The 72,089-nt window shown below is 32.0% G+C and overlaps 1 protein-coding gene across 1 annotated transcript; it reads left to right on the forward strand.

Moving 5' to 3' along the window:
* Positions 1-45,262: 45,262 nt before the first annotated feature.
* LOC139494834 (perlucin-like protein) lies at positions 45,263-51,815 on the forward strand. The gene is made up of 5 exons (XM_071283001.1): positions 45,263-45,420; positions 45,769-45,939; positions 47,575-47,660; positions 50,114-50,195; positions 51,090-51,815. Exons 2-5 carry the CDS (start codon positions 45,846-45,848, stop codon positions 51,311-51,313), a joined length of 486 nt encoding a protein of 161 aa, XP_071139102.1. The 5' UTR covers positions 45,263-45,420; positions 45,769-45,845; the 3' UTR covers positions 51,314-51,815.
* The last annotated feature ends 20,274 nt before the right edge of the window (positions 51,816-72,089 follow it).

Below are 72,089 nucleotides of genomic sequence, written 5' to 3' on the forward strand. Positions count from 1 at the left end.
GGAACAGAAAATCCAAAAAGAAAGCAGATTTGCGAAAACTGCCAAGAAAGAGAAGGCATCAAAGAAGCCAAACAAGCACAACACAGAACGAGAAAGTGTGACGATGTAAGTAAAAGTGTTGGCTCAAAAGAAATTTCTCTGAATACACCGCTCGAAACCGCAACTGCTATTTCGGGACACCAAAGATTTGAGCACGTTCCATCTAATCATAAAGAATCAACCAAACTTATGATGGGTAGACCGGTTTTTTTAAACCCTAATAGTAACGAGGCCGTTGCATTGATACTACGAAGCATAGGCATAAGCTCTGGAATCAAACGATATGAGGGTAACAATAGACATTGGACTTTTGTTTGTTGTGACGGTAGACCTCATAGTTTGTATCAAAAACTTTTAACAGAAAGTGTTATTTGCTCTTACTGTAACCAAGCATTTTTAAACAGAAAGGCATACAAGGATCATCATAAATTGAAACACCAAGGCAAAAGCTCAACATTTTCCTTAGAATTTGATTGGCTTTATATGCGAATTGGATTGGGACACTTCGAGATGAATGTCATCAAGTCCTTTTTTGAACTTAATTGGACGCCATTCTTAGAGAAGATGTGCGAGATCATGCAGTTTACCTCCGATAATGCAAAAAACTTTGCAAAAACATGTAAAGACCATCATGTCGCCTGGCAGCTTCTGTTAGTATTTCACACTACCTCTTTAAAGGAAATGGTAGTGCCCTTTGTAAGATACATGATGAAACAAGGAGAAATGCCGACACCAGATAAATATCTGTTATTTTATAAGGAATTCATGTCGTCAAATCCGAGATGGGCATATCTACATTTGCAGGTTTTCAGATTTTCACAGGCAATAATAAATTTAAGAATGGGTGTCAGACGAAATAACAGCTGTCTGGTTCAAAGCGCAAAATTTCATCTTAAGGAACTTTTCTATGGTCGCTCTCATCCCCATTATCGCAACATTGAACTGTTTGACACTTTGCAATATCACTTTATGCCTGATGAAGTAAAGAATATTTGGGACAACAACACAGCATTTACAGTAAGCGGACACAATTCCAAAGGACAAGATCTAGATTTCTTACTGGAAGAAAAAAATAGAGCTGTAAAGCAGTTTATCCCTAGTGGCTCTATACCATCCAATGAAACATGGGATGCTATTTGCTGTAATTTGCAATACATAGAAGATCTTCAAAATTTGGTGTCCTCGTGGGTAGGGACACACAGATCAAACAACTATCAGACAAAGCATGTCGATATAGAATTTGCTGTAAACTCCTTCCGGCAAACTTTGAGAACATATCTTAAACCTGAAAATGAAACCTTTTGTGGTTTAAGTGGATCCAAACTTCACCCTGGGTTACTCAAATTTCTGGAAACATCGACTTTAAAACGAATGGATCACATCAACACTGAGGTTTTGAACGAAGAGCCCAATTTAATAGTTAATCAAAACGAACCAGTTTACGTGTCTGATGAAGAAATTGCAAGTCACATGAACAAATTATCAAAGATTGACATAATAAGAAAAACAGAACATTTGATTCATGATGAATTGAAGGACAATATTTTACGATCTCATTATGAGAATGTTCTTCACAGTATTGACGGAGGGCAGTTAAAAAAAGATGTATACCTCACATTATACTATGAAATTAAAGATGTAATCCAAAGTGAATGTAGTATTGGGGAAGAAGAGTCAGTCGATTTCGGCACTTTACTATGACATTCAAGGTGAGATTAGTACCGAAGCATTAATTGATCCTTGTCAGATTGTATCGCTCAATATTGTCTTCATTTTCGTTTCTACAATGATGAATGTATTTTTGGAATTGACTTTATCGTCCATTACAAACCTGCTCGTGCATTTTTCATTGTTATTCAACGCAAATTTATTTTCTAAAATACCTGGGACGATTTTAATTCACAAAGGATTTCTATTGTCTACTTATTGTACCTCGAACTTATTTACCCGAAGTAGGTCTTTAAGTTGAGGTTCAATTCAATTACAGTTAATCGGGCATGACTAATTAGATACGCCCTCTTAAAATCAGGAGGTCCGAAATAGGACTGGGAAAAAACACCCAGCAAAATACCTTGATTTACAATTTCAAGAATTTATTTGATTCAAAGTGCTTTTGGTTGCTAAAATATCTTCGATCGATAATCAGGCGGTATTTTGTGGAAATAAATAACCTGTCCCGAATCGGGAGATGTTGGCTGCAATAGGAATCATTTACTTATAGTGGCCGTTATTGATTGTAAATTCATGACGTTTTGTTTATGGCATTCGTCTATCGTGGAGAAAAAGAGGAAAGGAGGGCTTAACCTACGAATTCGATCATTATGGTTCAGTCTATTCTATTACGGCATACGTTTTACCTCTAGCAAACGCTCCGCCTTATTGTAAAAAGTGCCACTCTAAATTTGTAAACATTTGCTTCAAATTGATCCACTTTGAATCTAGTCGTGAATATGCATGACATATTTGCCACTGGACACAAAGGAGCAGTAAATTAATCAGCTTCATTTAGTGATTTATAATCATTTGTCCTCAGTTGATTATAGTCTCAAACAGTTTTCCAATTTTCATATATTTCATTTTCATATACATTTGAATTTTTATGAGTAAATGTTAGCATTTTTTCCATCATTTTTCTCTTTGCATTTTTTCTCTTTTTTTTTTTAATATTCAAAAAACGTTGTCGTAGTACACATCAGGGGTTATGTTGTATAATTTCCAGCAAAACTAATATATAACTTATATTTTTGACGGTTTTGACGGTTTGTAAGTCAGTAAAAGTTCAATGATTAAGTTTATATTGACATTAAATAGTACAAGTTCAATGATAAGTTAATATTGACATTAAAAGACCTTCTCACAAAAAGGACAGTTCAAATCCACTCGCCCTTCGGGCTCGGGAATCTGAACACCCCTTTTTGTTTGGAGGTCTTTTAATATCAATATTAACTTATCATTGAACTTGCACTATTACATACTTTTAGAATTAGATCATTTGAAAGTTTAATGATTTGATAAAACTATAGAAAATTCACAGAGGTCGTATATCTTTTACATCAGTGTAAGATGGTACATGTACATGAAAATTGATTGACAATACGGAGTTTTTTTAAGAATAAATTATAAACTAATGTAACTAATCGGCTACATTTCAGTTATAGATATTTTCAATTTAGAACTAACTTGTAAGTATGAAATTCATTGTTTGTATACGATAAATTAATTTACAAATATAATTTGTATATAGACAAAAGGATTTTAATGTGTATGATGCTATTGTCATTTCAAACCTTTTTCTAAAAATGTTACCATATTCCTTCCCATATTGTATCGTTTAATTAATGAGATGGATATTGAAGAGGGGGTCAGTTAGTCAGTGATTGAAATGTATTCTATATGTAGGGCATACTAATCAAAATAGAATATTTTATTGATAACCTTACATATTCCATCGTTTATTTTTCAGAATGAATTGTGACCAATCCCGTAAATATAAAATCGGTGAAAAAAAGATATATAAATCAGAAGAAAAAGAGTACTTGGCAAATTTGTCGAATGATCGTCGCATAAAATGTGAAGTTATTAAACAAATTAAATGCCAACTTACAAGGTTAAAAAGGCTGAAGGCTGATCCGGTTACAGCAGTATTTGTGATCAAAGATGTCAAGAAAAACAGAAAGACTAGACCGAAATATCTCGGGTTAGGAGAGCTCTTCGACAAAGTTAAACAAGGAGAACCAGCTCTCAGCAGCGATGAGTTGAAGAAAGTAAACGGTGTAGACATGTTGTTCCCAACACATGAAGATATTATTGAAAATGTTACTTTGGTAACTCCCAGCAAACTAAACATTGGACCCGGACATTCCAAGCAACTAGCTGAAAGTCAAAAGAAAATGCTAGAACAGACGGCAACTGTCCCCTCCAATGACACTTTATCAATTGGTTAGTATACTTTTAAAAGAAGGTCTACAGCATATATGCATCAACAAACAGAAAAAAAATAATCTAGAGACTACGTCAAAATAAAATTATATTTGATATAATACTGCATGATAAACTCTAGTTGTGATTTCGATATGAATACCTCATTTACTGTTGATTTAAAAAAAAGACCTGTCTGTATATATAGCTAGCATGGGTTCGAATCCCGGCGAGGGAAGAACCAAAAATTTGCGAAAGCAAATTTACAGATCTAACATTGTTGGGTTATATATATATATATATATATATACAACTCGTCTAAACATCAACCCAACAATGTTAGATCTGTAAATTTGCTAAATGTTTAGACGAGTTGTATATACATTATGTACACAGTCATGTATCACCATCATTATCAATGATGCTGATAAAATGATGTGTACATAATGTATATACAACTCGTCTTAACATCAATCCAACAATGTTAGATCTGTAAATTTGCTTTCGCAAATTTTTGGTTCTTCCCTCGCCGGGATTCGAACCCATGCTACTGTGATATCGTGACACCAAATCGCCTGCACTGCAGCCGTTCCGCTAGACCACACGACCACCTGGGCTCTACAAAATAATAGAGCTTTCGCTGGTCGTGTGTTACCTTTCCTCGTCAGTTTTAATCTAGCGGCGTACTACAGTACATGATATATAAGGCATGAAGATGTATATATATATATATTAACAATTATTACTGATCTTTTTCAGACATTGACTCTCCAATTCCAAAAAAGAAACAGACAAAAGCAAGCAAAGGAAAAGGTAAATAATTTTTCAAAATATTTTTAAAGATGCATGTTTCAAATGCATTTTCTAAATGTATCTGTCGACGCTAGTGACGTATGAATGTTTTGTTAAATTGATATCAATGGTTTGTTCTGTAAAATGAAAAAAAAAAAACAATCTCTTTCTCAATCCTAATGTCACAACAGAAGTCTTATCATGTTTGTCCATTTATCATTATGCACATCAACGCTTGAATTGTAAAAAAAATCTGTTAAATTTGATCCCTTCGGTTTTTCATAATTGATGTGATTTTATGGCACTTTAGTGACCAACATGTTGTTATATATTAATACTATGTCTACAGTATGTGGCATGATATCGCGGCCTGTAAAGTTGGTTTGCTGAGAACAAAAAGGAAAGTTGGTCAGTGAATAAATATTCGATATTTTTTTTTGTATTTTTAAGGTACTAAATCACCATCCGTAAAGAAAAAACAGAAGAAAACAAATGAAAAAACAGGTATGTAATTCTTATTAAATTAATTTTGTCTTTAAATTGAATGACATAATATTTAAATCATAATACACCTTATCGCAATTTCTCCGCCATTACAAGACATCGTAAACAAAGGTTCCCATAAAATATTGACGTCATAACAAAAAACATCTGCTGTCACAATGGAAAAGTGATTTTTAATGATTTCAATAGTTGTTGTGTCATAAAACATTACTTGGTGCTCGGATTACAAAATGTGTGCTCAAAACACCAAATCTAGTACTTTGGTTGGTTGATATATGAGTATGAGTGCGATGATTCTGCTCGAAAATGTTATGACCGTAAGAACTAAAGCGTCAGCAGAAAAGAACGTCGTTTTCTATGCAAAAATATACCGCCATGTTTATCCACATTCATTCTTATAAAAGTCGACGTTATTTGCCAAAAAGGTTTATCACTCAATCCTTTGCTTTTTTTTATTTGTGCAAATTATCAAGAAAGTAATAGGTTTAACATAAACCCTGACAGAAAAGTGAAACATGATTGTTTAAACTTTTGGAGTAGGAGATTTTTAAATATTATTGCTTACCTTGTTTTTTTCATAACTATTCTGCAATTTAAATTCATAGGAGTAAAAGGTAGTTCTAAAGGAAAGAGCAGAAAAGATAAGTTGCCTCAGATGTCGGGTAAGCCTTACAATATGACTACACTATGAAATCTTCATTTGTTACTTAAGTTTGATATTTTGTTTTGAGTTTGATATTTTGACTTATTTACATTACAAATATCGTAGAGTCACAGTTAAGAAAATATTAAATTCAATATATATTCTATACATGTATGCATGCAATGTTATAATTTATATATGAATGTGCATTAATTGCATACCTAGTTGTCAAAGGACCCGCTTACGATTTGACAAAGATGGGTGACCTGTTTTTCACTGCTCTGGTTTATACGAGTGAAAGCCTTGTTGGACCTACAGGGTGTATACATTACAGCCTCATTCATCAACAGAAGGGACGTTAATGCTTACGACATCAAGGGTGCGAGTTTCAGAAGCAACACGACGCCTATCAATAATAAGACAGAATCCGCGTATCATTCAATATGTTCTGATTGCACCTTATTATTTTTTTTTTTTTTAACTTTCTTCAGTAACAAATTTGATAATCATTATAGTTATAAAAAAGAGCATGTAATATGATTGCCAATTGGACAACTCTCAACAAGAAACCAAATGGCTCAGACGTTTACAATTATAATTCACCGTACGGCCTTCAAGAATGCGAAAAGCCTATATCGCATAGTCAGTCATAAATGGTCAAAAATGATAGATGTAAAACGAGTAAATTAACGGCCTAATTTATCATGTATAGATTAAAGAACGAAAAAAATATATATAGTATGATACAAGAAAACGACAACCACTGAATTACAGGCTCCTGACTCGGAAAGGAATATACAGTATGATGCGGGGTTAAACTATTTTTTTGGCGCCAAACCCTCCCCTAACCTTAGACAGTTATGAACAGTTCAGTATAAAAACAAGCTTAATTCTTTAGTGTTTGTGTATGTTCTACAAGTAAGTTCACACAACCTGATATTTTCATTTTTAATAGACAATCAAATACCTTTAGGTAAAGTAATATATTGTTTCTTGTGATTTTAGAAATTGAATTAATGGATGGTATTGAACCTTTACCAGAGCAGATAGAGGTAGAAGAAGTTGGAAATAAAGATGACTTTAGCGATGCCAGCCCAACTCGACCTCGAGTAAGCAATTACATTCTTTTTATACATAAAACTGCAATTACATGTTCGTACATTATAAAAGTACAAATCACTACAAACATCAACATAGCATTTATTTTTTGTGTTATTAAAATTTGCTGTTACAAAATGTTAGAAATTATGAAAAAAAATTAATGGATGTATCTCCCTCATGCAGAGCTCTGACTCCTTTCACGATTTGGCTATACTTTTTGGACCTTTTGGATTATAGCTCTTCAACTTTTATATAGGCTTTGGGTTTAAAATATTTTGGCCACGAGCATCACTGAAGAGACATGTATTGTCGAAATTTGCATCCGGTGCAGGACAATTGGTACAGTTAATGTTATTATTACTGTAATAATTTTAATTTGTATTAACGAAGCGGCAGCTTACACAAAAGCGCTAACAGATCATAAACCATAGTGTTTTGACATAAATCAGACACACTTGCATGTGTTAGATCCCTTAAATAGTTATTGAATGTACTAAAGCCAGACACCGCTACGGTTATGAATGTCACAAATATAATGACCAACACTGACCAGTTAAAACAGTTTTCATGTCAACTGTACATGTTTCGGTAATAACTTATTTTTAATCTTATATGCAGATACTAATTGGTTATCTATACATATATAATAGGAATGTTATATTGTTTTAGATGTCAAGCTATGAACAAATGAGGATGGACAGTATAGAGAAAAACAGAAAATTTCTGAGTGGCTTGGCATTTCACCATATACCTCAGGTTTGTAAACATCAATAATTTGTCGTTTGAAAACTACCGAAAATCAGTGCTAGGAATTGTATTAAACTTGTAGTGCGGTGAAAATGTTAGGCTAGCCGCGTGGTAAAGGCCTTACTGTATCTTTGAATTTGGAAACAAGAGCGTATATTTCCTTGGTTTCCAAGATTTTACTCTAAACAGCATGGCAAACGTATAAAAAAAACCGTTCATAATTAAAATTGCAACCCTTTGGTTAAAAAGTATGCACATAGTTATTAGATTTTGTCATTTTGTCATGAACAGTTTTATTTTATAAAACTAATTTGTTATCATTAATTTAAACCATCCTTTATGTATATATAAAGCACCAGTTCGAATTCCGGAGAGATAAGAACAAAACATTTGCTTGCATCTAACATTGTTGGACTGATGTTTAGACGAAGTATATAATCATCTCATATATCTATCCATATTTTCAGGAGTCACGCACGTCTGAATATATTGTTCAAGGTATATGGGTAATCGTAGCGTTTGAGCAGACCTGGTATCAGGGATTGGTCAAACACATTGACAAGGAGAAGGACAGTATAACAATAACGTTCATGCATCCGAGTGGCAAAAGCAAGTTTAAATGGCCGGTTAAAGAAGACAGAATAGACGTTGAGAGGAAGTTTGTAATTTTTGTCTGTTTACCTCCTTATGCCTGTCCGGAAGGAGAAAACATGTATGTTCTACCTGGAACTGACTATATAAAAAATATATATATTGCATTTCAGAACAAATATTTTACTCAATAGATGGGGAGCTGCTCTGTTAAATATTAAGTACTAAATGTTGGCCCCATTGCTGTCAATTCTATCTCATTAAATGGCGTTTTTAATACACCATTATGGAAAAAAACTGGCGTTGTCTAATTTGAGATCGATATCTACACGTGATTATTACGAAATAAAAACGACATGCATAAACTTTTTTTCCTTTATAAGACAGTCATTAGAACTGAGGACGGGAGACTTAAAACAATAATTTGAACGGTTACTTTTTGTTTTTTAAAATTTTATTGTTTATTTTGATATATAATATGTAATGTTTGTCAAAGCTCATGTTGATGATTTTTATGGCAATGAAAACATTTGATTTGATTTGATTAATTCATGTATCCACCAATGATCAAATCAGAATCAGGTTAATAAAACATGTGGTTTCTGTCAACTAGCATATTTTTATTGAAATGACAGTTTTATTTGTATTCATGGTATTATCTTAGTGATGCAAATGATAATTCCAACATCATTTTGATGTGTTTCTCTGTCTTTGATGCAAGAGTGCATTCCGTAAGCAACTAACATTTTGCATTTACAGCTCATGAATTAGAAAAACCAAAATATGCCTTATTATTATAAAGTTTTAACAAATGCAACCGTTAATGATGTCATGTTTTGATAAATAAAATGTGAAGAAACTGTCAGAAATTCTCCAATTTTATAGTTTCAATGTGTTGGCCTTCAAAGAGCTATTACATGTACATGTGTACGGCCAATACGAACTATTACAATATAGAGGAAAAAATACGGTATATGATATTAAAAAGAAGATGTGGTTTGATTGCCAATGAGACAACTCTCAAAAAGAGAACAAAATGACACAGAAATTAACAACTAAAGGTCACCGTACGGCCTTCAACAATTAGCAAAGCCAATACCACATAGTCAGCTATAAAAGGCTCCGAAATGACAGTGTAAAACAATTCAAACGAGAAAACTAACAGCCTTATTTATATGAAAAAATGAACTAACACAACTAGTATGTAACATATAAACAAACGTCAACCTCTGAATTACAGGCTCTTGACTTGGGACAGTCACATAAATAGATAATCTGACGGGGTTAAACATGTTAGCGTAATCCAACCCCCTCCTTACCTGGGACATAAAAATCAGTTGATAAACGCTTAACTCACAAGATGGACAAATTATTAATACAAATGAGCATTATAAAAAGCGTTTTCATTAACCAAATGAGACCTGTTTCTTTTCTGACAGATCGATTAATCGATAACTTTACTAATTGACCCTATTTTCTTGGTTGCTGCCTCCTTAAAGCCAAAAAACAAAATAATAACATTCACCATCTATATAACTGTAATCTAAATCTTATATTCGTTCCCGTAAAGACGTTGCATTGATTTGAACTATTACATTAATTACCTAAAAATCTATACACTACATAGATACTATTTGTTTATATTTATTTTTCACATGTCTTAACTGATAATTAAAGTTTGCATGCAGTTGTATTCCGAAAATTTGAGATAACCTTTAAATATTGCAGCGGCAGCGATGTAAGAGGTTTCGAATATGAATCAAAATTGAGTACACTATATAATAAAAGGTTCTTATCCAAATTATGTGCTTTGATTGCCAATTAGACAAATCTACAAGCGATTAAATGATACAGAAGCTAACAACTATAACATAAAAACGTTACAACACGCTGCACTTATTTACACCTGTCCTGAGCAAGGACAATATTGTTCGGTGGTTGTCGTTTGTTCATTAATGAGGGGCGGAAGATACCAAAGTCACAGTCAAACTAACAGATTGAAAATAAACTGACAACACCATGGCAAAAAATAAAACGACAAATAGACAAATAATAGTACAGAACACACAACATATATAGAAAACTTAAGACTAAGCAACACGAACCCCACTAAAAATTGGGGTGATCTCAGGTACTCCGGAAAGGTAAGAAGATCCTGCTCCACATGTGACACGCGTTGTTGCTTATGTTATTACAAATCTGGTAAATAGTATAATTTGATAGGTCACATTCATAAAAGTGTTTTCGTTCTTTATATAAATAAGACCGTTGGTTTTCCGATTGGACTTATTTCAGGCTAGTCGTTTTTCTGGCTCTTTAAAGCTTGCTGTTCGGTGTGAGCCTAGGCTCCATGTTGAAGGCTATACTTTGACCTAGTGCTTGTAATGGAGAGTTGTCTCAATGTCACTCATTCTGTACGTCATCTTCTTATATCTACATACGGCCTTCAACTATGAGTAAAACTCGTACAGCATAGTCTGTTATTAAAGGACCCAAAATGACAAATGATGAACAATACAAACAAGATGGGCCAAGTAAGCTTTTCGCATCACCTGGCGTCCATCGTCCACTTACTTTACAAAAAATCTTCTCCTCTGAAACTGCTGGGCCAAATAAAACCAAACTTGGCCCTAATCAGCCTAAAACATGAATTCGATGACCCCGCCCATCTAACAAGATGACTGTCATGGCAAAAAATAGAACATGGGGGTAAAATGCAGGTTTTGGCTTATATCTCTGAAACTAAAGCAAAACTTTATATAGCAAATTTAATGTGCATTATGCTACCGCAAATGTTTCGAATAAATAGGTCCTCCTTTTCAATGCAAATAAATCATTTGACAAGAAAAGTGTCACTAAAACATACATATAAGTAAAAAAAAAAACAACACAAAGGAACAATTAAAAGCGGGAAAACAATGATATAATGGAAAAATCTTAACCGCAGACATTGTAAACACGAATGGAAAACATATTAAGAATTCATGACTTGGTACAGGCATTATGTAGAAAATAGTAAAAGAATAGACTCCTCCGGAAACAAACCAGGTACACAATCAAAGACAAAAACTGAAAAAAATTGAATCCAATCTCAAGTTTGGTATATATAATAATGTGTTGGGGTACTTTTTCGTGTGCACATATTTTTACTTTTCAATATCTTAACAATATGTCGTTAAAGTGAGAAAAAAACCCACAGTAAAAAATACAAAGATGACCACTAACTAAAATAATAAATAAATGATATAGTACTACATGAAGCTAACTTATATTCGGTTACTACAGCTGTTCCTTTTAAAATGCCGATATTGAGAAAACTTTACATATATCACTCTTATCACGTGCATGTGATGGAGTTTCATTTGACAAAATAGTGAAAATGATTTGTGTTGCTTGACAAGAAACGATTAAGAAATGATAGACTATCATAATTAAGAAGCCATTTTGTTTGATGAAGTACTGCACTTAATCAAAATCGGAAATCGGAAATATATATGTGTGAGAGTGCAGTATTTAAGACTACAGATCATCGCATTAGCAGGGGAAAGAATACGGCATATCTATTTATGACACACAATCAGTACATGCACAGCTTAAAACACAAAAAACACATAAACGTAATAAAAAAGACGTCTTTAACTGATTTGTTACTACAGGAACATTACTTTACTTTACTTTAAAAAGATGAACTTGTCTACCGAAATATTAGAATAATATGAATATGCAAAAACTCCCAAAAAAGTTAAATCAATGTATAGAAAATATAAACGATACTGTGAAACGGTTAAAAAAGATTAAAATGAATGTATTGCTACAATTGAATGTATCATATTTTTTTCAAACCGACCCGTCAGATATTCATTTTTGCATATGTGTCTTAAATAAGGCTTATTATTTTTCCTGGTAAAATAATAAATAGGTGTCAGAGGAAAGACTTGTACTCGAGGGGTCATATTAAAATGTTCGGATTGTTTTGTGGACTATTGAAATGTACCCGTACATTATCACGTAACCAAAATACAGCTCAGCTTCTCAGTTTAGTTGACTTTCAAATAAAATTTAGATAACCTGAGAAAAATAAATTTGTTTTAATATTTCACAAGTTTATAGCATGTATTCGTCAATTTTTTAACTTTGAAGTCCGGAAAATTAGTACATACAAAAACAAAAATTTAATGAAAAATGAAACGTTTTAACAAAAAAAAAAAATAAAGAAATTAGAAATTACAGGTATCCTTTTATATTTTGAAAATAGTTTGTTCAAATCTTAGTTCTCACTACAAAACTCCAAGCATTGAACTACCATCTAGTTAGATATGAAAAACATAATACCAATTGGAATTAAATGTGTCGCTGCTCGAAAATGAATCAAAATAAACTCATACAGTCCTACATTTATTGTGTTTTTGTATTATATAGACTTTTTCAACTGATTAACTTAGTTTTATCTTGCGCTGTAAGATCACTATCCCGTGTTTCACCCGTCGAATACTTTGTTTTTCGTTAGAAGCATATATATTTACAATAAAATATTTAAAAGCAAAATGTAATACTGTTATTTACGCTTGTGTTTTGTGTTGCCTTGTCAGTTTTACAGTTGGCGATTTATCTCTAAACTTTTATCTCAAACTATTATATATATATATTAAAGAGGCAAGTGCAATTTGAGGGATCAAAGTACCAATTTAACCTCTGTTTTTAACTTAAGTACTTAACATATCTCTGCAGATTATAATGTATTTATAGTACACGCACGCATACGTCAATGTGTTATTTATATGTTAATACGGTAGGTATATTTGTAAATCTCTTTGATTTCGAACCAATTTGTCAATGATTGTTATGGTTCATGATAATGTCCTGCAGTTAATATATCGAAATGCCTTTTTTGATAGAAATGGTTATTGGTTGGTACATTTATTCAGACTTATGTTATTGAACTAGATACTTTTGTCAATGAAAATGGAATAGGAATGAAGGGTTTAATTCATTTTTCTTTTGTTTTAGTATAAGATACACCTTGATTGCGTTATATTTAAAATAATATATCGAGGGCATATTACCAAGTCTGTCATATATTTTTTTAACGATGCGAATAAAGACAATCGAATCAATACACTATCATCTCGTCTTTCATTGAAAAATTACTGACATATAACATACCCGAAGACAGGGGGGCGGGGGTTCGGGGGGGTTCGGCTTAAAATCAAATAAGCACTGTCAAAGTCAACGTTTTGTTCAAATTGTGACTGTTCAAGTCGAGTTCTTGAGTCCAACGAACCCCCCCTTGGAAATTCCTGGCTACGGGCCTGTATAGACTTTTAAGGGTATGCCTAATATCGTTGCTATATACAAAAAGAGAACATTGAATGTAAGTATCTATAACTATTTCATATAACAGGTATTCTTCATTCTGAGTCTTCATCAGTTTGATTATGATGTCAAATGACGTACTGATGTATAATTACCATAGGCGGACCCAGGGGGTCTGGGGGCCCTAAGGGTCCCGCCCCCCCCCTTTCGTGGGAAAAATTTGGTTGATTATATAGGGAATCATTGAAGCATGACTGGAGCGCCCCCCCCCACCCGCTTTTTAGGAAAAGTTCTGGATCCGCCACTGATTACCCTGCCATGTGCTTGTCCTCTCTGTGATTTTGTTTAGTGAATTTCTAATTCGTATTCATCTGATAAGTTAATACAAAAATAAATAAGGATAATTGATGTTGTATGATTGAAAATGAGACCAACTATCAAACAGTGTTTAAATTTATTGGATGTAAGCAACTATAGGCAACCGTAAAGTCTTGAATCATTAGAAAATCCAAAACCATATGGTCGCCTTTAAAAAAAAAATCAAACTGATTTATACAGTTCGTTCATATTTTGTAATGTTACACCACTATCTCAGGTTAGGGGAGGGTTGGCAGCCTTCAAATTTGTTTAACCCCGTCACACTTTGTATGTACATGGTTCAAGTTTATCTGTGTGTTATTTGGTATCTTATTACGACTATTTAAATCCATGTTAAATTTTGAAAACAATTCTACTTTTGGTTTTCTGTTTGTGGAAATGTCATATTATATACTGTATTTTCCATTGTATTTAAGAAAATAAAACAATAAATAAAGTTCATTTGTCTCCCTTATTCTGAGAATCAGTTTAAAAATATAGTTATCTCCCATATGAAATTTACCGTGTTAGTCTAAGGGAGACAACTTTAATTTTCCTAAAAAATTACGGAATACCATAATATTATGGAGTTCGCTAAGTGCCCCGACTGTTATTAGTAAGCCTATAATCGGGATCCAGGGAATCATTATTTGTTAAATTCTTCTTACGAGTGGGTTTTGAATGAAATGTACTTCTTTAGGTTCATGTGTTCCTTTAAATATTTTTTAAAAGCATATACATTTTGCAATATTTCTTGTAATTTTGTAAGGTAAATATAGTATTTTGAAAGCAAAAGCATCTTATTTCTAACAAAATTAAAATTGATATTTTCAAAGTTACTAAGTAGATTAATCTTAATTTTCACAAAGGCAGTTTAATATTTGTCAGTTTAAAAATGCAGTTGTTTAGATCATGCCAGAAACTGGAGACAATATGATGTGCTATGATCTCTTGTTCTTCTTTGCACAATTTACATATATTGCTACTATTTATTTTCATCTTGTAAAGTAGTGTTTTAGTTTCACAGATGATATCGGATATGTTCCTTATGTCGTAACTACAATACCCTCCCTTTTCATGAATGTTACTTACCGAATAAGACTATTTACCGGATTTGTAATTACATGAGCAACACGACGGGTACCACATGTGAAGCAGGATCTGATTACCCTTCCGGAGCACCTGAGATCACCCCCAGTTATTGATGGGGTTCGTGTTGCTTAGTCTTTAGTTTTCTATGTTGTGTCATCTGTACTATTGTTTGTCTTTATATTTTTTGCCCATGGCGTTGTCAGTTTGTTTTCGATTTATGAGTTTAACTTTACCTCTGGTATCTTTCGTGCCTCTTTTGCATTTAATACTTTTAACATGTCATTTGGACCTTTCTTAGATGCAAAGAAAATACGTATATTGAAAGGTAACATTGCTTGATTTTTCCCCTTTACATTTATATTGATTTTTGTTTAACCCCTCTTTGAACGAGGGTGATATTCCATAATATGGTAAAACAATTGGTCTAAATTGGTATAATTAAAATTTTGAAATGATATGATTTTGCCATAGTTATCTTACAATTCATACACTGTTCACATTGCAGCCCTGTTTTTATAATAAGCACTTGAACCATCAATTCTAATGTGTTCTCCCTCCCATATAGGAAAAGTTAAAACTTCATCGATACATCTTGGTTTTTCTAATTTGAATACGAGTTTTTTTCAAGGAATCAAAAACCTCTTGATAACATGTAGGTGATGATCTTTATATGGGCCAAATTTAACTTAGTTTAATACCATTTATTTGCTCGACAATACAGACTACTCTCACTGACTTTGGGTTTGAGTTTTACAGCCTTCTTATCCAAGTTTCAGTCGTTGTATAAATGCTTTTAAATTAGCATTTTCAAGGCACGAATATCATAATATTGATATACAAGTTCAAGCTTGACATATCTGGTTTTTTATCCCTATACATGCATATTCATTTATTTTTACATGGTATACGATGATAAAATGAACACATTATCTATATTTATGGCAAGCCGTTCTCCATACAAATTTGTTTACGAAATTTGTATAACATGTATAAACAATTAAACACTTAGATTTCAAAAGTGCACACTGATGATATTTAAACTGAAAAAATACACACTGAGAATTGAAAAATACGCACTGAGAATTGAAAAATAAACACAGAGAATTGAAAAATTTAAAAAATACACACTCACAATTGAAAAATACACACTCAAAATTAAAAAATACACAATAATAATGGAAAATAACAGACAATGAATTGACAATTACACAGAGATTAACTTAACAGAAAAACAAACACTGAAAATTGGAAACTAAACATCGAAAATTGAAAATTACACAGTTACGATGTATTCAAAATTACACTCTCAGAATTTTTGGTATATTTTATGCGCACATATGTAATTAGCATTATTCTATTAAAGCTTATTGGCGCTTCTGGATATCAATAGTCCGAGCGTGCAATAGATTTGAGTTGAGTACGTTAATTAGATAAATGCCCATACAATGTGCACACTAATCTCAGTGTGTGATTTTCGATTCGTAATGTGTGTTTTAAAGTTAGCTTTATTTCAATGTGTAATTTTCGATTTTAGGTGTGCAATTTTCAATTCCCAAATATTCATTTTTCAGTTTATTTTATCAGTGTGTATTTTGGAAATGTCAGTGTGTAAGATAAAGTTATAAGCTTGTCGTTTTGAATTTACAGTTTGTAAATTCCTCAATTTACTTTAACATATTTTTGATGAGAACAGCCTGCCATCAACTTGTAGAGCATTAAGAGCAGTTAATTCCAATTTCGCTCTTCTTCGTAAATAGAAAAAAAAGAACAAAAGTATTTTTTTTATTCAAATCAATTAAACAGTAACGTGACTTAAATTTCCAGTAAACAGTGAAATAGATGAAACATAGTAGAGATCATATACCTTAGAAACCATGCATTTGTGTACAACGTCTTTCTTTAAACTGTTTTTAAACTTACATGCTAATTCACATGTAGTTTTATCTTCTATCATAACACATTTGTATCCTTCTGCACAATTGTGTCTTGCACATTTGCCTATTAGGGCCTGAAATGAATAAATAATTGAAAGTGTCAAAACAAGTTTTTCTTCTTATTTCGTGTCCTTCCGAATTTGTTCTTTCTAAAAGGTGCTTGCAATGCAGAAAATCCTGTAATAGTTTTAATGACAGGTACATTAGTTTACTGACGCCGACTTATTATATTTTGTTTTTCCTCAATCTACGAAAATTGATACACACGAAAATAAACGAATCCACAGTAGATTTACTAGATTGCAAATTAAAAAAAAGATTTTACAATTGACGCCCTTTTAATCTATCTTGTTTAATAATTTAAAATTAGGAAAAATAAAGCTAGTAATTTTGCCCGTTTTTGAGATACAATCAAGTTAAAATTGGGAATGATCGTAAGTGAAAAATAATGAAGATGCCGCTTGATTTCTGATACAAAATGAATGGAAGAAATGTTGTTTGTCTGTGAGACAAATATGATAGTAATGCATGTAGCAAATTATACATTTTTGTTTCAAAGAATGAATTAAAATATGGATAGACAACAGTATTTTGCTGAATAAGTTAATACAGTCAAATTCAGATTCATTAAGGAGCAAGAAATATATCTGTTCAGCTTAAGCAAGGGAAAAACAAAATTAACACATTGGATCGTTTTGAAACTACTGACCATATATTATACTTCACTTCGGTGTACTCAAATATCGTTATAAATGTGATTTGTAGTTTCATTGTTATAATTGTTATTCCAATTGATTAACCATAAACTTCTACTTAAACACATTTTTTCTAGAGGTGATTGATGTGTAAACCGGGGCGATTTTCTCGGTTTACACATCAATAACCTCTATAAAAAAATTGTTTGATCCTTATAATTCTTAAGCCAAATATTTCCGATTTTTTATCATTTTTTGTTGCTGTTGGAATGGCTACTATAATAACCATCAAGTTGACAGATCGGGACTAAGGAGTTGGCCGCCATATTGATTGGCTTTCTAAAATCCAAAAATGTTCGATAAATGCAACAGAATTTAAAATGAAAAAGCACCTACCTCAAAAACTAAATTTTAATAAGATATTATCCGCATTTGATGCGAACAAGTAACGACATAATATTTCCCTTGAACGTTTTCATTCGTGACGTGGTGTTTTGCCATGACGTAAATTCGGCAAGTCGTTACTGAAATTTCGCGAAACTTTATTTAATTTTAATTTTATACATTTTCGAAGCTTTACCGCGTTAATTATTTTTGTAATATATGCATTAGAATAGAAACAACTGTCATGTATTTGTTTTTTAATCTCAATTAGCTGGAATTCTTGAGGTCCCTACATGCATGTGAATCGCGTATGAATAGATCACAGGGAAGGTTACGAAAGTAGTTTCGGAAACATGGTTTATCGAAGTGTTAACCAAGAGAAAAATTATAATTGACCTATCCAATTCAAGTATTCATAGATATGCAAATCATATAAGAATTATATTTCCATGTTGTCTTTATTGGGCCATGACACAGTAGCACCCAAAGGGAACAGTAAAACTCTCTTAAACTACACTTGCCGGACTCAAATCAATCTTCAGCCATTATTGTATATTAGTTTCTCGGTATCTTTAAGAGAAAATGAAACGAAAAGCTAGGGAGGTTACTAAGTATTAACAACAGGTCAAGTTCCCATAATATACCATGTTATCACGATACTCCATAGGAAGAAACCGACCTATGATTCAAAGTAAATTGATTCGATACTCTTACCTTTTGTTTGTAAGTTTCCAGTCATTTTAATTGATTTATATTAATCTCTAGTTTTTTATACATGCATTTTCAGACAACAGGAACTCTTTAAACATTATATTTGATGATCGGATGAATGGCTGTTAAATGTGAAGTGGCAAACTAAATGCATATCCAAGACAATAATTATTTTGAAGCCAGATGCTGCAGGTGCAATGTTGATCTTTGTTATCCTTAAAAACACTTAAGCTTTCAAAGGTGTACTGTATTGCTTTGAGTAAACTGGTTGCCTGTAATCAGAAAGATAAAAAAAGATATTCATCTTTTTCTGTTGTATGGACTTCTAAGTAATTAGTGACACTTTGTATATCCTAAATGCTTTGTACATATTTACCCTAGACCATGAACTTATATTCGATGAAAAACATCCGTGTTCCTGTACCAGTTTTACATCCGAGTTTAGATTTCCATTTATATCACACATTTTCCAGCCACGTCTATAACTAACATGAAAGCAAGTTGATGTTTTCATACATTCTTTAAGACATGTTAGAAAACTGACTTTCAATAATCTACGAAGTGCAGCGTTGCGGTAACATTGTCCGTAAATTATCTCCCCTGGTTTAGATATTTGTGAATTTTGACAGTCAATGTCATCAGTGTTACAAATATCATTCAATGACCAAGACGACATTGACATCACATTGAGTAAAACAAGCAATAACGTTTCTTTTCTCATTGCAGTCAACCAACACAAGGAAATAAACATGACAGAGAAAATGTTGATGAACATTTAATAGTAGATGACGTTAAATGCCATTATCCTTCAAAGCTCTTTGCTATGGTTTAATAATTTGTCGATATGTCCTCTTGTTTTTGTCACGATTAAACATTCTAAATACGAAACAAAATGATTTATTCATACTAATGATAACAAGTGAAATTCATCATTTAAATCGCCATTCAATGGGAAAAACCTTATTTCTAATTTACAGTACGAGCTGCCAAATCATTCGTGCAGAAATCTTTCAGAGTTGAAGGATAAAATTTTCACGTCTTTGAGATCTAAATACACTTTGACGCGTTAAAATACTAAAACAACCTTTCACTTGTTTAATTATAAATAATTATAAAAGGTGTAATGTAACCTTTTATTTGGAAAGGCAAATCAATACTATTGTAAATACAATATGGACAAACAAACACACACATTTGTTCAATGTGGTGATTGTACAAGACATACAACTGTTAAACTTTAAGAGCCAAATTGCTTCCTACTTTTCTGGAACCAAAAACTTACTTCACTATCTACACAACCTTATAAAATAAATAAAGTATTAAAGGTTTCAAGAATTAAAATTATTGTTCATGTGGATAAAAAGTACAAATTCTAATAAGGATACTTTAAGTAAAAAAAGGCAATGAACGTAACCAAAGTAAAATGTTAGACTGTTATTTTTTTTATTTTTAAAATATAAAATTACGTCTTACGAATTACTCATTCAGGTAATTGATGATGACCTCAATAAAATACATTCATCGAAAAAATTTCCTTCGTTTACTACTCTTTACTAATCAGGTAATTCGTGTTTTAAACATGTAATTCTGTGTAGTTTTGTAGTTATATGCTTACAGAAACAACATTTTTGTTTATATAAATTGTACAAGTTAAATAAAAAATATATAATGCCAAACATTCACAAGGTGGTATGTTTTACCAGAGAAGTGAAAGATACCAAAAGGACGTTCAAACTCATAATTCGAAAATAAACTGACAACGTCAAGGCTAGAAAGAAAAAGACCAACAGATAAACATGGGTGAACAAAACGGTAACAAGTTAATTCGTCCCTTGACCATTTCGTACCTCTGTCATTTCGTACCCAAAATTGCCATTTCGTACCCAGCATTTACCATTACGTATCCATGATAAAAACCATTTCGTACCCAATGGGCCAAATACATCTACCATTCGTTCCTCATGAACATAATGCATGTTTACTATTTCGTATCATTTATTTATAAAAGTTCACATTTCTCAAGATAAATAAAATTGAGAATGGAAATGGGGAATGTGTCAAAGAGACAACAACCCGACCAAATAAAAAACAACAGCAGAGGGTCACCAACAGGTCTTCAATGTAGCGAGAAATTCCAGCACCCGGAGGCGTCCTTCAGCTGGCCCCTAAACAAATATATACTAGTCCAGTGATAATGAACGCCATACTAATTTCCAAATTGTACACAAGAAACTAAAATTAAAATAATACAAGACTAACAAAGGCCAGAGGCTCCTGACTTGGAACAGGCGCAAAAATGCGGCGGGGTTAAACATGTTTGTGAGATCTCAACCCTCCCCTTTTACCTCTAACCAATGTAGTAAAGTAAACGCATAACAATACGCACATTAAAATTCAGTTCAAGAGAAATCCGAGTCTGATGTCAGAAGATGTAACCAAAGAAAATAAACAAAATGACAATAATACATAAATAACAACAGACTACTAGCAGTTAACTGACATGCCAGCTCCAGACTTCAATTAAACTGACTGAAAGATTATGATTTCATCATATGAACATCAGGCACAATCCTTCCCGTTAGGGGTTTAGTATCATACCATCATAACATATATGAGAAGAACATAACCCGTGTCATGCCAACAACTGTTTTTAGAATAAATAAAACCATTTTGAGATGATCTTAATTTTTTTAAATATAGTTTAAATAAAATGCAGCCTGCCGTAGAAAATTTTAATTACACGTTGTTTGTTTGCAGGATTTATTAATTTAAAAACACATCATATAAATCTAAAGACTGAGGAATATGAACTCCACTAAAAACTGGGGGTTATCTCTTCTGCTACAGAAGGGTTAACAGATCCTGTTCCACGTGAGGCACCTGTCGTGTTGTTCATGTTAGTACAAACCCGGTAATAAGTATAATTCTGTGGGTCTCGCGTAGTTTTCAGTATGCACCACATTTTTTTTATGTTTATTCATTATAGACAGAAACAATATTACAGTCATTCCTTAAAGAGTTTTCCGTTTTGAATTTTACTTGGAGTTCGATATTTTATTGTTTTTTTTTATACTATTGGAAGCCGATATTAAGCCATTTGAAAGCTATTTCCTTCTTTTGTTTTTTTACAAATATGTGAATAATATATATCTTCTTGGAAAAATAATTATTACAATGTTCTTTTACAGATAAATTGCAATAAAACGGTTTTGCATTTGAATTCATATGTATATTATGAACGCTTAGGGAGGACAAACGTTGACAATTCATTACTGCATGACAGTTTTTACTAAATTATTTAAAACATTCATGTTATGTTGTCATAACTTGACTTTCATTTACAATATATTTTTCTTTTTTTTCAAATAAACCAACCTTCCTGAGAAACAACGTTATAACATATTTCAAAAACATATTGGAAGTTTTTAATCTGGTTGTAAGATCGGATATCATGGAAACATGCAAAAAGCATGATACATGAATCAACTTCGGTCCTAAAAAGTGATCAATATTTTCCACTAGAAAATTCACGTATAAAATCGAAATGAAAAGCATATTTGACAAATCGATTAAATCTAAAGTGTCAATTACCATACTGTACATGGTTGTAAATGATTTTATTTCCTTGTAAGTATATATCCAATAAATGTTATACTAGCAACGATATATAGATACAAATGTATATTAAGATGTGGTATGAGTGCTCCATCAAAGTCACAATTTGTAGAAGTAAACCATTATAGGTCAAAGTACCGTCTTCAACACGGATATGCATATATTCCATTTAACATCATAATAATACGCATACAATCATATGTTTAATAAAAGTCGGGTTTACTGGTGTAGTCATTTCTTAGATTGTAGAACACTACTTTATAATATGATATAATTCTAAATATATATATATATATATAGAGGTTTAACAACGTTACTGCTTACAAACAAAGATGAAAGACGCTAGCTGCGACATGTTCAATAGTTAATTAAGTATCTTATGTTCACTAAACATAGTTGTTTTTTTTTACTTTATTTGCATTTTATTTTGTTCAGGCAACGTCGAGGAAATATACATTACATTTCACAAACAGTTTTGTAATACATGACCTTAATCTACAAAAATTGGTATCTTTAAAAATGAATAAATCCCTAGTATTGCACGATTGTTTTAACGATATTGCAATTTGATTGTTTTATTGAGATTATTTATGTACATCAAACATAATTGTTGATTTGATTATAATTCTGCAGCATTATATTTTTTGATAGAAACACAGTTCATAGATCAATAAACAATGTCAATAACAACCATACACTTCAACATCAACTACACGCCTGGTAAATCATCTAATCTCAACCAAATGTTGAGACGGAAAAAAGTATTCTGGCACTTCCTGTTGAGCTTTTCTGGTTCAAAATATTCAAAATAAACACAGGGTAGGTCGACTTTTCGTCAATTAACTGAAAATCAATGCGTTTTTTGTAAAATCGGAGAATGGCATGCCATAGATATTGGAATAACAGTTTATCTCGTGTCTAACACAAATGAATATGATTTAAAATGACATCGTAATGATTTTTCTCCAGCAGGTAAATGTGATCAGCGCAGTCAGCTATTGACAAATTGACAGTGATATCATTGATAAACTAGCATATATATAAGTAAACTAGTATTTTTCTAAAACATTATGAACATAAAATTACAGTTTGTTCTTTTTCTTTACTTATAAAATTTCATTAAGCTAAATATGTTATAAAGTATGTCATGTTGAGATTTTCTGGTATCGGTTGAGATATTCTGGAACAATGTTGAAATCTTCTGGTGAATGAAATTTTCAACTATAAAAAAGAAGATGTGGTATGACTGCCAATGGGACAACTGTCCACAAGAGACCAACATGACACAGACATTAACAACTATAGGTCACCGTACGGCCTTCAACAATGAACAAAGCCCATACCACATAGTCAGCTATAAAAGGCCCCGATATGACAATGTAAAACAATTTAAACGAGAAAACTAAAGGCCTTAGGTAGCAATACACAGTTAGAAGTTTAGTTTCGCATTATGGCCCCTGTGAATTTTTTAAATATGAAAGTTTTTGTACAATAAAATTGATTTTTAGATAATTGAAGAATAATATAGCCTTCTTAGTGGGTTTATATGACCATTTAGATTGATTTTAACATGTTTTATAGGCCATTTCTATGATTGACAGTCCGTATTTTCCTATCCGTACCGTTCATAGGTCCATAAATTATTGTAGTGTTTATCAACAAAGATTTTGCGCTCGATCTTTTCAATTCAATTTTATGGAAAAACGAGCAGGAAAGCATATGATTTTTTTTGGACCACTTGATAGATATAAACCTATGGATTCAGGAAAGGTATCACTGTAGTTCATTGAAATTTTCCTTTAGACCAAATTTTGGAGACTTTTGTGACATGTTCACCCCCCTTTTTTGCTATATTTTGTATCTAAGAAATGCAGATTGTTGCCATGGTTACAGCCAAAAGGGATTATATTTTACCCTTATGACCATTAAAAATCAAATCTATGGAAGATTTTCTTTCTACAAGTATATACATGCATAACACACATATAAAGCCTTCTTTGTTAGACAGGAGGGGAAAGAGGGTGTTTAAAAATTATGAGTGTCAATTTTAAGTTTTTTTCCTAACTGTGTATTGCTACCTTATGGCATTTGACAAAGCAAATAATTGCTTTTTTTTAGACAAACATACCACAAAACTATTGATATTTATGTTATAGGTACAATTCTAAGGGAGAAACAACCTTTAGTATGACAGTATATGTTAGTTTTGTTGTTTATTGTCCTTAGCAACCAATATAGACATTTTGACACAAAGACTTGGTTCCGTTATAAATTGATACTTTATTGGCTACCCCTTGGAAAAGAAGATTGCGCGTTATGTAGAAACCTTAAAAGGGAACGCTTTATATTTTTTCATTCGACTAAATCAAATTTATTATTTTAGCAAGTATAAAGTCACAATTTAGCATGAATTAAGCCTAAATTTTTTCCCGCTGTTATAAATAAATTCAGTATTTACTAAATTCTAACCAAGGCTTTGGTATGGTAATACACAATAAAATTGACATTCTAGAGCTTTAAAATAGCTTTAACTTGTAAAAGTTGTCTACTGTGAAGGTTAATTTAAGTTTTTAAACAAGAAAAGACAGGGTTAGAAGGTATGGTTTTAGAAAATTGACTAAAAAAAGGAGAAAATGCACTTTGACATGGCATGTTTCATAAAATCACTTTTTTGTTGCATTTCAGTGTCAACTGCTAACCTTCATAAAATATTTATTTCTGAACCGATTTTCAAAACAAGCAGGCGAAAATGCTCGTTTTAACTAGTAAAAAACAGAAATCCATTTAAAGTGGAATTGGGGAAAAAAATGTTAATCCTTAAGGTAGCAATACACAGTTAGAAGTTTAGTTTCGCATTATGGCCCCTGTGAATTTTTTAAATATGAAAGTTTTTGTACAATAAAATTGATTTTTAGATAATTGAAGAATAATATAGCCTTCTTAGTGGGTTTATATGACCATTTAGATTGATTTTAACATGTTTTATAGGCCATTTCTATGATTGACAGTCCGTATTTTCCTATCCGTAACGTTCATAGGTCCATAAATTATTGTAGTGTTTATCAACAAAGATTTTGCGCTCGATCTTTTCAATTCAATTTTATGGAAAAACGAGCAGGAAAGCATATGATTTTTTTTGGACCACTTGATAGATATAAACCTATGGATTCAGGAAAGGTATCACTGTAGTTCATTGAAATTTTCCTTTAGACCAAATTTTGGAGACTTTTGTGACATGTTCACCCCCCTTTTTTGCTATATTTTGTATCTAAGAAATGCAGATTGTTGCCATGGTTACAGCCAAAAGGGATTATATTTTACCCTTATGACCATTAAAAATCAAATCTATGGAAGATTTTCTTTCTACAAGTATATACATGCATAACACACATATAAAGCCTTCTTTGTTAGACAGGAGGGGAAAGAGGGTGTTTAAAAATTATGAGTGTCAATTTTAAGTTTTTTTCCTAACTGTGTATTGCTACCTTATTTATATATATAAAAAAAAAATAACGACAAACAAATATGATTCAATATGTAACACATAAACAAAGGACGATTCCAACCCTCCCCTTACCTGGGACAGTGGAAAATATAACAAGGTTTAACTCATCAGATGGACAAAAATACAATTGGACGTGGCCGAGTTCTTGAACATCCCGACAACAAAAAGACACTAGGAACAGATCTGAGAGTACTCGCAGTTATCAGACAGCTAGTTCAAAGCCACTAACAACTAATAGAAAAATCATACATCTAAAACTAAACTATCAATCCGTACACATCCAGCATCCAATGAATTTAGTGTAAAGACGTCATAAATAGTCAGAGAAAAACATGACCTTTTGTAGCTTAGTATCAATTACATATACAACTGTCAAAATTCATAAACTTGCCGTATATTGTTTGACATTTCAACAGTAATTTTAAACATGTCTGTAGTTATCACAGCAGCTTCTAAAGAGGCCTTGGGTTGTAATAGAGTCTAAATAGTAAATAGCTGTGTTTAACTAGATACCCCAATGATGATTGTGGCCACGTTTGGTTAATTTTAGCCCAGTAGTTTCAGAGGAGAGGATTTTTGTAAAAGTTAACGGACGACGGACGCTAAATGATGAGAAAAGCAGGGTAGGATGAATTTTCCATACAAGGTATGGTTTTCAACACAGAAAGAAAATCTCGCATTATACAAATAATATACTTACCATTGCTGAATTGTACTTGAAACATTTACCAGTCATCTTCCCTTGCCCTTTTCTTCACCATTTGTTGAATTTTCGAACATCCATGTACCTTCCTGACTTACGGGAGGTCAAATTTGCTTACTTACCTATAGTATAACAAGAAATCCATTTCATAATTACAGTAACTATTTTCATATACAATTACAGACACAGTATGTGTTCATGAGAAATTCAAAATAAAGACCATATATATTAGAAGATGTGGTATGAGTGCCAATGAGACAACTCTCCATCAAAGTCACAATTTATAAAAGTAAACCATTATAGGTCAAAGTACGGTCTTCAACACAGAGCCTTGGCTCACATCACACAGCAAGCTATAAAGATCCCCAAAAATTACAAGTGTAAAACCATTCGAACTGGAAAACCAACGGTCTAATCTATATAAAAACGAGAAACGAGAAACACTTATGAAACACATCAACAAACGACAGCTACTGAACATGAGATTCCTGACTTAGGACAGGTGCAAACAATTGCAGTGGGTTTAAACGTTTAAATGGTACCAAACCTTCACCCTTATCTGTAAAGTTAAAACAAAACAACAAATTGGGAAGATCATGGTACATGCAATGACTTTTAGCGATCTTAACCAAGTTTTTCAATCTCGATCAATGATAAAGCAAAGAGTACCAAGAGAATGTACAAGAAGCTCCGTAAGAAGCTATTTTTTGTTATTGATATAACATATAAGTCATCACTTAAAAATGTTTTTGTTAGAGGAGCATCAGATCAATTTATTATGGAGAATCTGAACACCGTTTTGTATGTGTCAGTCAGGTTAACCTTTTTTTTTGTGTAATAATTTCAAAGTCGATCAGTTGTTTGAAGATATTTATTCTAAGTAAAAACAAAACATCCACTCCTCGCAGAAAGACTGCTAGCCTATGCATCACAGCAATCCCGTACGTTTTTAAAAGCTTGCAAGGATGACAAATATCTTCACTGCAAAACTCAGTACAAGTATTTCGAAAAAAAAATTCTGACATACAACGTATCATTTACTCCTTTTAAATAAAAACTTTACATGACTTTAAATTAAATATAACAAAAATACCGAACTCCAGTAAAAAATCCCTAAGCATATGGCAAAACTCAAAAGCTCCACTTAAATATTTTTTTTATAAATTTCTATACACACTATCATATTTAAAATGTGTAACTCCTACATAAATTTTACCGCTTGAAATACACTGTCATTGTTGGCATGGATGTTCGTCTTCCAATTAATAACACCAAACCACTATCATATTTAACATCGTCAAGAAACGTAATGAATTCCTTGGATTTAAATATTTTATAAGTCCATAAAATAAAGAAAAAACAATACCAATTCAATGGAGTACAGTTGCAAGCCTTAGTTGTTCGTTTCTAAAATTTTGTTTTCAGTGTCCTTTGTCAAGCAAATAATTCTTAAACGTAAACTTTGAGAAATGTAGCAAATCCAAATATTCATCTATTGTTCCAAACAATGCCGAACAAAATCAGCTGGAAGATTTATAAGCTGATTGGCAAAATTGAAAATGATTGTTTGATTGATTGAATTGTCAATGATGTAACCAATTTACATCTGTAAATTACTTAGTCAGATCTATAAGTCGGCATAATCCGAATATTTATAAAACACCGTCATATGTATATCTAAAAAAAGATTCTGCTCTTTTTTTCTTTGTTATGCTTTTTTTTTTTTTTTTTTTCGTTTGCCTGGAACTTTAATTGTTTGCCAGCTCAAACACCCTTACACAAACCAAATGCACATGGTTTCAAGAGAGTGTTTGAATCTCGATTTCGATTCGAGTAGGTAATATTTATTAACCGTCATAACAAACGAAAACAAGACGGATTATGGATATTATAAGAACTTTGTTCCCCCCTGAAACTATAGGGCTATGTGATTTCATGTTCGTCATGTTTCTGCATTGAACTGCAATTGTCAATCAAATTGTCGTGTAGTGCATTTGTAATATATAACAAGATACACATTTAAACATAATCACTCATAATAAGGTAAATGTTTTGTTACTCAGGTATTGTTATGTTATCTTCTAATAATTTAATTTTGGATGTAACGCGTCTTCTGATTGGCTGACGTTATTTTGTTATGAGCCCATATTACAACTCTAGTACAGGGTCTGGTTTATGTTTTATGATTTGAAAAGTGTGGCAAATACATTTTAAGATGAAATATTTACATTAGATGTATGTTTTATTCTGATTGGCTAACTGCACATCACGTGTTATTCCGTACGCAATTGCATTGCTCAATAAAACTTTTCATTCATGATAACACGTGGTCCCACAATAAAGTGCCCAGGTGTATTAAATAAAACAATAATAAAATTCGTGTTTTCATGATCATTGCTAAAAACATGTAATTATAAATATTGAATGCTTCTTTTTGTAACTTCATAGGGTTGTAAAAGCGTTGACCTGCAAAATGTACTCGGTCAACGCTTTTACACCTCAATGAAGTTACAAAAAGAAGCATTCAATTCTTAATTGGTAAAAGTTGTACATCCATCGTTCACAAATCATATGTTAAAGAATGACGACTACATGCGCTATTACAAAGTTAACTTTTTAAACCGATATTTTAGCCTGGTCACTAACCAGGCAGGACTCAACCGGAAACCTTATCACTCTGTACGGACATTATAGTATACAATTTTAGATATATACAAATGAAATTATTAAAACAATAAAAAATATTTATGTGAAGTAAAACATAACAAAATGAATGATTATCGAGTATGTGATAAGTTTATGTCAAGTATATACTCCCTAAAGTGTCGATCGGAAAAGCAAGAACTTTTCCTTTCATATATCATTTATATTATTTTTTCCAATGAATAAACATGTAATATCCTTCGATTTCAAATCATATTGATGCATTGAGATGAAAGAGAACTTAACTAAATTATTTACAATTTAAAAAGACAGAAAAGGCAAATCATCACCAAAGCGAATTGAGATATCGACATAACCTATATTTGCAAACTTTATACAATATGGAAATACAAGTTCATATATTATTAAATTTTTTTTTTCATGAAATTCTCTTTTATTTTGGATTTTTCCGTTTATAGTTAAAAACAACAGTTCTGAATATTTCTAGTTTTGAAGCTATTGCAATATAGTCGAGTAATTTATGTGACGTATTACACTGCAGCGTGATGCCCCCAAAGAAATAGATAGATATGAAGGAAGTGACGTCATTGTTGCTTTTACAAAGTGTGATGTTAACATGTTCTTGGTCGTTAGATGATGTTTGTGACGCTGATGATAGCAAATGTCAAAATCCGCAAATCCTTACACCAGGGGAGATAACTTATGGACAATGTTATCACCACGCTGCACTTCGTAGATTACTGAAAGTTAGTTTTCTAACTTGTCTCAAAGAATGTATGAAAACGTCGACTTGTTCTAACGTTAGTTACAGGCGTGACTGGAAAATGTGCGATATCAATGGAAATATAAACTACGAAGTGGAACTTGTTCAAGAACTCGGATGCTTTTCGTCGAACATATCTTCGTGGTCAAAGGTAAATCTGTTCACTGATTATGTAATATTATTAAAAAGTAACATCATGAATTTAATAAAACCCCGCGGGAAATTTAAAACGGAAAGTCCCTTGTCAAATGGCAAAATCAAACGTTCAAACACATCAAACGAATATATAACAACCGTTAAATTCCTGACATGGTTGAGATATTTTCTTATGAAGAAAATGGTGGATTATATATACCTGGTTTTATAGCTAGCTAAACCTGTTTTTTTTTTTTTTTAACAACAAATATATTCTTTAATCTAACGATTGTTTGTTACAACTATACTTCACTGTCCCAGAGCCAGGGGAATTTTCCTGGAAATAATCAGAATATAATATACAAAATTGCATAAACTTTGACTATATATCAAGTATTCTTTTAAATCAATTTATTCAAATGTATGAAAATACATTTTGAGAAATTATTTTGCTTTCGTTCATAGCCCTTCTTACTTCCTTTATAAACAATTCATACACATCTAATCATTTCAGTTTTTGCTTTGAAACATAGTACACATGTATGACATAAAAATGCTAAAACCTAAATCTGTCAAAAAATTTTAAAACCATAAAAACTCTGATCTGATATTTTGTATCAAAATACAATATGTTCACCATGTTTACCTGACATCTTATTTTTGAAATAGAGTTGTAAAAGAATTTGTTCCATTTCATCCGAAAAATCTTTTAAAAAGAACATGTATGAATGGTTTTACGCTAGTTATGTTTTGGGGCCCTTTTCTTCCTTTGTTATAGAAAAATGTAAGTAATAGTCTTCTTCTAGATCTGTTTTGCATTGCAAATGACATTTACTCTTATTATAAATGTTTCAAAAACATTTAAAAGGATTTATGTTATTCAGAACTTGGTTGGCAAATGTTCTACGCATACTTGTGCAGAGGGATACAAATGTGTTTTGAAAGGAGAAGTAATAACATGTGTAATAGCGTGTAAGTATCAGGTAGAAGAGATACATTTCATGGGTTAGAACCCAAATATTTTGTTGTTAGGCCTTATTTAGAGTATTTTTCAATTGTTTTATTTACTCGGCTATATATGGATGTATTTTGGTGAGGTTTTGTGTCAGATGTTCCTGCTCCATGTGTTTTTACCATACGATACAAGGACAAATTTTCTGCCACATAAAAGACTAAATAGCTCATAAAAGGTCATTTTCCAAATAATTAAGCAGATTTTTTTTTTTATTATCTAATATGAGAACCAAATAATACCAATGCAAATATAAGGGAAAAGTCCGAGTCAGCCTTTTCCCGCCATATTTAAAAATAAAATATCTCGAAAAGAAGCTCCATGACCTATCAGTATTTAAAGCTTGTTTTGTTCCGTAACTAATGCTCTTCTAAAAATTGTGTATTATTGATTTTTTTAATTTCTTGAATAAGTACATTATTACGCGTATTTACAGTTTACAGAAAAAAAATTCTTTGTATATGTTGTAACCTACTATTAGGAAACTAATATCATGTAGATGCTTAACAAACTGTTAAATGAGTCATGGTAATGAAACATATTTCATTGTATATTAAAAGTTGTAATGTTTAAATAGCACAATCCATAGCTTTTATTGAGGATGTTCAAAAAATAGGTAATAAATTTATCATTTAAGATCAATATAACGCCTTAGTGAAATAATTGAATACAAAAAAAATACGTTGTAAAAAATTGTACATTTTTTTTAGATTGTACTGGAAGACCATTTGCTGTAAATGCTGAACTGGACGAACCATTTGGACTTTCGAGAGACGTAGGACGCGGCATGAAGTATACGTGTACAAAAAGTATAAAAATGATTGGAAAACCTTTTGCTGTCTGTCACAAAACTGGACAATGGAAATCTATGTTTATTTGTGGTAAGGCATATCCTACTGTCGTGTACATTTTATCTTTCTTCCAACTGAGCCATAGTAACACCTGCATTAATTGATAACACTTATTATTCACTGTCCAAAATTTGTTAATGTGTCATATCTTTCTTTAAAGTTTTTTGTTTGTGCCGTAAATGTTATAAAATCAAAAGCTTTCTTGTATTTTTTGTCTATCTGATGAGTTAAGCCTTTTTCAACTGATTTTTATAGTTCGTTCTTATGTTGTACTGTTATACCACTGTCCAGGTTAGGGGTAGGGTTTACTCGTTTGAATTGTTTTACATTGTCTTAGCGGGCCATTTAATAGCTGACTATGCGGTATGGGCTCTGCTCATTGTTGAAGGCCGTATGGTTACTTATAGTTGTTAATGTTTGTGTCATTTTGGTCTTTTGTGGATAGTTGTCGCATTGGCAATAATACCACATCTTCTTTTTATATTATACCACTTTTCATACATGTACTGTTACTGATATTGGACAATCTTGCTATGGATGCGACATTCATACAAGTGAGAGGTTTATTCAGCTATAAAACCAGGCTCAATCAACCATTTTCAGCATTAAAAAATGCCTGTACAAAGTCAGGAATATGACAGTTGTTATTCATTCGTTTGTTGTGTTTGAGCTTTTGATTTTGATTTTTTTCCTTTTTGGTGCCTATAAAGTGCGAAACGAAGTAGAAAAGAAACGAAACGAAACAAAACAAAACGAAAAGAAACCAAACCAAACCAAAAAAGAACGAAACGAAACGAAACGAAACGAAAAGAAAAGAAACGAAACGAAATCAAATTACGGATCACTTGAATTCTTTTGTTTTATCTATCTAAAAAGAAAACTTATCAAAACAAATATTATCCTTATTTTAATCAATACTAAAATTAAATGTTTATAACTGTAACTAAACTGCTCAATGTTAATATAACAGGAGTTAGTATGATTGCGACTGAGGCAGCTATATCCAACACGGATCAAAACGACGCTGATGTGAGCAGCCATGTCACCGTACGGTCTTCAACAGTGTGTAGCTATATGTAGTCAAGTATAGAGAAAACACAGGGGTAATATATCCGATACTCCGAAAGATATAGAGAAGACACATATAAAACAATAAAACAATGTATAGATCAATCTGAATTCGACATGAAACCAAAACAACAAACAAATAAATTTCATAAAATATCGATTAAAGCTTAATATATAAATTACTGAAAGCTAGTTCAAAGAGAATTACAACTACAATATGCAGTTTTCAGCTGATTTATACACGTCCTACAGATTAATCTACAGTCAGACAAATAGAGAAAGCATGACCTGTTTATTGCAAAAAGGTATTAGTATCGAAAATATTTAGAGGTTTCTGATTAATATTATCATTTATTTTTTTAAAGCGCGGCATAGTTCATAGTTAGAAATATGATATCATCGAATACCAAATTGATCTTGAGCACTTTAATTGCACTGCATTCTTCTATATCTTGATAAGATAACAGAAATGAAAAGGGGGGTCTGGTCTTTTTATGTTGACCAGGATTCTTTTTTTTGAACGCTACGCGGAACAGATTACTGTTTTCATGTACAATGTAGACAAATTATTTTAGATTTTTTTAATTTTTTTTGTTGGAAAAATGTTGGCAAGATTTTTTATTTTTTTTAATCCAAGTGCTGGATATTTTTTTCTTAAAAAAGACCCCACCCCCTCCCTTATAAAGTCAAATGGTCCGTGTCTAATCGTGTCTGTCTAGTAAAACATATAGAGTTCATAATCAAATATTATATATTGTGTTTAAGTCGTTCCTAAACCACAGCTTGTTAACGTTTACGCTGAATTTCACAGGTTTTTTTCTCAACTTTAAAAGAAATTGTATCAAACTAGACAATAAATAATATTTATAATTATAATCGGCTTAATATTCAATTTGATTTCAATTATATTCCTATTTCGTTTCATTTCGTTTTGTTTCTTTTCGTTTCGTTTCTATTTCGTTTCGTTTCGTTTCTTTTCGTTTCTATTTTGTTTCGCACTTTATATGCACCTTTTCTTTTTTAATATTCACATGGATAAAACCAAAATCCAAGATAAAAAAATCTGACAAAAATCCCAAAACATGACAAGTGAACTTCCTTGAGTAAAGATTCATTAAGTACAAAAAGTAATATGATTAAGACAATTCTAATTGCAGTTTTATTATATGTATTTTAAAGGAGAGGGATCTCTAGTTTCTCATAACAAGCCAACTGGTCAGAGCTCTATTTTCTGTGCTAAGGGATACCTATGCGAACCAGAAGCAGGGGTTGACGGAATTAAACAGCTTACCAACATCTTCCATACAAAACCGGAACTAGAACCTTTTTGGTGGGTCAATCTCGGACAGGTGTATACGGTACTAAAGGTGGTCAGTACGAATCGGATTCATAGGTGTTGTGGTATGTAGTATACTATGTTATAAGACAGGTTTATGTATATTGATAATACTTTAATCCACCAGGAGCGCATAGAACGATCCATCCACCAGGAGCGCATACCGCGCATAACCACATAGAACCAATAAAAAGTAGCAAAGTCAATGACGTATGAAGTTGTCATCTTAGATTTATCAACGGTGTATAAAAGGAACGTAAAACGTTAATTATATGCTGAAAATCCTTCTAGGATCGAATTCTGACTATCAAACGGAAGGACGTTGTTACCTAAAGTATTTCAAATTTCTAAATTTAGCATCCGTGTATGCTTAAAAATCGCATCAAGATCGATTCACCGACTATTAAGATGGTTTACTCAGCAATTTACCAGCATTTTTATTATTAGAAATGAGAATCGAAATAGGGAATGTGTCAAATAAACTCATCATAGATACCAGGACTTAATTAGTATATACGCCAGACGCGCGTTTCGTCTTCAAAGAGACAACAAACCGACCATAGAACAGACAAAAGCAGAAGGTCACCAACAGGTCTTCAATGCAGCGAGAAATTCCCGCATCCGGAGGCGTCCTTCAGATGGCCTCTAAACAAATATATATACTAGTTCAGTGATAATGAACGCCATACTAACCTCCAAATTGTACACAAGAAATTCAAATTAGAAATAATACAAGACTAAGGCTAGAGACTCCTGACTTGGGACAGGCTCAAATACGGCAGGGTTAAACATGCAATAAAACTTGATGAATAAAAATAAAAATTCGGATTTTGTTGTTGTTGTAATTTGTGCTGTTATGTTTTGTTTCATTAACATATTTGACACTTTTTTTTAACTCTGTATGTAATATTTTATCAAAATAGTCATTCTTCAAAGATATTTGATTCTCTTATTTAAGAAGCTTAGTTTGATATTTTGAGGTTTAACCAATGTAGTTTCATTTCAAATTTTGCCTGCAACCCTTACTTTTCTTTTCACAATTTTCATATATTTTCAGATTATAAAAGTAATTTAGAAAAGCTTGTATTTTTTAAACCTGAGTAGCATTAACATTTTTACCCAAGTCACTTACTGTAGTCCTCTTCAATGTGCTTTGTGCTCTCTCTCCATCAGTTCATTAAAAATCCCACGATGTATGTCAAAATGAAATGCCAATTGAATTTAAGCAAAATTTATATTAGGGATGTTAACGAGTACTCGAGTACTCGAGTATCACTCGATGGCGCCAAGTAACGATTACCAAAACGATACTCAACTAATCGGTTTCCTGTAAGAATAAAAAAACTGAACATGGGTTATAAACAAGAGCATATTTCCAGGGTTTGCACTTTAAGCTAATCAGTTTTAGTCACCACCTCTGTAACGTCAGAGCATATTTTTTTCTAGCACCTTAGGCTATAAATTACCTTTAAAAGTTCAGAAATCGCCTCGTCCCTGAAAAGTTGACAATATTATATTTCAGAATAAGAACAAAGCTTTTGCATCCTTTATCGACCCTAAGAAAATGATTATAGTCATCAGTAAATCCTGAATCATCACCCCTTTGATGATCATTTAATGTGATTTTTCAAGGTTACATAATACTGATGTTTGAATAATCCCTTTTCTATAGATATTTATTAATTGCTTGATTAGATTATTTCCAGTTTACACAATTAGTACATGTGGTAAATATTAAATGAGCTATCAATTATCGTATAAAATTCCTTTTACTATTATCTAGTCCTAGATAAAAATGTTGAAGGTTAAAAACCAAAGACAACAACCCACAATAAATTAAATTGATAGTAATGTTTTGGGGCCCTTTATAGTTTTCTGTTCGGTGTGAGCCAAGGCTCTATGTTGAAGACCATAACTTGATTTATAATGATTTAATTCTATAAACTGTGACTTGGATGGAAAGTTGTCTCATTGGCAATCGAACCACATCTTCATATATCTATGTAGTTTTGTGTTTCCATCTTGTAAATGTGTTACGTACGGCGCGAGCAAATCTTCACTGAGTTGACATAGAAACTTGATATTTTATTAACATTCTTTATTGTAGGTGGTCGACTAAGAAAAATGCTGATTCATGTCAAAGAAAACTTAGATACATCTAACACTGAGCTATGTGGTCAGTTCATTGGTCCAGCTGTTAGTGGACAGATCATAGTCACATCGTGTAACACATTACCAAAAGGACAAATAGTAAAATTAACGAGTGTAAATACCGAACGAACGGCATTTCATCTTACTGAAGTTAAAGTGTATGGTGTTGAGTGACATTATTTTTAATCATTATAGATTGTATTTTATTTTTATTAAAGATAGTCATGCAACTTCATTAGACCTTATAGTGATTGTAACAAATATTAAAATTGAGATTGTAAATGGGGAATATGTCAAAGAGACAACAACCCGACTAAAGAGCAAACAACAGCCGAAGGCCACTAGTTGGGTCGTCAAAAGAAAGTAAACACTATGATACATCAATTATTAAAGGACTAATTACAGTTACTGACATGATAGCTCAGGATCTCAACTAAACTGGTTGACAGATTATGTTTTCATCATATAAAAATCAAGTTCAACCTCTCCCGTTAGGGTTTCAGTATCATACCATCATAAAATATATGAGAAGACCGTAACTCGTATCTAACCCGTACATTTGTATCTAGTAAACAGTTGTGTTCTTCTTTTAAGCGAGAAAATCACTACAAACAATAAACAATAACACACAATGCATGATAGTAAATAATGTGACGAGTTAGATCCAATCACCCTCCTCCATTATCTAGAAAAAATACACTTGAAATTTCCAGAATGTCCAATAATCTTGATTCCACTAATACATACTTTAATTGATATGCAAAAAATATAAAATCAGAGGCTCTAAAGAGCCTGTGTTGCCCGCCTTTGTTCTATGCGCTTTTTAAACAAAAGACATAGATAGATTCATGACGAAATGGTGTTTTGGTGATGGTGATGTGTTTATAGATCTTACTTTAATGACAATTCTTGCTGCTTACAACTGTCTCTACTTATAATAAACTTGGCCCAGTAGTTACAGATTAAAATACCTCGAAAAAGATTACAAAAATTAACAAATTTGTGAAATATTATTAAAAACTATAAAGGGCAATAACTCTCTAAGGGGCCAATTGTTTTTTTGTAGGTCTTACTTTGCTGAACATTATTGCTGTTTACAGTTAATCTCAATCTATAATAATATTCAAGATAATAACCAAAAACGGCAAATTTTCATTAAAATTCATGGGTGGCAACCCAACAACGGGTTGTCCGATTCATCTGAAAATTTCAAGGCAGTTAAATCTTGACCTGATAAACAATTTTTCTTCCATGTCAGATTTGCTCTAAATGCTTCGGTGTCAGAGAAATATGCCAAAATATACATGTTACCCCTATGTTCTATTTTTAGCCATGGCAGCTAGTCTTGTTGGTTGGCCAGGTCACCGGACACATTTTTCTAAACTGGATACCCCAATGATGATTGTGACAAAGTTAGGCTAAATTTTTTCTGATGGTTTTTGTCAAAAATGAAAGTGGCCGCATCCGTGTTCATCCTCATGTGGGTCATCGCATGTGTGTTCTGTTATAGGTCCGCTATTTTCAATTCGATCTACTGTAGTCCACATTAATGTAATGAAAGTAGCATTTTTTGTGTTGCGTTGGAAACCATAGCATGATAGAATGATGTGTTTAAGTACAGTCAACGCTGAACGGATAACAGATGTATTTATGAGGTAAACAACTTCATCATAGACTTCACTCTTTGTTTGAAGCCATTGAAACCATTCTACAGATCCCCCTGATCTAACGAAGTCACATATACTATTTCCCTGTATATGCAGGAAGCAATGCAGTCCAACATGTAAAAGTTCCCCCAATATATGTTCTGATTTTAATCGTGAGCTAGTGTTCAGCCTTCCATCAAATAAGTTTTCCTTTGGAGTGAAATAGTTTGGACAAAACTCACATTTAATCCATTTTAACATTTGAGCGACATACAGTTGTATTCAATGAAATAGGTTCTTCTTTTCCCAAACATTTTGGTTGTTTTCTTCTATTACATAGAATAAACACGTTTTCCAATGATAGGAAGTTATGCAGTCTAGCATAATAGTTTCGCGATTTTAACATTTTAAGAACAACGTAACATTTGGGTTGGACATCTGTAAGATTCGTTATGAGTTTCCGTTCTTGCAAAGAGAGTGAAATTCTCCATTCTAAATCTATGTCTGATGAAAAAGGATGACCTTTCACGTCAACTCTTGAATCGTATCGGATGAATGCCAGCCAAAAGGTCTTGGACGGGAAAGTAATTTCTTTGCCATTGTAGGCCATGTTGTGCATCGATAAGAAAATACAGTTTCTGTGTTCAAACTATAATAATTTTCGGCCTTTAAAGCAGGTTTATTTTTTTGTAATTGTAAAATAGGTGTCTTATCTGGTACCAAAAATCAAATAAAACTATTCTTTCCGATCTATCAACTTTACCTTTGATAACTATTTAAGAGAACGATCTATTTTTAGCTCACACATATAAGGCCAGTATGCAGCTGTAAATTGTACATCTTTTGTTACAACTTGTAGTTTAATGTATCTAGCAGGTGTATGTAATTCACGCACGACCAATAACGATGAAAACGAATTTGGATTAGCTAATGAAAGATCTTCGATGACAGGTAACAGTTCATCACATTTCAGGAAATCAAGGTCCTTTAGTTCATCTATAAATAATATAAAATGCGTACACCTTGTCATGACGAATCTCTCTCTCTCTTTTTGGCGCAAAACTAAGATGCTGTCAAACTACTTATGATGTTTACCTATGTTATTGTCGAATGAAATATATATCAATTACTGTGGATTCAATTATATTCGTTGGATACCATTTTTGTGGATTTCGTTCATTTTAATATTCAACGAATGACAATTAAAAAAAAAATATATGTGCAAATTTTGCCAAAACCATGAAATTAGACATCCATGAAAATGCAAATTTTCCTCAATCCAAGAAAATTGGTATTTGATCACGAAAATAACTGAATCAACAGTACTCATTGAAAAATTGTTCAATAGAAATGTCATCTTCAATAAGAAAAGATACTAACATATTTAAATGAATGAAAACAATCTTAATTTAATCTGCTGTATAACTTAATCAGTATTCTAAAACAAGCATGATACAGAATTTAGAAGAAACCAATATTATATTGATAGAATATTTGTTTTATTTATGAAATTAGAATAACATCTTAAATATTTGTGCTTCCGAAGCTTGTTTCTCAGGGTTCACCTATTAAACAATTACTTTGACATCGGAAATAAACAAACAGTACCTCTTGATATATTATTTATTGATTGTCTATAGTTATCAAAGGTACCAGGATTATAATTTAGTACGCCAGACGCGCGTTTCGTCTACATTAGACTCGTCAGTGACGCTCATATCAAAATATTTATAAAGCCAAACAAGTACAAAGTTGAAGAGCATTGAGGATCAAAAGTTCCAAAAAGTTGTGCCAAATACGGCTAAGTTAAACTATGCCTGGGATAGGAAAATCCTTAGTTTTTCGAAAAATTCAAAGTTTTGTAAACAGGAAAGTTAGAAGAATGACCACATTATTCATATTCATGTCAACAACGAAGTGTTGACTACTTGGCTGGTGATACCCTCGGGGACGAAACGTCATCCAGCAGTGGCATCGACCCAGTGGTGTAAATAGTTATCAACGGTACCAGGATTATAATTTAGTACCCCAGACGCGTGTTTCGTCTACATAAGACTCATCAGTGACGCTCATATCAAAATATTTATAAAGCCAAACAAGTACAAAGTTGAAGAGCATTGAGGATCAAAAATTCCAAAAAGTTGTGCAAAATACGGCTAATGTAATCTATGCCTGGGATAAGAAAATCATTAGTTTTTCGAAAAATTCAAAGTTTTGTAAACAGGAAATTTAAAAAAAATGACCACATTATTGATATTCATGTCAACAACGAAGTATTGACTACTGGGCTGGTGATACCCTCGGGGAAGAAACTTCCACCAGCAGTGGCATCGACCCAGTGGTGTAAATAGTTATCAACGGTACCAGGATTATAATTTAGTACGCCAGACGCTCGTTTCGTCTACATAAGACTCATCAGTGACGCTCATATGAAAATATTTATAAAGCCAAACAAGTACAAAGTTGAAGAGCATTGAGAATCCAAAATTCCAGAAAGTTGTGCCAAATACGGCTAAGGTAATCTATGCCTGGAATAAGAAAATCCCACATTTTTTCGAAAAATTCAAAGTTTTGTAAACAGGAAATTTATAAAAAAAATTACCACGTTATTGATATTCACGTAAACAACAAAGCGTTGACTACTGGGCTCGTTTATTTCTGATTTCAAAATAATGGTTTGATAGGTAATTTAACACTACACTTCTTCAGGAAGATGCTGCGTAATAGATCATGGAATTATTTTATTTAACCTGACCATATGTCCAGTATTGGCTATACTTTAGGTCCTTTTGATTAATCAGCTCTTTAACGTTTGTATTTTGATTTATAGTATTTCTCAAGAGACTTTAATTGTCATAGATATTTTTTCTATAAAGAACAACACTATATCCTTTCTTTTCAAAACTATATTGATTCCTTTATATGAAACAGAACATAATTTAATTATTTAAAGTATAAACGCACAGATAATATCTGCAATGTCAAATAGTAACAAACAGACATATCGACAAAACGCATGTTAGCAACCTCTAAACAATAATGAAATTCAACTTCATATATCATTTAGTTCTCATACAAAATTGCTCATTCCGCATGAGTTTCTCTTTGGGGTTGACAGTAATTGTTTTTAATGTTTCGAGTTATCTATTTCCCATGTTTCACTACAGCATGATAATCATACGGCCAAAAAGTAGTTTTTTGTTAAGAAATGACTGTAATATTTTTTCTGTCTATGCAGAAATAACATTAAAAATTTGGTGCACACTGAATAAGGCGCGTAGCGGGTTATTTAACAGTGCGCACCACATTTTTTATGTTATTTCGAATAGACAGAAAACATATTACAGTCATTTCTTATAATTTAATTCTAAATTTCATTTTAACCCGTAGAAAACCATGAAAAAACGTTGATGACGTCACAGTCACATGACTAACTTATGTCTATGGGCTCATAACAAAATAACGTCAGCCAATCAGAAGACGCGTTACATCCAAAATTAAATTATTTCTGTTTAGATTAAAAAAAAGCACTCAGAGAAATGAAGGGAGTGACGTCATTTTTACTTTTACAAAATGTGATGTTAATATGTTCTTGGTCATTGGATGATGTTTGTGACGCTAATGATATTAAATGTCAAAATCCGCAAATCCTAACACCAGGGGAGATAACTTATGGACAATGTTATCACCACGCTGCACTTCGTAGATTACTGAAAGTTAGTTTTCTAACTTGTCTCAAAGAATGTATGAAAACGTCGACTTGTTCTAAAGTTAGTTACAGGCGTGACTGGAAAATATGTGATATAAATGGAAATATAAACCCGGAAGTGGAACTTGTTCAAGAACATGGATGTTTTTCGTCGAACATATCTTCATGGTCAAAGGTAAATGGTTTAACTGCTTATTTAAGGTAGCACAATACAAAGATTTTTTCACTCCCAATCAGGCAACTTTAAACTGATGTAATTCATTTCATCCTTCTTTATATTTTATAAATGGGGTACCAAAAGAAAGAAGAAAGATTAATCTTTCAAATTGTGATAATTTCATTATGACATTATTATTACATAATTAATTGTTATGTAATTAGTTGCTATATTGTGATGTCCACACTTGAATGAATTTAGCGTCTTTGTTCTTCATCGAATCCCAAAATAGTTTATAAATTCTTCTACAACACAGCTTGACCTACAAAACTGTGTCTCAGATTTCCAAAAACTTCAATAGAACAAATTTTATACCCAATTGAATTTAGTGGTCTCTTATGAATTGATGTTGCAAACTTCATTGAAGATTTTTGAGGGAATGAAATGCAATAGGAAAAATCTGAGACACAGTTTTGGAGGTCAAGAATCTATAAAATATTTTGGGATGCTATGAATAACAAAGAAGCTAAATTCATTCAAGTATGGATATCACAATATGGCAACTTATTACATAACAATTAACTATGCAATAATTATGTCATAATGAAATTATCACAATTTGAAAGAATAATCATTCTTCTTTCTTTTGGTACCTCATTTATAAAATTTAAAGAAAGATGAGTGGAATTACATGAGTTTAAAGGTGTCTGATTGGGGATGAAAAATCTTTGTATTGTGCTACCTTAATAGTTTTAACTTATCTCATAGTCATACCGTTATAATATAAATACATATTACAGTTGTGATAATATTTGATATAATTAGTTGGTCATCATAAAGTAATCTAATATGACGTGATTCTTTCGGTTTGTAAACAACACCGTGATAAAGTTCTCGATATATATATACGTAGCGCAGACTCAGACATATACAAAATAAAAGATGTTACAATATACCGCCACGTAAATCCACATGTATTGGAAACTATTCCGCTACGCCAATTTTATTGTTTTAAAATTGCAGTTGAAAAAACCCACTACAGAACTTATATTTTAATAAGGATGCATAACAAAAAGAATTAATGCAAAATGGCTTTGAGAAATCAACAGAATCTTAATAAATTAAAAATCCGCGAAAGTCCATTACTGCCTCTGATGCATTTAATCATTTCAAAAAATGACGTCGTACAAACGAAAACGCTAAAAAGGAAGGTTTTTCCATTACGTGAACCATCGAAATTCATATAGTATTTTATCAAAATCGATTTTTGAGGTAGGTTTTATCTTTATTTTCGATTCTATTACATTATTTGCATATGTTTTGGTTTCAGCAAGTCAACAGGTCGGCTCCTTCGTTACGAAATGTCAAATTTGGATTTGACAGTACCTTACGAGAAAAACAGGAAAATCAAAAATGGCAATGTTGGATTTTAAATTTAAAGGAATTAAAACATTTTTTCTATCGGTTATTTGGTTATTTACGAAATAATTCATGCAACCAACCTATTTGTTAGATTGAATGAGATTTATCTAACAGGGAGTAAAAAAGAATAGCCACAGACACGGTATACCTACCATCGTCTCAGTTTTTGAATGACCGTCTATGGCCTATTTGAATTGAAATAATGCATGAAAGCCATAGATTTGTTTTTAAATTTACACATGGCTTGGACCGTGATATTCGTTAATTTCATCCCTCGCCTACGCTCAGGATAAAATTTTAACATGTTGAATATCATGGCCCAAGCTATTTGTAAATTATCAACAAATCTATGCACTTCCATGAATTATTTTTTTAAATTCCATCAGCGTTATACATCTTTAAAACCTTAATCGTCGTTAAAATATCTCTAAGAAAAACAGTGCTTGTAAATCATCTAGTTGCCAAGACAAGAGCAAAAGAGATCCCATTTTTTTTGTTTGATCAAAAGAAGTGTTTTGTGCTATTAATATAAATCACTTTTTTCTCAGCAGTGATATACTCCCATATGGGTAAATCATACAATTTATTCGTTACGCTAGTGCATGATCACAGTATACGGAATTAATTAACAGAGATATCCTACCGACATCCTGAAACCAATACTACAGCCGTTTTACGGTCACCATCACGAATTGATTGACCGATACGAGTGTCTGTGTTTCAGTTTACAAACGACTTGCTTTCAGTTATCATTGATAAGTTCATAATTATATATTAACTGTTGAAAAAAACTTTGAATTTTTGAGAAAACTAAGGCTTTTCTACCTCAGGAATAGGAATACCGTAGCTGTATTTGGCAAATTTTTAGGAATTTCGGTCCTCTATGCCCTTCAACTTCGTACTCTATTTGGCCTTTTAATTTTTTTTTTATTCGAGCGTCACTGATGATTCTTTGTAGACGAAACGCATGTCTGGCGTAAATATCAAATTCAATCCTTGTATCTATGAGTTTATTTTCAATGTCTTAGATTTTCACATACCACAAAAGTTTATTTTATGAAGAATAACCGATCGGATTCTATTCCCGACGGTGACATTTCACTTGGTTTATCTTCACATCCGCTGATACATGCACATCTGGAAATATTAACCGTGTCAACACACCAGCATTTGAAATATTTGCATGTGATTCCCTTTAGTTTTTATTGTTTACCCTGATTTTTGTATACCTTTAAAGACTATTTAGTTTCTAACATTGATTAACAGCATTTGTTGAACACATTCAACCTTATGTTTTCAATCATTTTTCAGTTATAGACAACGCTTGACTGGTGGTTTTGTGTGTAATATTTCTGAGAACAAAAGACTATTGCTCACCTTTTAAAATAGAAGTATTTACGAGTACACACGGCGTTAATAAGGTTCCCTGTAATTTTAAAGATATTTGGCCAACTCTAATGTCGTCAAAATGACGACCGATTCTAAAAGTGGAAATGTTACAAAATGTACATTTTTAGTCAATCAATTTGTTAAACTATTTACGATTATTTAGGTATACGGTCAATGTTTTCTCATTCAACACAAAAAATAAAGTCGAGTAGACCCTTTAACTAAAAAGTGTCAATCGATTTGAAGTATCTCACAAAGAAACAGTTACAGAATTTTATGACTCATATTTAACTTATCAAAACATTTTGATAAGGCTTGTACTATTGCATCGCATTCATAGTCTGTGATTTTTTTGATTTTTCTGAAGAATTTATATGTCTTTTAGGCGCCAGTTGGCAAATGTGCAAGACATAACTGTAGAGAGGGATACAAATGTGCTTTTAAAGGAGATGGATTTACTTGTGAAATTGCATGTAAGTAGCAAAGAGAGACATCACGTATTTATACCTGATTAAAAATCAAAAGTTTTTTTTAATTCTGATTCGCTCGAAAATCGAATTAACTATTAATAGAAATGTCACATTATCATTCAATATAACCAAACATTATACAGTAGATGCTCAACTAATTATTTAAATTTCCCCATGGTACTGAAATATTTTATTGTGCATAGAAATATGAATTCTGTTATATATTTCGTAATCGCGAATGGGAAATTAAAAGTTTTTGATAAGGGTGTTAAACAAAATTTAAGCAATCTGAACCCATATCTTATCCTGGTGAATTACATATAATAATTAAACTTTGTTATGTATTCAAAGATTGTACCGGGAGACCAATTGTCGTAAATGCTGAACTGAACGAACCATTTGGACTTTCCAGAGATTTAGGGCACGGCATGAAGTATAAATGTACGAATAGGACACAAATAATTGGAACACCTTTTGCTGTCTGTCGCCAAACAGGAGAGTGGAAATCTATGTTTGTTTGTGGTAAGGTATTTAGAGTTTTGGCGATCGCGTCAATTCTTTGTCTTGGCTGTCAAATTATTGCCATGTTGAATAACAACAACCAACGTGCTTTGTATCTTAAGTATTGTCCATGAGTATTCTCTTACGTTTGCATATTCTATCATTCACTCATATTTTATTGTTTTGTACATTAACCTTCTGAAGCCGAAAATTTTGCCAAACCAGAATGAATTTCAGACTTGATCTGTAACTTATTTTAATATGACTTTCAGTAGACAGAAGAGTAAAATCCAATATATCAAAAAGTAAGAATCCCAAGTAATAATAATTTTCGTAGGACCAAAACTTTGACAAGTGTAACTCGACCAAACCATATTTCAAACTATATACGTATTCCCTGATTATATACTATATACAAAATATCAAAGCAAAAAATAGAAGCATTTCAGAAAAAAATTCAATAACCTAATGGACTGACGCTGGTACATTGTTAGTGATTTTTAACGAAAGGTCAGTTTATACCCAAGTTTTCACCTGGTAGAAACACAATTATAACGACTGATTGGTTGTTGTGAGGCACAATCTGGACGAGAACAAGAACACTTTAACAATTAAGTAAGAGATAAAGACTGTAATAGATAGTTAACCGGTGTGAGTGACAGAAAGTATAGAAATCCACTGGAAAATGGATGTATACTGAACTTTGTTCTTTTCAACCTTTCACAAACGGAACCTCAAAGATGTATTGAAAGGTTTCTTAACGTGCAGAGTGCCTGGCACTCTATCTACACTTGACATCATATGTAACGACCAATATCTGAGGAAAGTGACTTATACATCCCGCACAGCCAGGGTTTACTGCCGGTCAGAAAAAGACTAAGGGATACTAGTAACCATATTTCTATATTCAGATCCTTCGATTTAAAAGGTCTCATTGATTTTTTGAAATTTTAGCTCAAAAGGAAGTATCGTACAATTTAACAATGTAAGATATAACCACATCTCCCCTTACACATTTTTATAACCTACAAAGTCTGAACACCATATCCCATCTACATGAAATTAACCTGAAAGAAACTTTTTTCCTCCAACTTCCCTTGGCGGTCACTGACATTATATGTATGTGTATATATCAGCCTTGTAACACTATCATTTGTGATCAGATACATTAAATTTGTCATATAGTTGTCATTGGTTCAGACGTACTTATAATACAAAAATTTTGTGACTACATCCTACATTTATTTGTAAAATTATCTACAATAGATGAACAAAGCTGATCTGAAGTAAAATTTCCATCTTCATGCCTTATATCACATGTACTGTGTTACGACGCTAGAATAAAACTAACGATAAAAGATAAAACCAAAAGCTATACTGTAGTAAAGCCTAGATGATCGAGTGGTCTAGCGCTTCAAAGCTATTTGGTGCCACTATATCATCGTAGAATGAATCCGAATCCCGGTCAGGGAAGAACAAAACAAATGCTTTCGCAAATGTACAGATCTAACATTGTTGGACTGTTATTTAGACGAACTGATATAAGATGTAATTATACGAAAATGTTGTGATTAAATCATGTTGACAAATATTTTGGCTCATATTTATATATATATATATATATATATATATATACCTATTACGTATTTTTTCCAGAAATGTCATGTGAGAAAGGATGGATAAATTTCGGTAGCCACTGTTATTACATCGGACCTGACCAAAAGACGTGGAACGATTCTAACGTAAGTAACATATGGTAGATAATACAATTGAGAAGGGAAATACGGAATGTGTCAAAGAATCAACAACCCGACCAAAGAGCAGATAACAGCCGAACAATGTAGAAAAAAAATTAAACACACAACAATACGCACAGTAAAACTCAGTTTAAAAGAAGTGAGAGTCTGATGTCAGATTGTTAACAAAATAAACTAAACGAAATGCCTATGACACATTAATTAAAAAAGGACTACTACCAGATACAGACAAGCCAGATACAGACCTCAATTAAACAGCTTAAAAGATTACGTCTTCGTCATATGAATATCAAGCACAGTATGACAGTTAATAAAATAGATGAACCAGCTTTATATTATCTTACGAAGTTTTTTGAAATTTGCAATGTCAAACCTATTTAGGAAAAACAAATATGGCAGCCATGAACCAACGATATCCACTGAACTCAAGGCTCCTGACTTAGGACAGGGACATTTGTTTTAATTGCTGACTAATCAATAGGCCGATAACAGCACTTGCAAACAGACTTGTGGTCAGATACATTGGAATATAATCAATTAAATTACACATTACATTGCAAAAAAGGTCAATTACACTAATTACACATTACACAGTTTTTGAAATGTAATTAATTAAATTACAATTACTTTACTAAGGTAATTGATTAAATTACATATTACATTTTTTTCTTTTTAAGCAATATATATCATGTATAAATAGCATGTGTAAAATATTCATCAAAACTTACAGCATAGTTTTAGCATTGCATTTGGTCATTATTAGATTTTTTTTAAGGTTTTGTCATTTAGTCTGCATCTCTCTGGTCCGAACACTTTGTTTCGGCAGGAGTTGATGTGGCAGGTTCATCTCAATCATAAGATGTGTTGATAGAAGAAGGAATATGTTCCTATAAACTTGCAAATACGTTAAGGGATATTTTCACAACTCAGAAATGAAGCCATTTAATTAAACATAATATAAATGGATTAAATATCAAAATTTTCCATGTTTGTTTACTTTACAATTATTCAAAAATATGATTGTTACAAGATTAAAAATAATTTTTAGGACAAGCAATAAACCTATTTACAATTTTGGTATTCAGCTGTATTTTCCCTCCGAATGACTTTAAATCTACTCCGAATAACCTTTTTGACGTCAAGCAACAATCATTTTTTAATTATTACGTCAAATGTTTTCAATTATAATGTCAAAGTTTAAGGGAACCTGTATGGTTTTACGTAATGGCGGACAAATTTGTACATACAAGTGTAAATACGTCTATGTATAATGTCAAAATATTAGATACAATACATGTAATAGTGGCATGTCCCTAGGCTGTTACTACACATTTTAATCTGATTAATTGCTGTTTTGTTTTACAGCTGATAACTTTTATTTCTATAATCCTTTTGTGGATACTAATTTGACAAAATTATTGTGTACATTGATTTAAAATTCTAAATGAACTGTCTAAAGAGAGATTTACACATTTGTTTAACCATACATACATGTTTTGGTGGTATATATATATATACTATATACATGTTTTCAATCTATTCAGATAAAGATCTTTCTTAAAAACCGAACAACACCAATATATGATTCTCGCATTTTTAAAGTTATAAGACTATTAAGGAAACATTTCTTTATGTCATATAAATAATATTTAAATTTTACACGACAATTTCCTATCATTAACAGCATAAAAGTACTGGTATGTAATTGAAATGTAATACAAAAGTTATTGATCATTACATGCTTTTTTCATTGTAATTATTTAAATAACAATTACATGTAATTTAAAAAATGCTTAATTACACATCACATTCAATTACATGGAAAATTGTAATGCATTACACTTAATTACCATTACATATTCGATTACCCCATCGCTGCTTGCAAATTTAGAAAATTCAAACAAGGCAGTAATAAAATCATTTGAAATTTAATTTATGGGATGTCATTTCTCATTTTGTGGGGGAAGCAGAAGCACTAAAGTTACCAATATCTCATCAAGAAAGAAACAGAAATCCATTAATACAATATTTCATAATTATTTTAAAATTCTGAATGACTTACAGCTAATTTAATTGGTTGTTTAATATTCAATAGTCCGAAGTTTACTATGATGTAGAATATTAAAAATGACATAATGGTATATTGCCTCTACGGAAACCTTCGATTATGGAATATGTCATGATTTTAATATTTGACATAGCGAAATGTTGTATAACTCCAACATCAATAACGAAACTCAGTTCTTGAACATGCTTATATATTCGTTTCTATGGTCGTGTTGTTGTCTCTTTGGCACATTCCCCATTTCCATTCTCAATTGTATGTTCATCAAACATATGATGACTGAATTTGGATCATTATTTTAGGTATATTCGCAAAAAAATTGGAATATAGATTAAGAAAGGGCACAACTATAATTATTTAACTATCTATTCAGGCGGATTGCAAGAGAAGGGGTTCTTTCTTGATTAAAATAGAGGACGAATCGGAAAATCAATGGCTGCAATCTGTAATGATTGGTGAGTTTATTCGAGATTATTTCTTCGAAAATGCCTTTATTAAGTCAGGAAATAAATTTTCACTTGATCCGTTTTGTGTTAATGAGGCTGTTAGGTTACTCTTTTCAATGAGTTAACAGTTTGTAATTCCAGTCTTTAACTGTTACTTAATAGTCTTATCTTTGCTCATTTTTGAAGGTCGTGTGCTTAGCTGACGACAAATGATCCGAGTACATAGTTATCGTTCATTGATTTTAGTTGTCTACGAATATAGTCTTTAATTAGGACAGTGTGTTACATGCCAAATTTTTTTTTATACCTCTTCCAAATTCATTAATTTTTAACAGGTAGGCCTTATCGAAACAATACGACACATGTAAGTTTTCTTTAATGGTATATACATGTACACATATGGTCCATAAAATTTCTCCTTTCTTCTGCTTACAGGTAGTCTAAGTAATTTTTATGGACCATATGTGTACATGTATACAAAGTAGGGGGTGAAATGACACTGAAAAAAAAACCAATTGGGTCTTGAATTTTAAAGTAAAGAATTGATTTGGTCCAGCTGAAAAAGGTTAAAATTAGCACTTTGAAGATGTCAAAAGATTTTAGAGTTAGAGCTGATGACGTTTTCTATAATTTAGAAAAATTGTCCCAAAAGTGGTACAACACACTGCAAAAATATAATTGAAAAGGCGCAGGTGGGATTTTTTTAATTTTCATTTATTGTCTAAAAGAAATTTACTAAGAAATAACTGTGTACTCGGAACTAAGATTCTCGCTATAAAAACAACACAGATTTATATACAAACTAGTTGAACACACAGTTCTTGTTATAATACTTGACAGTTTTTTAGTATATGAATCATTGTAGAGCAGTATTCGAAATGTCCATATTATGTAATTTTTCAGATAACAACATAGTTATCATGTGGATTGGTGCAAATGATATTGATCAAGAAGGAACTTGGCAATGGATTTATGATAAGACAACTGTAGATTTCACGAACTGGAGTAATAAAGAGCCTAATAATAATAAAGGAAATGAGAATTGTGCAGACATAGCGAAAAATCGTTCGTACAAATGGAATGATCGTCCTTGCACATCGTTGTTGCGATACATGTGTGAGAGATAGATAAGAATTTTACATATGTAAACGATATGCAGATGTAATATATCTTGCTTTATAACTTTATCAACTACCTGCATTAATAATTCATATGGTTAATTCTCTAAGTCAGTTATCTCCTAACGTATTCGTGTATTCATACATCCTTGACCTTCAAATGTGGAGGTTTGAGCGTCAAGAGAAATTTAAATCCAGAACTAGAGTCAAAGAAACGATATCTATTAGGTGTTTTCTTGAATTTTGTATATTCAATCATAACACTTCGACATGGCTTATACCATCTTTTTGTCCAAGTGGGGAGAAATCATCTAAACGGATTCAATACGAGTTACAACATTGGGGTCTTCAAATGGAGAAAAAAATTCTTTTCAGTACGGATAATAATAGTTTTAAGCTGTATTTGTGTTGTAACATGCTAGAATAAATTGCAAAGAAAACTGACGTGTGTCTTTCTGTTTCATTTTGCTTATGTTATGTTATCTCTTCTTTCTTTTTGTTTCTTGCTTCAGCTTACAGGTAGTCTGAGTATTTATTATGGACCATGTGTGTACATGTATATACCATTAAAGTAAACTTACATGTGTCGTATTGTTTCGATAAGGCTTACCTGTTATAACTGGTAAATATATCCAGATAGTATGTATCATCAACATTGATAAAAAAAAAAAGGGCACGAAAGACATGTGCGTACAGAGAGACAATTCTTAACATAGGACAATCTTTTTTCCCCAAGATTACTGGTGCAAATAGGAAGACTCAATTATTGTTATGTCGTACAAAAACACAATGTATGTACTGTTTGATATGTTGAGGTAATGATCACAGTCCTGATCTCATATTAAATGAAATATTAAAAACAAGTTGTCCTGTTATTGTTAAATCTGTAACTATACCTTTGATTTAATATTTTCAGCAGGATTTTATTCTGAAACTTTGCTTAACTCATATATAGTTCCTTTAATTAATTGTGGTGATCCACTTCACCGAAATATTTTTTGAGGTTTTTCTCTTTTAGATGGTGTAGTAAAAAGATTTATTAAGTATAGGATAATGCTTTATATGGAAGATAAATTCAGCAAAACATTTTGGTTTTTGATCTAAAATTAAATAAATTACATTTACATCAAAGTTTATTACCAATCGAAATTTCACTTTGGGGACTCCTTAAAATAAACTGAATACAGTATCAATAGTCATGCATACAGTTATGTTTTACCTTAAATAAGCAATAATTTATTGTTTTATTTTTTCATTCGTATATATATATATAGTATTAGGCTCTGACTAATGCATCCGTATGGAGCGACATGTCTTCCGGTAGAGTGCTCATTATAAACTACGGTGCTATAATTTCATCTCAACATGGATGTACTCAAGGTTTATATCACATGCGTATGAACTCGATCTTAAAATCCAAATCCAAAATTATAGTTGAAGTCTTGCACGATATTTAAATTAAGATAGCTAATGCAAATACAAGATACAATGAACGACACAAGAAACTCGTCCCCCCCCCCCCCCCAAAAAAAAAAGAAAACCACGACATCTTGGTGTCAATATACGGCTTTCATTACACATTAAAACGATACAAAAAGATTTGACATGATATCAATATCGTACATTCATTGCTAAATACGCAATGCAACGTAGCAATTATATGTAAAATTACAACAACACAACAAATTAGATATGTCTTTACAAAAACAATTAGATGTGAAAAAGAAGATGTGGTACGATTTAGAATGAGACAACTCTCCACAAGACACAGAAATTAACAACTATAGGTCACCGTATGGTGTGTCTTTTTATCGGTTAACAAATTGGTGATAGTGACTGTAAAACATGTGTCGGGTCGATCTCATTTGTTCATCTTTATGACTATGTTGCATTAGTATTTGAGTACGGAGCACACGCCTGACATTGACGTTCGTATAGTGTTAGTGTAAACATGCACAAACGTAACGATTTTAGTGAGATCTATAAAAGACAAACGACTGATCAGAGGGTATGAAACTGCTGTGATATATGCCGTTTAAAAATTATAATCAACACGAGAGTCATAGATTCTAGTTTTGAATCGTTTATCGAAGTCCATATTTAGGATTGTATCATGAAGCAGATTGTTTTCTTATATGTTGTATCTTTAACTGGGATATATGCACGTCCGAGGGTATTACCAGCCAAGTAGTCATCGATGTTATGTGGAGAATAAATATCATTGATATATTTATTGTTTATTGCTTTACTATGTAAAAAAGAAGATGTGGTATGATTGCCAATGAGACAACTAACCACAAAAGACCAAAATGACACAGACATTAACAACTATAGGTCACCGTACGGCCTTCAACAATGAGCAAAGCCCATATCGCATAGTCAGCTATAAAAGGCCCCGATATGACAATGTAAAACAATTCAAACGAGAAAACTAACGGCCTTATTTATGTAAAAAAATGAACGAAAAACAAATATGTAACACATAAAAAAACGACAACCACTGAATATAAATGCTCCTGACTTGGGACAGGCACATACATAAATAATGTGGCGGGGTTAAACATGTTAGCGGGATCCCAACCCTCCCCCTAACCTGGGACAGTGGTATAACAGTACAACATAAGAACGAACTATAAAAATCAGTTGAAAAAGGCTAAACTCATCAGATGGACAAAAATATAAGTGGACGTGGCCGGGTACTTATACATCCCGACACAAAAAGACACAATGAACAGATCGGAGAGTACTCTGAGTTATCTGACAGCTAGTTCAAAGCCACTAACAACTAATAAAAAAAATCATGCATCTAAGACTAATATGTTTACTGTATATGAAATGATGAATCATAAGAGTAAACTTGCACATTGCCTAAGTCGTTAGCTTTGCTGATTGTTGACGGACATACAATGACTTATAGTTCTTCATTTCTGTGTCACTTGGTCTCACGTAGAGAGTTGTCTCATTGCAAATTATTTTTATATTTAGCGCAGTTTTTCAGAATTGTTGTTATCTAAATAAAGGCAAAAGTCGTATACCACTGTTGAAGATCTCGTATTTGATTAAAGTTGTTGTTAACGAAACACGCTTCTTGTTTACTGTTGTTTGTCATTTGATCTTTTTTCCTTTTTTATCCATGACATTGTCAGTTTATTTTTGACTTAAAATAATCTTTCGTCTCTCATTCTCTACCCCAGGAATAGATTAACTTAGCTATATTTGGCAAAATCTTTCGGAATGTAGGGTCCTCAATGCTCTTCAACTTCGTGCTTTGTTTGACCTTTTAATTTTGTTTTATTCGACCGTCATTGGTGACTTTTTTGTAGACAACGTACGACCTCCAGCAAAAAGTTATACCTATATAAAGCAATCAGCTATATTAGGCACCTGCATGCAAAATGGGGAACAATTTTAACCTAAAGAAAATAAGCACCTGATTACAGGAAAACATCTTTTAAGACAGCTACAAACGATAACCACTTAATAACAGGACAGGTCACGGACCCCTGACTTCTAATGGGTTCATTTTGGAGTCTGTTTTGCAAATTTATCATGTCTCATTCACTCGCAAACTACATGACTTAGTACTTTGTCGGTAAATGAAACGCAGAATTTAAAACTCAAAACATTCTATAAAATCAATCTTGTGTCCTTATAAAAAAATTCCATGTATTTCTTAATTTTTTTTTAGCCAGGAATAGAATTTGACCCCGATTATAAGGTTTACTGTTACAAGATAAAAATGTTTTAAGTTGATTTAAAAACATGTGCGAAAGTTAAATAGATCTATCTGTGTAAGTTTTATTCTAAAGCGTTGATCTTTACATACCAAATAAGTCAAGATAAGAGATTTTGGCAAAATTTGACATTGTCCAATAATCAATGTAAAGTTACTCATTTTCATTGATTGTTTCGTTGAAAATCAAAATGAGTACTATTTTAGACGTCATGAAATAAACACAGGTACGTAAATGTTCAAGAAAAGGTGTTTCCCCTATCTAATCGCTGTATCAGTTTTGATTCACCGTGATATTGGTCAATAAACCCTAATTTGAAATTTAAGCTAAAAAAGGGGCAATTTTAGGGCCTTTTCGAACCTACTTTGTGAACACAACATACAGACATGATAGGTAAAAATATTTTTAAAACATTTGGGTACAGCAATCAACAATGTGTTATAATCTTAATCGCTATTAAGACAAACAAATATGTAACAAAAAACACAAAATAAAATTGAGAATGGAAATGTGAAAAGCACATAAGTAAAAATGAAAGACAAGAATACAAAAATGTATCATAGCACAATAACACAATAACGGTATGTATCAGTACTGAGTCACGTCATATGTAACAAAGAAAAACAAAAGGCAAATAGACAAAGCAAACTAGCAAAAATGAAAGACAAGAATACGAAAATCATCATAGAACAATAACACAATGACGGGATGCATAAATACAGAGCCACATCAAATGTATACCACCACACACATACTAAACAGTAAAATTAATATTTATAAGTAGTAGTTTCTTCTACTCTTCAAGAGAAACGGAGAAATAAGTTAAACGGCAAGTCAAAAATGAAGAAAAAAGTTAACTTTGCCTCAAATATGTTTAATTATCATTCAATTGTGCACATTGTACAGAAAGAAATGTATGAAAAGAAGATATCAACATTGAAATTGCAAAACTAGTCATTTAAAGCGTCTCAATGTTTGTATATATTTGAATGGAACGAAAAAATGGACTATGTCAAAATGGAAGGACTCCGTTTTCTCTTTGTATAGGACCCGGAAAACGACAGCTTTATAAAAAGCAACGTTATATTAAAAAAAAGATGTTGTATGATTGCCAATGAGACAAATCTACACAAGAGACCTGTATCTGAACATTTTCCGTCAAACGAAATTCAATATTTATTTTAATGTAAAGCAAGCATGTCGTGTTGAAATCTATTTAAAAGGGAATCTTTCGAAATAAGTAATTAATCGTGCATGTAACCCCACCTTGATTGATTGGAATATTTATTAAGAAAATCGCATTCAAATGTGTGTCATTCAATTTACAAGGCCGAACAGTTTTTATACACTATATGAACACTTGGATTTACATAATTCATAATTTAAGAAAAAAAGTATTCGTTTCTCTGTATTTCGCCGTAAAAGTTTTCGTTTTTTTTCAAAGCAAAATTATTTTTATATTTTGTCAATAAGCAGGAATTCAAGTGTTTACGGAATCAAATAAACGATAAGTTGTCCTCTTAATGAAATCGTTTTCCAACAAGGCATCACACTCCTGTTGAACGATTTATTTTAATTTACTTTATACGGTTTTGCAATTTTTCAATGACAAAACCGGATCATGCTTTGATAGATTTAGGGAAGAAACCGGGTCATACACTTTGACCGGGTCTTTCAATGTTGACATGGACCATTATTTCGTACCCTGAACATAATTACAAATATTGAGATGCACAAAAAGTTTAGTTTTGCAATTTTCCGTCTTAAAATTTTTCTGTCTTTAACTTTCTAGCTTTAGTACAGTTTTCATTTGGGGACACTCACACGAATAAAAATGAAAGCTAATGATGTATAAAAACCTAATACGTTCTAAACAATATGACTTTGATAGTCAAGATATTATTTATTTTATGGATTGTTAATGTAGGTAGTGTCCTAAGCAAGAAAAAGATAACATACATCTGATTATGTTAATTAATGTCAAGCTCCAATCTACTTCTCACATACATATTGCAACAACGATGTGCAAGAAACATCGTTCCATCGGTACGAAAAGGATTTCAACAACTCTGCACAATCCTGATTTCTATAATTATTAGGCTGGTTATTGCCCCAGTTCGTGAAATCTACAAATGTGTCATCATAAATCCATCGCCATGTTCCTTCTTGGACAATATCATGTGCACCAATTCTCAGTTTATCAATGTTTTTCTCTGAAAGATAACATAGATTGATTTTTCTAAAAACAATGAGCTGCAAAGATTTGATGCATTTGAAATATCACATAGTTCCGTAATAAAAACTGTATGTACTACTTCTTGTGATAGTTTTTGAATAATTCGATAAATCATGGTATTTATTAACTGGATATTCACGGGTGTATCACTATTTGTTCCGATGATATAAGATTTGACCAAAATCAGCCAGTATAAAACATGCATAACTTATATAACAAGGTTCCGTTTTGAAGACCGTACTTTGACCTTTAATGGTTTACTTTTTTCAAATTGTGACTTGGATAGAGGGTTGTCTCATTGGCACTCATACCACATCTTCTTATATCTATATCGTGAGCCTACAATTCAGACGTTGACGTTTGGTGCTGTAAATCATGCTTGTTTTATTTGTTACTTTGTATCTTCCTATTATCTTGAAAATTATAATTGAACCCGTAACCAGCAAAATTGATCAGCAACACTATGTATCCAACTAATGTACGAGACTGAATATACCAATCGGGTTCTTCTAATTGAAAAAAATAAATAAATAAATAAACATTATTCTTGTCATGCTCTCGAGATCGCTTCATCCGAAGCATGGACAATTAAGTAAACCAAAGTGTTTTCATGATCTCCAGAGTATATGAATTACTTTTTTTTATTATCCTTAGTAATCGCCATGATTGAAAATATAACAAAGGAATAAGGTAAATAATAAAGAAATATAAACAGTCACGATCGATTGAATGAAAGGATGCAACAGCAGTTCAAGGAATAAAATATCCAAAAGTCATCCAGCGGTTTACACACACTCTTCTAAATCAGATACACAATATACCAAGTTATACATCGATCGTTACGAGTGTATACTCACCAATCATAACATTTTGCAGCCAGATATTTTCAGATGCATCATCTATTTTAACCAAGTGAGAACCTTTCCTCTGGCAATCAGTCTGAAACGATAAAGTCGCCTCGATATGTGTGTCATCTGTTTATCAAAATTGCCACATCAAAGTTTACACTTGCACTATATTTTACGTATTACACAAGAGATCTTCCAAAATCATTTAAGGAAATATGTAGGCATAATTTAAGGTACATGCACAGCACATCCAGATGATGGACGTTTTCAGTCTTAAAATTATGACTTTTTAATAATATGGTATAATTCTTTTTGTAAAAGCACTATTTGTTATACACATATGAATCATTGTAATGAGAAAAAATAGAAATCAACAAAAAAAGCGTAATTGAAATATTACGATAGTGGTATCATATTTGGTAAGAATTGTAAAGATACCCGTAACTTTGTTAATATGCTAGAAATTTAAGCATGTGCATATTCAAGTTAAGATAAATCAACAATTTATCAGTTGCTCTAATCAAAAATATCAATTGGCCTGGAGAACGATGCATTGCTATAGAAAACCGTAAATGTGTACGGTAAATGTGTTTGGTAACGTTCAAAATAGATTAGGAAATGTGCTAATACCTTCATTGAGACAAAAAGACATTATATTTTAAAAAGTTTGATATCAATATTCATTACAAATACTGAAACGCTTGCTAAACACTTTAAACGTATTATGATTTTCATAGGCAGCAGTTCATTGTTTCAATCGAGCACATGTTTTCGATTAAGAAATGAAAACAATTTGTGCTTGAATTGCAAAAAGACTATTTAAAAAAAAACGCATTTCTAATATGCCAATGATTGAATAAAAATCTGATAATTTCATATAAAACTATTTTCACTTGTTACAAAAACGTAAAAAGAGTAAATACACAACAATATTATCATTAAAAATAATGCACGATTGTCACCTCCTTAAATAATTACAAATGTTTGTACATATATGCAAGTTATGAGATATGTTTAAAAGTATTTTGGCTTTGAAGGAAGCACGGTAGTATTTACCCTTCGGAAACTGTGTTGCTTTTTATGTACATTATTTAGGTCAATGTATCAGAGCACTCTAAAAAAACAGGTTCTACTGAGCATATTTTTCCCAAGCTTTGGGCTGAACCAGGTGTAGAAAAATATGAAATATTTTTACATATAGATGTTTTATTATGTTTTTATGTTGTATTCAGTGCATGATAAAATACATAGAAACACTACTGGGGCTAATACAGATACATATTCAAATTTGTTTCTGAATATCATAATAAAAGTATTTCAGTTAACTGTGTATATAAGTTCTGTTCATTGAAAGAATGTGGTGAACATTTTTTATAGGCTATGCTTATCCGTATGACCCAGTAAGTACTACCATGCCACCTTGAACTAATCAGTTTCGTAGAGAAAATTATGGAACCGATCATTTAATGTTGGTGTATGTGTGTGTGCTAAACAGGCGGTGGCGAGTGGTATCATTTGGTTTCAAATGACCTGAAAACAGACAATTGTCCATCTTTGGACTAAAAAATACTTGTTTCAAAATCATTAACTGTAATAAATGCAAGGATTGTCAGATTTTTTCCAGGCAATCCGGCTTCATTCACCAATAAAAAATTGAGCACAAAGAAGTAGCCAAAAGTTCTTCGAGTGTCGTATAAACACGAATCAATGAATCAATCAACCAATTAATACGCTAATAAGCGTGTTGTAGGTATGACATATGTGAAGAACACATAGGTGATCAAAATCGTAATTAATTTACACCTTGCTGAAATTTCATTTAGTTTCGCAGACTAATACAACTTGCATAGCTTAACATCTAATTCCTCAACGTAATTTTTATACATGTTAAGTAGGGCTATGTACTGTTCATATTATCGTTACTCAAAGTAGTGTAAAATTTTCTACCATATGCCACTTACCTCAGAATCTTCCCACGTTTTTTTATCAGGTCCGATGTAATAACAATGGCCACCAAATACTATCCATCCGTTCTCACATTGTATTTCTGAGAAGAAACAAATATATAATACCATACCTTAACTGAATTTTCATTCTGGTATAATACATATAACAAGTTCATTTAATGTTTTGCCCGGAATATCTAAACTATATTTCACACATTACAGGTATCTACTTATCAGATGGAGAGGTTTTGGATATTTATCAGTATACCAGACAATACCTTACAATCTAATTTTGGATGTAACGCGTCTCCTGATTGGCTGACAATGTTTTGTCGATCAGCTCATATACATTATTTTCTCATGTGACCGTGACGTCGTCAACGTTTTTCATTATTTAATTCGGCTTAAAATGAAATTGAGAATTAAATTATAAGGAATATTTTTTCTGTCTATTCGAAATAACATCAAAAATTTGGTGCACACTTTAAAATTACCCTAAAATAAAATAAATATTACAGTCAATCCTTAAATAACAAATGCAATTACAGAATTAACTCTGAAGGATCAAGAGATTGACGTACTTGAACCTGCATTTCTATCACCTTTGGTATCGTAACTTCATTTCTGTCGACGACCACGTGATAACATCTGATTTTGTCAGGTGTTATGGACCTCCCCCTTTTTGGATTAAATTGTAGTTCGGTATTTTCGTCACGTGATTTTCGATACATTTCACATATATTCGGTGACAGAACAATTTGTTTTGCCCTCCCTCTTTATCAAAAATACATTATGCCAATGTTGTTGATTTCGTGCTATTTTTGTTTGCTACCTTTATTTGTCTTTTCTAGATCAATTGTTGAGACTAAAATATCGGTAAAAAATGTCAGCTAAATTTATAGAGTAAATGTCTTACCACAGATAAATATAGATTTCCATTTTCCTGTTTCACAACAGACAGCAAAAGGTTTCCCAGATATTTTCATTCCTTTCATACACTTATACATAATGCCGTGGCCCAGGTCTCTTGAAAGTCCAAATGGTTCATTCAATAGAGCATTGGGGACATTAGGATTTCCGATACAATCTAAAATTCATTTCTTTAATTAATGAATTAACTTTATTATCACAAATAGACTAACACAACATGTATGAACAAAGATATACATAGTGGCATATTCCCAGCAAGGAAGTTTCAAATCAAAAACAACATTGGAGAATATAATGGTATACAATTGGGTTTAACATGCATACATATCTTATAAAGAGGGAATTTTGATTCGATTTTGAATATCTAACTGTGGTGTTCAGATTGATCGACCAAAACAGACATTTATTAGTAAGCCTATAATCGGGATCCAGGGAATCATTATTTGTTAAATTCTTCTTACGAGTGGAGTGGTTTTTAAATGACATGTACTTTTTTAAGTTCATGTGTTCCTTTAAATATTTTTTAAAAGCATATACAATTTGCAATATTTCTTGTAATTTTGTTAGGTAAATATAATATTTGTAAGCAAAAAAATCTTATTTCTTACAAAGTTAAAATTGATATTTTCAAAGTTACTAAGTAGAATAATCTTAATTTTCACAAAGGCAGTTTAATATTTGTCAGTTTCAAAATGCAGTTGTTTAGTTCATGCCAGAAAATGGAGACAATATGATGTGCTATGATCTCTTGTTCTTCTTTGCACAATTTACATATATTGCTACTATTAATTTTCATCTTGTAAAGTAGTGTATTAGTTTCACAGATGATATCAGATACGTTCCTTATGTCGTAACTACAATACCCTTCCCTTTTCATGAATGTGACCTACCGAATAAGACTATTTACCGGATTTGTAATTACATGAGCAACTAGACAGGTATCACATGTGGAGCAGGATCTGCTTACCCTTCCGGAGCACCTGAGATCACCCCCAGTTATTGATGGGGTTCATGTTGCTTAGTATTTAGTTTTCTATGTTGTGTCATCTGTACTATTGTTTGTCTGTTTGTCTTCTTTTTTTTGGCCCATGGCGTTGTCTGTTTGTTTTCGATCTATGAGTTTGACTGTCCCTCTGGTATCTTTCGTTCCTCTTTTGCATTTAATACTTTTAACAGGTCATTTGGACCTTTCTTTGATGCAAAGAAAATACGTATATTGAAAGGTAACATTGCCTGATTTTGCATATTCATTTACTTGTACATGGTATACGATGATCATATGAACACATAATCTATATTTATGGCAAGCCGTTCTCCATAAAAATGTGTTTACGAAATTTGTATAACATGTTTAAACAATTAAACACTAAGATTTCAAAAGTGCAAACTGATAATATTTAAACTGAAAAATACACACTGAGAATTGAAAAATACGCTATCAAAATTGAAAAATACACACTGATAATGGAAAATAACAGACAATGAATTGACAATTACACAGAGATTAACTTAACAGAAAAACAAACACTGAAAATTGGAAACTAACACTACAAACTGCTCAGAGTCTGAATTGACCAGTTTTTGTGCTCGACCAGTAAAATCGAGCACACATTTTACTCGACTAGTCTCGACATTTTCTCGACTGTACTTAACTGTACTTAAGTGTACTCGACTAGGTCTCGACTTTACTTAATTAGTCTGATTCAGTACTTGATGATCTTTGTGTAGTCTGAAATGGTCTTGACCAAGGCTCGACCTGTCTCGACCTGTCTTGACTAGTCTCGACCTGTCTCAACTAGTCTTGACCTTCAAGTTTAGTTTTGACTGGTGTAAATCAGCCCATCTAACTAAATTAAATATTGATATTACAAAATTCAAGCTTATAAGGTAGTTTGATTTATTGCTGTGAAATGAAAGAATTTAATTTTACAATATGTAAAAATAAAAATTATTATATAAAAATTCAGATAGGCATCTTTAATTTTTTTAATAACTTTTTAAAATCAACTTGGATTTTCATCAAACTATGCAGCTATCTTAGATATATATCAAGCTTACTGAATCCCATTTCATTTAGTTTTTTGTTGTATTGCTGTAAAATTTAAGAATTAAAGTAATCTTGGTAAAAAAAAAGCTAGGATTTGCAATTCGACCAAAATAGAGATAGAACACTTTAATCTTTTTAATAACTTTTTCAAATCAACTTTGATTTTCATCAAACTATGCAGCTATCTTACATATATATCAAGCTTACTGAATCCCATTTCATTTAGTTTTTTGTTGATTTGCTGTAAAATTTAAGAATTAAAGTAATCTTGGTAAAAAAAGCTAGGACTTGCAATTCGGACAAAATAGAGATAGTACACTTTAATTTTTTTTATAACTTTTTCAAATCAACTTGGATTTTCATCAAACTATGCAGCTATCTTAGATATATATCAAGCTTACTGAATCCCATTTCATTTAGTTTTTTGTTGTATTGCTGTAAAATTTAAGAATTAAAGTAATAGTAAACGTGATAGATCTCTGTAATCTTTTTTAAACTGTTTTTAAACTTACATGCTAATTCACATGTTGTTTTATCTTCTATCAAAACACATTTGTGTCCTTCTGCACAATTGTGTCTTGCACATTTGCCTATTAGGGCCTGAAATGAATAAATAATTAAAAGTGTCAAAACAAGTTGTTCTTCTTATTCCGTGTCCGTCCGAATTTGTTCTTTCTTAAAGGTGATTGCAATGCAGAAAATCCTGTAATAGTTTTAATGACAGGTACATTAGTTTACTGACGCCGACTAATTATATTTGTCTTACCTGGTATGAATTTGCATGTAAGAGAGTTGATGCACATGTAGGATGAATCGCTTTAGCAAATATACAAGTGCTGTGGATTTATTCGTTGGATACCAATTTTCGTTGGTTTCTTGGGCACAGACGAACATTAATTCAAATGTACAACAAATTACATTTCTTATATAGACTTTGTATGCAGAGATTTGCAAGACAACGAAATCAAAAATCCCAAGAAATGCATGTTTTCCGCAATCTACGAAAATTGATACACACGAAAATACACGAATCCACAGTAGATTTACTAGATTGCAAATTAGAAAAAAGATTTTACAATTGACGCCCTTTTTATCTATCTTGTTTATTAATTTAAAATTAGGGAAAATAAAGCTAGTAATTTTGCCCGTTTTTGAGATACAATCAAATTAAAATTGGGAATGATCGTAAGTGAAAAATAATGAAGATGCCGCTTGATTTCTGATACAAAATGAATGGAAGAAATGTTGTTTGTCTGTGAGACAAATATGATAGTAATGCATGTAGCAAATTATACAATTTTGTTTCAAAGAATGAATTAAAAGATGGATAGACAACAGTATTTTGCTGGATAAGTTAATACAGTCAAATTCAGATTCATTAAGGAGCAAGAAATATATCTGTTCAGCTTAAGCAAGGGAAAACAAAATTAACACATTGGATCGTTTTGAAACTACTAAGCATATATTATACTTCACTTCGGTGTACTCAAATATCGTTATAAATGTGATTTGTAGTTTCATTGTTATAATTGTTATTCCAATTGATTTACCATAAACTTCTACTTTAAAAAATCATTTATAGGATTAAACACATTTTTTCTAGAGGTTATTGATGTGTAAACCTGGGCGATTTTCTCGGTTTACACATCAATAACCTCTATAAAAAAATTGTTTAATCCTTATAATTCTTAAGCCAAATATTCCCGATTTTTTATTATTTTTTGTTGTTGTTGGAATGGCTACTATAATAACCATCAAATGACAATTGATAGATCGGAACTAAGAAGTTGGCTGCCATATTGGCTTTCTAAAATCCAAAAATGTTCGATAAATGCAACAGAATTTAAAATGAAAAAGCACTACCTCAAAAACTTCATTTTAATATATTATCCGAATGTAAAGCGTACAAGTAACGAAATGATCTTTCCCTTGAACGTTTATTAGTGACGTCGTGTTTTGCAATGACGTAAATTCGTTTAATCATGCATATAATTTCGCGGAATTTTATTTAAGCTTTAATTTTGTACATTTTCGAAGCTTTATCGCATTAATTTATATGCATTAGAATAGAAACAACTGTCATGTATTTGTTTTTTAATCTCTATTAGCTGAAAATCTAGGGATTCCTGCATGTATATGTATCACGCATGAATAGATCACAGGGAAGGTTACGAAAGTAGTTTCGGAATCAAGTATTTATAGATATGCAAATCATATAAGAATTATATTTCCATGTTGTCTTTATTTGGCCATGACATAGTAGCACCCAAAGGGAACAGTAAAACTCTCTTAAACTACACTTGCCGGACTCAAATCAGTTTTCAGCCAATATTGTATATCAGTTGCTCGGTATAGTTAAGACAAAATGAAACGAAAGGCTAGGGAGGTTACTAAGTATTAACAACAGGTCAAGTTTCCATAATATACCATGTTTACACGATACTCCATAGGAAGAAACCGACCTATGGTTCAAAGTAAATTGATTCGATACTCTTACCTTTTGTTTGTAAGTTTGCAGTCATTTTAATTGATTTATATTAATCTCTAGTTTTTTATACATGCATTTTCAGACAATAGGAACATTATATTTGATGATCGGATGAATGGCTGTTAAATGTGCAGTGGCAAACTAAATGCATATTCAAGACAATAATTATTTTGAAGCCAAATGCTGCAGGTGCAATGCTGATCTTTGTTATCCTTAAAAACACTTAAGCTTTCAAAGGTGTACTGTATTGCTTTGAGTTACCTGGTTGCCTGTAATCAGAAAGATAAAAAAAATATATTCATCTTTTCTGTTGTATGGACTTCTAAGTAATTAGTGAAACTTTGTATATCCTAAATGCTTTGTACATATTTACCCTAGACCACGAACTTATATTCGATGAAAAACATCCGTGTTCCTGTACCAGTTTTACATCCGAGTTTAGATTTCCATTTATATCACACATTTTCCAGCCACGTCTATAACTAACATGAAAGCAAGTTGATGTTTTCATACATTCTTTAAGACATGTTAGAAAACTTACTTTCAGTAATCTACGAAGTGCAGCGTTGCGGTAACATTGTCCGTAAATTATCTCCCCTGGTTTAGATATTTGAGAATTTTGACAGTCAATGTCATCAGTGTTACAAACATCATTCAATGACCAAGACGACATTGACATCACATTGAGTAGAACAAGCAATAACGTTTCTTTTTTCATTTCAGAGAATCATTTCTATATTTTATCCGATCAAACTACATATATTTTCTTGTAAGATTAGAAATCTGCAGTGAAAAATGTAAAATGCAAAACTGGATTACATTATCAATACTATAGTCAACCAACACAAGGAAACAAGCATGACAGAGAAAATGCTGATGAACATTCAATAGTAGATGACGTTAAATGCCATTATCCTTCAAAGCTCGTTGCTATGGTTTAATAATTTGTCGATATGCCCTTTTGTTTTTTGTCACGATTAAACATTCTAAATACGAAACAAAATGATTTATTCATACTGATGATAACAAATCGCCATTCAATGTGAAAAACCTTATTTCTAATTTACAGTACGATCTGCCAAATCATTCGTGCAGAAATCTTTCAGAGTTGAAGGATAAAATTTTCACGTCTTTGAGATCTAAATACACTTTGACGCGTTAAAATTTCTAAAACAACCTTTCACTTGTTTCACAATAACTATAAAAGGTGTAATGTAACCTTTTATTTGAAAAGGCAAATCAACACTATTGTAAATACAATATGGACAAACAGACAAAAACAATTGTTCAATGTGGTGATTGTACATTTTACTTGGAGTTCGATATTTTATTGTTTTTTTTATACTATTGGAAGCCGATATTAAGCCATTTGAAAGCTATTTCCTTCTCTTTTTTTTAACAAATATGTGAATAATATATATCTTCTTGGAAAAATAATTATTACAATGTACTTTTACAGATAAATTGCAATAAAACGGCTTTGCATTTGAATTCATATGTATATTATGAACGCTTAGGGAGGACAAACGTTGACAATTAATTACGGCATGACAGTTTTACTAAATTATTTAAAACATTCATGTTATGTTGTCATAACTTGACTTTCATTTACAACACATTTTTCTTTTTTTTTCAAATAAACCAACCTTCCCGAGAAACAACGTTATAACATATTTCAAAAACATATTGGAAGTTTTTAATCTGGTTGTTAGATCAGATATCATGGAAACATGCAAAAAGCATGATACTTGAATCAACTTCGGTCCTAAAACGTGATCAATATTTTCCAGTAGAAAATTCACGTATAAAATCGAAATAAAAAGAATATTTGACAAATCGATTAAATCTAAAGTGTCATTTACCATACTGTACATGGTTGTACATGCTTTTTATTTCCTTGTAAGTATATATACAATAAATATTATACTAGCAACGATATATAGATACAAATGTATAATAAGATGTGGTATGAGTGCTCCATCAAAGTCACAATTTGTAGAAGTAAACCATTATAGGTCAAAGTACCGTCTTCATCACGGATATGCATATATTCCATTTAACATCATAATAATACGCATACAATCATATGTTTAATAAAAGTCGGGTTTACTGGTGTAGTCATTTCTTAGATTTTAGAACACTACTTTATAATATGATATAATTCTAAATATATTGACTGGGGTATAGAAATATGGTCACTTGGTCTTCTCCCGACCGGCAGTAAAACGCTAGCCGAAGTGGGGCGTCCGTTTGGCTGTGCGGGATGTATCAAGTTCGCAGTCACGTCCGGTCAGAAGGGGGACGTTAAATCCGATGCCTCGTGTAAAGAGAGTACCACGCTCTTTGCACGTTAAGAACCCTTGCAAAAACTCTCTGAGGGGTCCGTAGGTGGCCTGTTGCAAGGCAAAATTTCTGTCCCTATCCAATATACCCTCTTTTTACGGTGGCAGTCCAAATTTCTCCGACCATCATCCCAAGTGGCCTCTATTGTATCAACCCTTACAACTGCTTACAAACCAAGATGAAAGACGCTAGCTGCGACATGTTCAATAGTTAATTAAGTATCTTATGGTTCACTGAACATAGTTGTTTTTTTACTTTATTTGCATTTTATTTTGTTCAGGCAACGTCGAGGAAATATACATTACATTCACAAACAGTTTTGTAATACATGACCTTAATCTACAAAAATTGGTATCTTTAAAAATGAATAAATCCATAGTATTGCACGATTGTTTTAACGATATTTCAATTTGATTGTTTTATTGAGATTCATGTACATCAAACATAATTGTTGATTTGATTATAATTCTGCAGCATTATATTTTTTGATAGAAACACAGTTCATAGATCAATAAACAATGGCAATAACAACCATACACTTCAACATCAACTACACGCCTGGTAAATCATCTAATCTGAACCAAATGTTGAGACGGAAAAAAGTATTCTGGCACTTCCTGTTGAGCTTTTCTGGTTCAAAATATTCAAAATAAACACAGGGTAGGTCGACTTTTCGTCAATTTACTGAAAATCAATGCGTTTTTTGTAAAATCGGAGAATGGCATGCCATAGATAATGGAATTACAGTTTATCTCGTGTATAACACAAATGAATATGATTTAAAATGCAATCGTAATGATTTTTCTCCAGCAGGTAAATGTGGCCAGCGCAGTCAGCTATTGACAAATTGACAGTGATATCATTGATAAACTAGCATATATATCAGTAAACTAGTATTTTTCTAAAACATTATAAACATAAAATTACAGTTTGTTCTTTTTCTTTACTTATAAAATTTCATTAAGCTAAATATGTTATAAAGTATGTCATGTTGAGATTTTCTGGTATCGGTTGAGATATTCTGGAACAATGTTGAAATCTTCTGGTGAATGAAATTTTCAACTATAAAAAAGAAGATGTGGTATGTCTGTTAATGGGACAACTGTCCACAAGAGACCAACATGACACAGACATTAACAACTATAGGTCACCGTACGGCCTTCAACAATGAACAAAGCCCATACCGCATAGTCAGCTATAAAAGGCCCCGATATGACAATGTAAAACAATTTAAACGAGAAAACTAAAGGCCTTATTTATATATATAAAAAAAATAACGACAAACAAATTTGATTCAATATGTAACACATAAACAAACGACAACCACTGAATTACAGGCTCCTAACTTGGGACAGGCACATACATAAATAATGCGGAGGGGTTAAACATGTTAGCGGGATCCCAACCCTCCCCTTACCTGAGACAGTGGTATATATAACAAGGTTTAACTCATCAGATGGACAAAAATACAATTGGACGTGGCCGAGTTCTTGAACATCCCGACAACAAAAAGACACTAGGAACAGATCTGAGAGTACTCGCAGTTATCTGACAGCTAGTTCAAAGCCACTAACAACTAATAAAAAAATCATGCAACTAAAACTAAACTATCAATCCGTACACATCCAACATCCAATGAATTTAGTGTAAAGACGTCATAAATAGTCAGAGAAAAACATGACCTTTTGTAGCTTAGTATCAATTACATATACAACTGTCAAAATTCATAAACTTGCCGTATATTGTTTGACATTTCAACAGTAATTTTAATCTTGTCTGTAGTTATCACAGCAGCTTCTAAAGAGGCCTTTGGTTGTAATAGAGTCTAAATAGTAAATAGCTGTGTTTAACTAGATACCCCAATGATGATTGTGGCCAAGTTTGGTTAATTTTAGCCCAGTAGTTTCAGAGGAGAGGATTTTGGTAAAAGTTAACGGACGACGGACGCTAAATGATGAGAAAAGCAGGGTAGGGTGAATTTTCCATACAAAGTATGGTTTTCAACACAGAGAGAAAATCTCGCATTATACAAATAATATACTTACCATTGCTGAATTGTACTTGAAACATTTACCAGTCATCTTCCCTTGCCCTTTTCTTCACCATTTGTTGAATTTTCGAACATCCATGTACCTTCCTGACTTAGGGGAGGTCAAATTCGCTTACTTACCTATAATATAACAAGAAATCCATTTCATAATTACAGTAACTATTTTCATATACAATTACAGACACAGTATGTGCTCATGAGAAATTCAAAATAAAGACCATAGATATTAGAAGATGTGGTATGAGTGCCAATGAGACAAGTCTCCATCAAAGTCACAATTTATAAAAGTAAACCATTACAGGTCAAAGTACGGTCTTCAACACAGAGCCTTGGCTCACACCACACAGCAAGCTATAAAGATCCCCAAAAATTACAAGTGTAGAACCATTCGAACTGGAAAACCAACGGTCTATAAAAAACGAGAAACGAGAAACACTTATGAAACACATCAACAAACGACAAGTACTGAACATGAGATTCCTGACTTAGGACAGGTGCAAACAATTGCAGCGGGTTTAAACGTTTAAATGGTACCAAACCTTCACTCTTATCTGTAAAGTTAAAACAAAACAACAAATTGGGAAGATCATGGTACATGCAATGACTTTTAGCGATCTTAAGCAAGTTTTTCAATCTCGATTAATGAAAAAGCAAAGATCTAGAGTACCAAAAGAATGTACAAGATGCTCCGTAGGCAGCTAATTTTTGTTATTGATATAACATATAAGTCATCACTTAAAAATGTTTTTGTTCGAGGAGCATCAGATCAATTTATTATGGAGAATCTGAAAACCGTTTTGTATGTGTCAGTCAGGTTAACCTTTTTTTTGTGTAATAATTTCAAAGTCGATCTGTTGTTTGAAGATAATTATTCTAAGTAAAAACAAAACATCCACTCCTCGCAAAAAGACTGCTATGCATCACAGCAATCCCGTGCGTTTTTAAAAGCTTGCAAGGATGACAAAAATCTTCACTGAAAAAATCAGTACAAGTATTTCGAAAAAAAAATTCTGACATACAACGTATCATTTACTCCTTTTCAATAAAAACTTTACATGACTTAATAGTTTATGTACAGTAAATCACTATTATGTAATACCAACGTTATTTTGAAAGGAGTGATTACTTAACATGATAACCAGTTAAATATAACAAAAATACCGAACTCCAAGTAAAAAATCTGTAAGCAAATGGCAAAAATCAAAAGCTCCACTTATACACACTATCATATCTAAAATGTGCAACTCCTACATAAATTTTACCGTTTGAAATATACTGTCATTGTTGCCATGGATGTTCGTCTGCGAATTAATGACACCAAAACCACTATCATATTTAACATCTTCAAGAAACGTAATAAATTCCTTGGATTTAAATATTTTTTAAGTTCATAAAATAAAGAGTGAGCAATACCAATTCAATGGAGTACAGTTGCAAGCCTTAGTTGTTCATTTCTAAAATTTTGTTTTCAGTGTCATTTGTCAAGCAAATAATTCTTCAACGTAAACTTTGAGAAATGTAGCAAATTAAAAATATTCACCTATTGTTCAAAACAATGCCGAACAAAATCAGCTGGAAGATTTATATTAAAGGTGGTTGGCAAAATTGAAAATGTTTGTTTGATTGAATTGTCGATGATGTAACCAATTTACATCTGTAAATTACTTAGTAAGATCTATAAGTCGGCATAATCCGAATATTTATAAAACACCGACATATTTTTCTTTGTTATGCTTTTTTTTTTCGTTTGCCTGGAACTTTAATTGTTTGCCAGCTCAAACACCCTTACACAAACCAAAGGCACATGGTTTCAAGAGAGTGTTTGAATATCGATTTCAATTCGTGTAGGTAATATTTATTAACCGTCATAACAAACGAAAACAAGAAGGATTATGGATATAACAAGAACATTGTGCCCCATAAACTATAGGGCTATGTGATTTTATTTTGTCATGTTTCTGCATTGAACTGCAATTGTCGATCAAATTGTCGTGTATTGAGTTTGTAATAAATAACGAGATACACATTTAAACATAATCACTCATAATAAGGTAAATGTTGTGTTACTCAGGTATTGTTATGTTATCTTCTAATAATTTAATTTTGGATGTAAAGCGTCTTCTGATTGGCTGACGTTATTTTGTTATGAGCCCATATTACAAA

The sequence above is a fragment of the Mytilus edulis genome, chromosome 11 (genome assembly GCF_963676685.1).
Source record: "Mytilus edulis chromosome 11, xbMytEdul2.2, whole genome shotgun sequence".
Lineage (NCBI taxonomy): Eukaryota > Metazoa > Mollusca > Bivalvia > Mytilida > Mytilidae > Mytilus > Mytilus edulis.

Bases quoted from the DNA above. Each gene is read 5' to 3' on its own strand.
- LOC139494834 (XM_071283001.1), top strand. From the start codon at position 45,846: ATGAAGTATAAATGTACGAATAGGACACAAATAATTGGAACACCTTTT. The intron at 45,940-47,574 runs GTAAGGTATTTA...TATTTTTTCCAG, and splicing joins GAAATCTATGTTTGTTTGTG to AAATGTCATGTGAGAAAGGA. The intron at 47,661-50,113 runs GTAAGTAACATA...CTATCTATTCAG, and splicing joins AGACGTGGAACGATTCTAAC to GCGGATTGCAAGAGAAGGGG.